The sequence below is a fragment of the Artemia sp. Qi Xiang Cuo genome, chromosome 15 (assembly GCF_049724085.1).
Source record: "Artemia sp. Qi Xiang Cuo chromosome 15, ASM4972408v1, whole genome shotgun sequence".
In the NCBI taxonomy this organism is placed as follows: Eukaryota; Metazoa; Arthropoda; class Branchiopoda; order Anostraca; family Artemiidae; genus Artemia; species Artemia sp. Qi Xiang Cuo.
Genome location: NC_142808.1, coordinates 53,085,338 through 53,157,426, shown reverse-complemented (window position 1 = coordinate 53,157,426; position 72,089 = coordinate 53,085,338). Strand labels below are relative to the sequence as shown.

Sequence of the window (72,089 nt, the reverse complement as noted above, 5' to 3'; positions counted from 1 at the left end):
TACAAAGGGCCCTGGTCTAAACAAAAAACAAAAACATAATAATACATTGTAACCACATTGCTCTTTACTATAAAAATGTCAAGCCTTCCAATAACTTTTGACTATTAAAAAGGGCACTAGCCCTTTCAATTTCCAGTTAAACGAACCTTTTTTGAAGTTTCTAAGACAACGCTTTCTATAAAAACCTTATATCTCCCCAGGGCATTACTTACAACCCTTGCCCTGAGGGCTGTGAGGGGGATGTCATCCTTAACGACCTAATTTCTAGAACTTTAAATTACACTGAACAAATTGGCTATCTCAAAATTTGGATTGGACGTGTTTGGGGAAATGGTGGGCGTGAGAAAGGGACTGCTTGCCCTCTAATTACTTTTAAACTGTTAAAAGAGGCACGAGGCCTTTCAATTTCCAATCGAATGAGCCCTTTTTGAAGTTTCTACGACAACATTTTCTATATAAAAAAAAACTTATATGCCCCCAGGGTATAACTTCCATCCTTTGCCCTTAGGGCTCTGGGGAGGAAGGGGGTGTCATCCTCAAAAACATAGTATCGGATTTTCTAGCTACTTCGAACAAAATGGCTATCTCAAAAATTTGATTGGATGTACTCCCTTCATTTATTTTTAGCACTAATACGACTGCAGGAAATTCTCTCATAACTAACCATCAGTATGGTTTTCGTCCCACTTTCTCTACTTTGCATTCACTATCATATGCAACAGAATTTGTGCGAGTTAATTTGGACAAGGGCTTGTGTGTTTTGTGTCTATTTCTTGACTTTTCAAAGCCCTTTGATATGGTTGACCACTCTGTTCTTTTGTCTAAACTATCTTCATTTGGAGTACATGGAGTCCCACTAGAATGGTTAAGCTCTTATCTGTCAGGAAGATCACAGTATGTTTCGGTTGCTGGTACTTCGTCCTCTACTGTACCTACATTCAAATGTGATCCACAAGGCTAAGTACTTGGACCACTTTTGTTTTTAATTTACATTAATGATCTTGTTGATGGTCTACACCCCCTTGTGCAACCTCTTCTTTTTGCTGATGACAGTAACGTTTTCATTCTTGCAGTGGACTTGCCATCTGCCACTTCCCTAGCTCAAAGTCTTCTTGATAAAGTAAAAGATTGGTGCTGGTCAAATGGTATGACTCTCAACAGCCAAAAAAGTGCCTTTGTACACTTTAGGACCCCTTATCATATGAGAGACGTAAGGGAGCCAATCATCCTGACTTATGGGAAGGATGTTATACCGCAAGCTGCTATGGTGAAATTCCTTGGTGTGTATCTTGACTGTTTTCTCTCTTTTAAGCCTCATATAACTCACACCAGTTCCCTCATCTTCAATATTTGCAAGAGAAGAAACTAGAGGTGAATGTCACGAAATCCCAAGTCATGATTTTTAGCATAATACCCTTGGAATCAGCACCACAATTTTTATTGAATGGAAAAATGCTGGAAGTGGTGGAAAAGGCCAAATACTTAGGTTTCATCCTTGGTCAAAATGGAAAATGGACGAGTCATATTACAACAATGGCACAGAAAGGAAGAAATGGATTATTTAGTATATACAGAAGCACACTAACAGAAGAAATAAGTGAACTAAGCCTCCACAAACATATATTTAATACTAAAATTATGCCTTTACTACATTACGGATCAGAAATATGGGGGTATCAGCCGTCAAAGCAACTAGAAATCCTTCAACTTCAATATTATAAACGAGTTTTTGGCCTACACAATACAACACATACGTTAGTTTTAAAAGGTGATCTTGGTATATTTAACCTGAAATTGAAAAGATATACCCAAATCATCAAATTTTGGTTAACACTTCTAGAACTTCCCCAGACTAGACTTGCCCGAGCAGCATATGAAGATCTTCTCGTTCAGTGTAACAAAACAGCATGGACAGCACAAATCAAAAGAATATTAGATGAGAATGGACTTTCAAGTTCGCGGGAGAAGGGAAAAGGGCCAGAAGATCATGAAAAGTTCTTCAAGGAATTTAGTGCAAGACTTGAAGACCAAGAAGTGCAACTAGGGCAAGCAGCTGTGGACGAATCTCCGAGTCTCACTTTGTATAGAGAAGTAAAAGAGAATTTTGGTCAGGAGTTTTATTTCAAGCTGGGATTGCCCATTTATATATCTGAGGATTTGGATTCAGATTCGAGCAAATTGTCTTCCAATTTATGCTAAGGTTGCAAGGAAAATGAGGGAAGGTCCGGAGGCCGGGTTTAGTTGCTTGAGATGTGGGGAAAATGATTATGGGTTGGGCCATTTCCTCCTCCGGTGTAAGCAACTCTCTCATTTAAAGGGATTAATTATCCAGGAGGGGGAAGATAAGCTGCTTTGTGAGTTAATGAGGTCTAGGACTCCCCGTTATATTGTGGTAGTAGGAAATTTTGTATTGATGGGAAGGATGTCAAAATAAGTATAATTTTTCTTTAGTATTTGTCTTTTTATATATGGCTTTAATTGGCTTTTAAATACAGATTATTATTATTATTATTATTATTATTATTATTATTATCTTCCGCCAGTCTTCAATGTTGCACCGGGTTAACTCATTTCTTCCCCCAGATGTTATGCTTTCTCTTTATTATGCTTTTATTTTTCCTTACCTTTCTTATTGCTGCTAAGTCTGGAGTAATACTAATAAATCTCTTGTCTGCTCACTTCAAAGAGCCCAAAATAGGGCAGTGAAGGCTACTTTTCTTCTATCTCGGCTTTACCTTTCCTCTGATCTTTATAATGGTACTGGAATAGCTCCGCTGGATCGTATTGTGGGTAAAAGTAATCTTTATTTAGCGCATTCTGCTTTTCTAGGTACACGTCCACCACCTCTGCAGCAATTTTTTTCACGGACAGGCTCAGGTAGGTACTCTACCTTTTTACGTAGTTCTTCTCGTAGATTTATTTTTCCCAAACGTTCATCTACAGCAGCCCAGAGCTCTCCTGTTGATAAATCAATTCAATTATGGAATTCAATCCCACCGGATGTCCCGTTATTTCTGTCTGCAAAGGCAGTTTTTCGTCGCGTCTTTCCAGTTTAGTAATTTCTCTCTCCTTCGTTTATTTTCCCTGTTTTCTCTTTTCCTAGTGTTTCTCCTTTTTGTGTTTTTCCCTTATATATCGTTATTATTATAATTTTTTTTAACTGTATGGTAGTGCTTATTCTCTTTAATCTTTATTTCATATATATTGTTTGATTTAGAGTAATATTTATGGTTGTTTTAGTGCTTTATTATTGTGTTGTAAGGCCCACAACAAGCCAAGCGTCTTGGGCCAAATCATTTTTCTTTACGTTTGTAATAGAGTTTATTATTAATAAAATGATTGATGATTGATTGATGTGTTTGGGTAAATGTTGGTTGTGAGAGGGGTATTAGTTATCCTCCGATCACTTTCGACTATTAAAAAGGGCAAAAGTCCTTCTAATGTCGAATCTATAGAGCCCTTTTTGAAGTTTCTACAACATCGCTATGCATAAAAACCTTATACGCTCCCCGGGCATAACTTACAAGCCCTGCCCTGAGGGCTCTGAGGAGGTTATCCTCCTCAAACACCTAATTTCTAAAACTTTTAACTATTTTAAACAAAATGGCTATCTAAAAACTATGATTAGATGTGTTTGCGAAAAGGCCGGCGTGAGAGGGGGGTTAGTTGCCCTCCAATAACTTTCGACTATAAAAAAGGCCACTAGCCCTTTGAATTTCCAATCAATTCAGCCCTTTTTCAAGTTTCTACAACAAAGCTTTAAAAAAAACCTTATATGCCCCCAGGAAAAAACTTACAGCCCTTACCCCAAGAGCACTAGGGGGAGTGTCATCCTCAAAGATATAATTTCCTGACCTTTCAACTACGTTTAACAAAATGGCTATCTCAAATTTTGAGTAGATGGGTCTGGATAAATGGTGGGCGTTGAAGGGGTGTTAGAAGCCTTCCAATTATTTTCGACTATTAAGAAGGACACTAGCCCATTGAATTTCCAATCCAGCCCTTTTTAAAGTTTCTACGACAAAGCTTTCTATAAAAATTCTTATATAATCCCAGGGCATAACTTACAACCCTTGCCGAGGGTTGTGGAGGGAATGTCCTGCTCAAAAACATAATTTCTATCTGGAAATCAACTACACTGAACAAAATTTTGATTGGATGTATTTTGGGAAATGGTGGGCGTGGAAGGGATGTTAGTTGCCTTCCAATCACTTTCGACTATTAACAAGGGCACTAGCCATTCCAATTTTCAATCGAATGAGCCCTTTTCAAAGTGTCTACGATAACTCCCTCGAAACGAAGTGCCAAGGTATGGAAATAAAAATAATTTGATACGAAATCACCCAAAAATGTTTGGGGGAATGGTGGGCGTGCGAGGGGGTTAGTTGCCATCCAATTACTTTCAACTATTTAAAAGGGCACTAGCCCTTTGTATACCCAATCGAATGAGCCCTTTTTCAAGTTTTACGACAACGATTTCTATAAAAACTTATAAGCCTCCAGGGCATAACTTACATCCCTTGCTCTGCAGACTACGGGGGGAGTGTCCAGCTCAAAGATATAATTTCTGAACATTTCAAGTGCGTTGAATAAAATGGCTATCTCAAAATTTTGAATGGATGTGTTTGGGGAAATGGTGGGCCTGGAAGGGGTGTTAGTTGCCTTTCAATAACTTTTGATTATTGAAAAGGGCACTAGCCCTTTGAATTTTCAATCGAATGAGCCCTTTTTCAAGTTTTTACGACAACGATTTCTATAAAAACCTTATATCCCTCTAGGGCGTAACTTACAGCCCTTGCCCTGCAGACTGTGGGGGAGTGTCCAGCTCAAAGATATAATTTTCGGACATTTCAACTGCGTTGAACAAAATGGCTTTCTCAAAACTTTGAATGGATGTGTTTGGGGAAATGGTGGGCTTGGAAGGGGTGTAGCCCTTTTCCATATTTCTACGACAAAGCTTTCAATAAAAAACCTTACATGCCCCCAAGGCATAAGTTACAACCCTTACCCTGAGAGCGAGAAGGGGTGTTAGAAGCCTTCCAATCACTTTCGACTATTAAAAAGGGCACTAGCCTTTTAATTTCCAAGCCAGCCCTCTTTGAAGTTTCTACGACAAAGGTTTCTATAAAAATTCTTATATAATCCCAGGGCATAGCTTACAGCCCTTGCCCTGAGGGTTGTGGGGGGAGTGTCCTCCTCAAAAAAATTCGATACGAATCCCACAAAAATGTTTGGAGGAATGGTAGGCGTGTGAGGGGGGTTAGTTGCCTTCCAATTACTTTCAACTATTTAACAGGGCACTAGACCTTTGAATTTCCAATCAAATGAGCCCTTTTTCAAGTTTTTACGACAACAATTACTATAAAAACCTTATATGCCTCCAGGGCATAACTTACAACCTTTGCCCTGCAGACTGTAGGGGGAGTGTCCAGCTCAAAAATATAATTTCTGGACATTTTAATTGTGTTGAATAATATGGGTCTCTCAAAATTTGGAATGGATGTGTTTGGGGAAATGGTGGGCCTGGAAGGGGTGTTAGTTGCCTTCCGATCCCTTTTGACTATTGAAAAGGGCACTAGCTATTTCAATTTCCAATCAAATAAGCCGTATTTGAAGTTTCTTCAACAACGCTTTCTATAAAAACCTTATAAGCCCCCAGTATACAACTTACAACCCTTGCACTGAGGGCTGTGGGGGGGGGGGCTCATCCGCAAAGACCGAGTTTCCAGGATTCCATCGCTGCCACCAGTTGCGGTAAAGTAATTTTAAGGTTGTAGGGTGAAGTTGTAGTTGATACCTTATTTACTCCCTTTACAGAGGAGATTATTATGGTCATAAGGTAAATAAACTTTGTTAACGTGCCTTAGGCTGTGACCTGACTAATTAGGCGTACAAGCTGGGATTATTCGAGGGAACTAAAATAAGATTGTACAGAGGTTGACTATTACATAATACTTTTATTTATCCAACAAACAACAATACAGGGTCTGATGATATATAAGCCGCTGTAACTGGTTGTCTAAGGGAATCGACAATTATACGGATACTACGGTAAGATATAATATAATAAGATATTTCGACAATTACGATATCTGACATGTAATCCAAGGTGTTTCTAAGATAAACGGACCAGAGGTCAGTCCGACATAAAATTAGTATCAGGCTCCTCGTTCCCATAAAATGTATCTTTTATACATAGTATCAACCACATCTTATCGGGCCCATAAGGCATACAGCAAGTAAGTGGTGATTTCTCAATTTCCTATTAAATGTACCCACATCAGGATGTGTTCTTTATCTTAATAAAAAGTGGTATTTCGAAACTTCGTATTTGCGTCTTAATTTTTTTTCTAAAATCTAATTTTGACTTAATTAGACAACGTCACCACAATACTTCCCCCTTGATAAAAGTTTTCCCCACTCTAAATATTTTACTTTTAAAACAACCAATTTTATGTTCTTTTACATGCTTTCTTTAATGCCATTTTTGGGTCATTCTGTGCAGATAACCTCAAAGGGTTTCTTTAGGGTCATGATTATGGCCAAATATCATGCCATGTCCGTTCTTCCAAGGATATCCATTTTTGGGAGTTATTCTTGCTATTCTCTTTTCTCTCTTTTTCTTTTTGTCTTTAAGGCTATAAAATTCTCTTTCCACCCTCATTCTATTATGCATCTTCTCTTTTAGTTTGACCCATCGAGGCTTAAGCATTATAATTGTGTTTTCGCCTAAATAAGATTTAAAGTTATATTAGAAACTATTTGATTAATTTGAGTTTAAGTTTAATTTAAATTAATAATTTAATTTATCTGGGTGGTGTGGTTGATTTAAAATTTATCTTCCGGGGTTAGAAATGCCTTGGATAAATTATAGATAAGAATTTTTAGTACCACGGATTTCACTTAAACACAAAATTTTACATTTTTTTAACTTAATGGATGCCATTTAGGCTATAAGTCATTTGCTTATACATCTTAAACATTGAACAATACTGATTTAACTTCATTTTTCTGTCAATAAATTGGTAATAAATTCTCGCTTATTACTGAATTCTGTTGACCCTGATTTGTTTTCGCTTTAACTTCCCAACTTTTAGAGTCCTGCCTTAAATTTCAACTTCAACTTGTGTCATTTAGGCTATTAAGGTACCCTTTTAAAATTGTTTATGCCATGTTAGTCGTTTTTTCCAAAACCAACTTCCACATGAAGAGCATCATTTTTCAGTTCTACCTGAAGCATATTTCCAGTATTTCTATTTAATCGCATCCAGGATTACTCCTCTGTCACTGTGGCTCCCTAGCATAGAATACTACTTATATGTACTCATTTAGTACAAAAATCTCGTACTAGTATATTCGGTCAATTCAATATGCACGTATATCGAAGTCTAGCCGACTTCAACTAATTTCTTTTACTTCATTTCCGACTGGCTATGTTTTCAACTTGAACCTTTTTTTCCCTTTTTTGATTATTTACTTCAATGAAGCCTAAAGGTTTTTTCAAGTCCTTTACTCTGCTTTATCAGTACAGTAGGTCCTTTCTAAGCCCATAATTATAAGTCCTGTTTTATTCAATAGCTTTTACAAGTTTTTACGCCGATTGCCATTCTGTGGTCAATTTCATTCTTTCCTTATTTTTAAGGGGGGAGGGGTTGTCTATTGCCGCAACCTATATTTTGTGGTGTGTTCTCCATCCAAAAGTGTTTATTTGGTGCACTAAAAGTACTGTTTTCCAGTTGATTTTTAGAGCACTTACAGTTAACTTTTCGCACGACATAATTGCCTTAATCTTGACAGGATTTACTTCAATTCTTCAGCATTAGGAATAGTCAAATGAAAGCTTCATTTTTTTAAACACATAAAAAACAATACATGTTACGAATAGTTTGCACACATACGGCCATTAATGTGCACCCTTATCGTAAAATACTGTATTAAATTAGAAGCTTGTTTTCTTATTTAAGGTCTTTCCAGTCTAATAATTTTTATTTTAAACAATAATTTGTCCTATTGAAATGCAATTCTGGCGATGATCTAGTTTTAAATTTTTTTTAGCTATAGTATTTATAACCAGTTTCGATCTTAATTATTACGTCTATAAAATTCTAAAATATTTGGCAGATTTCATGAAGGAAATAATCTCTTTAAAGGAGAAATACTCTTTTGATAACGACTAAATAGAGCAAAATGAGAAGACTTCTGTTCATTTTGAATTGTTTGTTTCCGTGGCAATATGATAGTTTATAATTTTGTGCTTAAATAAATGAGTTTTTTTCACACTAAGTTCCCGACTTGTGGGGGTGACTGTGGACATTCTGGGCAGAGTATAATTTAATCTCTGCCCTGATCGCAGCTGTCTTCATCTGTTGGTGAAAATCTCCGTTTTGTTTCAACTTCTGTCTGTGCATTAATGAAGTTATTTTGGGATATTTTTATTTCTTTAAGGAAATAATGACTTGTCATTCTTTTTCATGTTTTATCATGGATTTTTTCCACTTATTTTTCCTATTTTGTCTGTTCGACTAAACTGTACTAATCTATAATTAGACTAGACGTGAGGGTGGTACGTCATTGAGTAACATTAAGAGTGGACCAGAGTTATCAATATTAGCTATCCCAAAAAGATGCATTGCCTTATCCATTTGTCCTAATGTGGGCTTATATTCTATGTAAACAAGCATAACAGTTTTCATACACTGGCTTGCTTTACATCTACATGGCTCGGAAGCAGCCATGGTTTAAAATTCAAATTTGAACTTTTTCTGACGCATTTTGTGCGGCTAATTCAGAATTTGAACTTATTCTAACACTATTATTCAGATGACGGTCCTCTATGTAAGGAAAGGAGGACGTTTTAAGACCTATCCCCGTGCCTCCATTTCCTGTGATTATTGGTTTCTCTCACCAAATTTCTTGACTTATGCAGACTTCCCATCAGAGCTGGGTAACAATTTTTTTTTTTTGCTTCTTTCAGTGACTTTTACTAAGCTTCCACATTTGTTTTCTTACTTATAATGTTACTTTTCTCTTTTTTCTCCGTCCCGATCCTCAAGTGCTTTAATTACAAATTTATATATCTTTTCCTTCCGTTTGCTTGTGAAACTACAAAACTAACCTAGCATCCAGGTTAGCTTTAACAAAGGTAATTCTATTGCTTATTACGTCGTAAAATGCCCTATTTTCGAAGCGTATCTACTCTTAAAACACTCGGAAATGGCAGCTTCTAACCTATAATTTTTCGGACAAGAATTTATGTGTTTCCTTTGCTAATTTGTAGCAGTGTTATGCTTGAACAATAAGTCTATATCCTGTACCTGTAGTAAGACTCAATTAGGACCTTATTTGCTACTATTATGCATAAAATTCTTCTGTTTCTACCAACGTTTAATCGGCCTAGCTATTTTTTTTCTTTACGTACTATCTTTTATTTTATTCTTTTAATTCGCGGTAAAAACACTTTATTATTTAGTGATATACAACACTACTACATTGCATTTATTAATAACACTAAGAAAACTACTAATTATACACTTACTTCTACTTCCTAAATACTAGATAGTGTATTTTTTCATTTACAACTCTTAATTGAGTCTTTTTTCCATTTTGTCCATTTGTAATAGTCAAAATTTGATTACAGCAACTCGAAGTTTTGCTAATTTGAGCGCCGCTAAAAGCGAAGTCCATTTACTTTTCCCTTTTGCCAAAGCCATTTTGTTTTTTATTGTTTTTTTTTCATTTGCAACCTTATTTAGTCTCCTCGACCCAGTTTTTCCGCAATGCCACCAGCTGTGGTAAAGTTATTTTAAGGTTGTAGGGTGAAGATGTAGTGATACCTTATTTACTCCCTTTATAGGGAGATAATTATGGTCCTAAAACACAACGATACAGGGTCTGATAATATTTAAGCCGCTGTGACTAGTTGTCCCAGGGAATCAACAATTATATTATATCTTAAGTAATATCTTAAATATTATATCATAAACTTATTATATTATATCTTACCATAGTATTTAGGGTAAGATATAATATAATAAGACACTTGAACACTCATAATATTTGATATACAATTCATGGAATTTCTAATGGAAAGTGACCAGGGGTCAGTCTAACGTAAAATTAGTATTAGCCTCCCCGTTCCCATAAAATGTATCTTTTATACGTAGCATCAACCAAATTTAATCATAAAACATAAAATCGCGAAGAAAGGAAGAAAACGAGGGCAATTAACAGCCAGTGAAAAAATCAAAAAAGTATGCAAATATTTCGGTCAAGACCTCCGCTTGACCGTCCTAATTGCAGAACAAAACTTATAAGAATATAAGAATCAAACCTTATGATAAAAAAACAAAACTAAAATTGGACGACCCTTGTTCAGTAACGGTGAAAGGGTAACTGAATCAAAAACACAAGTCAAAATGGCATTTCACAATTTCATTTTACGTAAAGCACTCTTAAAGGCCAATCGCTTTCCAGTTAGATGATTATCAGAGATTCTATTTGATTGCACAGTATAATTTCGTGGATGCATGTAAAAATGATCGGAATTAATATTTTCATCATAAATGAGACTTAGAAAAGTTTCTCCAGTGTCTTTTCTCCAGATATTTTATGCGACACCCATACTTTCAAACCCATAGATTCAGACCCCACCGATAAGTTCACACGTGTAGTACGAAAGGAGCTAGGAATTTTGCAAACTGAAAGACTTATTACTCCACAAATGTATAAATATTTTATCCAGGTTGTTCCGTTCCTAAATTGTACGGGCTCCCAAAAATTCACGAAGATGGAGTTCCTCTGCACCCAAGTGATTCTTATAGCTCTCCGACTGCCAGATTGGGGAAATGATTGTCAACACTTTTTCGCCCCCTTATGCAAACGCAAACTTCATACATAAGAAATTAAATTTACCTTGTTAAAAAAATTAAAAGACCTTGAAATAAAAAAAAATACAATTTTGGCCAGTTTCGATGCCATTTCTATGTATACGTCTTGCAATGTCAAAAAATGTGAACTAGCTCTTCAAAAGAAATTAGAAGATAATATTGACAAATGGACTACAAAACACAGGATATAGAAACTATTATGCGTCTCGTCCGTCTTTGCAATAATTCCTCCTCATATTTCTGATATAATAATCAATTTTACACGAAAACAGTGGTCTACCCATGGGTAAAAGTCTTTCATCATTTTTGGCAAATTTTTTGTGGGATTCATTGAAACCTCTGCTCTGAAAATTTTTCCTATGAAACACCGGTTCTGGGGTCGGTTTGTGGATGATGTTATTTCTGTGTGGGGGCATGGAGGGGAGTCACTGAACTCATTCTTAACTCATCTAAACACTTTGGACTCTAACCTTCAGTTCAATTTAGAACTAGAACATAACCAAAAACTTACTTTTCTAGATGTCCTAATTTTTAATAAGTCTCCTGGCGTTGAATTTTCTATTTATAGAAAGCCTACGCATAACGAAAGGTATTTGCATTTTTCATACAACCACTCTCCCTGCATAAAAAGAGGAGTTGTTATTTCTTTGGTTGACCGAGTAATAAGAATATGCTTGGAGCCTCACATAGTCTAAGAATTGAACTATATTTAGGACATTTTATTTTGCAATGGTTACCCAATAAAAATGCTTGAGACAATTATAGACAAAAGAAGAAAAAAGGCAGAAAAGATTGCATCAAATTCACAAACCCCAACTGATATCGTCCCATTGGTGGATGATAAGAAACTTTTCACTGTTCTACCCTACATTCCAATATCGAGTGACAAGCTAAAAAGAATCCTTAAAAAGACATAAACTTAATACCACCTTTAAAAAATCGAATACTATACAGAGCTTTTTCAACAACTGCAAAGATAAAACCAGCCCCATTCTGGGTAGTGGTGTGTATAGAATTCCTTGTTCTTGTGGCTGTTTTTATGTTGGTAGAGCCCAATAGAAATTGAGGGAGAGGTTATCTGAACATAGGTCCTCAATCGACAAGGCCATGAAGCTACGCCAAAGGCCTGTGGTTTTTGATTGCGCCTTGGCTCAACATGTGTTTGAGAGTCCACACCATTTCATTTTGTTTGACGAAACCTCCATTGTTGGCCCCGTTAAAGGTCTCGGGCAAGTTTTGATTTTGAAAATAAAAGTGAATTTGAAATAAAAAAATTTTTAAACTTGAAATTTTTTGCAATCAAAAGCAAGCAAAAAACTAATTAAAAATTTTCCGAAAAAGAAGTTTTTCAAACAAAAGTAAAGGCCATTTTAAACTTAAGATGAGCAGATACAAATGCATGTTAAAATTCAATCTCAAAGCGACCAGATGTTACTATTAATAAATAAATGAAGCCCAAAACGAACAGAAATTAGATAAACAATCATAGCAAAAAACATACAACAATTAATGATATATATGAATAAATAAATCTTAAAGCGAGTTATGCTTAAATTTAACATGCAAGTCAAGCTTAAAACGAAAACAAATATTTTGCTATTGAAGTATAAGTGAAATCCAAAACCAACGGAAATTAAATAAAAAACAATACACACAAACATACAATAGATACTAATGTAAATGAATAAATAAATCTTAAAACGAATGAAACTTAAACTGAATATACAAATCAATCTTGAAACGAACAAAAATCACTACAAACAAGAAATTAGGTATCGACTCCTTCTCTCACTGTAAAAGTCTAAAACCTACTGCGTCATTGACGCTTTACTGAAAATGAACTGTATTACAAATATTTTCTTTGGTTCTTAATATTGAAAATAAACATCAAAATTACAGTGAACTTTTGACCTGATCAGCTTTCAGCAATTAATATCATTATACATCATATATTCAGTTTAATTTATCAGTTATTTCTACAATTTTTGAAGATGAATTTAGTTTCACTACAACAAGAGTTTGGATACTGCCCTGTAAAAACCTTCCTTAACTGTAAAGACCTGAAGCCTACTGCGTCATTGGTCCTTCACTGAAAACGAATTATATTACAGATATTTTCTTTTCCAGTTCTTGCAGCATTTAAAATGAAAATAAAATTACAAAAAACTTAGAACTACTAGTTTAGATATTTAGCTGCTATGCACAATAAAGGCCTTTTTGTGAAGAATCTAGGTTTTAATGTACAAAACGAAACAAACTGATCTATATTTTTCAAATTGAGCCTAGCCATCTAATCGAGTGGTTTTACTGTAAGATTTGAAACGTTATTAAGCAAAATAATCCATCTGTGAATAGAACTTGAAAAACTTTGAAGATTTCTTGAATTGTGCTGAAACAGTCTACTGCAGCATTGCAAGAGAGAGCAGTATCTAAATCGCAGGTCCTCTTCTGAACTACAATATGCTTTTCTTTCATTGTAGAGTCATTATCATATCCATGACATCTAATGTTATTTCAAAGAATGCCTCGTGTTTGTAACTCTTTTAGTATTACTTCTGTGAGGCCTTCAACAGAAGAATTGACAATAGGAACAAAGCCTAAAAAATGTTCCCTAATGAACACATCCTCTTTCGCTGTCATGTTGACGAATGTTATCCCCAATGTCATTTGCTCTGTGTGGATGACATCAGGAGTGCAGTCTAATATCATAGAATAATATTTTGCAGGCCGAAGCTGCTCTAAAATGTGGCCTTGCATCTTTTTCGAAAGCAAACAAACAATTTACTCAGTACATTTTTGTTCAAGTAATGAATATTTGTTTCTTTTGAAGGAATCCTTATAGGTTTCATTTTATTCTTACAGTAATCTTTATAGCATAATAGGTTAGAGACTTGTTTGGGTCCAGGGGGAGTTCGTGACGTCACACTGCCACAGCGCATTCCTTCCCATTTTCAGAGAAATTAAAATTGAACAATTGCGTTGTGACCTCTTTGTGCTCACTTAATTATTTCATATTTAAAAAGTCTTAATCAAAACATATAGTAAAACGTTGATTACTCTTTGATCAAACACTTTTAATGCAAGTCTTGTATGATTAAACTATTTTCTTACAGTTAAATGACAATAAAAACCTGCTATACAAGAAAACATATCTACATTAGTCTTCCCCCTGTCCACTTGAGTGCAGTGTGGTCACTGACCAATTTAGTGTTTGGGATATAATACCTATTAATTTTGTCTGAGCTTGTGCGAATCAGATCGGGGTTCAAACCGAAACTAATACACAATAAGAGGGAGTTAATGTAAATTTAGTCGTCGGCGTGATCGTTGTACTTCAATCGATTTATCATTATATTTACCCTACGTAAACATGACTCTCCTTGAGAAAAAGAGGGATATATTCGTCAGTTTCGTGAATAATGATCTTGATACCCTCAGGCTCTGCTCGAAAGATAAACTTAAAGAAGCATTAGGCCTGGTCTTCATTCTTAGACAAATTAAATAAAAAACAAGTTTTTTTAATTGAAAGTAATCAGCAACACTAAAACTTAAAACGAACTGAAATTATTCCTTATATGAAAGGGGCTGTCCCCTCTTCAACGCCTCGCTCTTCAAGCTAAAGTTTTTTGCTGTTTAAAAAAAAAGTTGTGAGAAAGAGTCTAACTTTAGCGTAAAGAGCGAGGCGTTGAAGAAGGGACAGTCCCTTTCATATACGGAATAATTTCTGTTCGTTTTAAGTTTTAATGTTGCTCCTTACTTTCAGTTAAAAAAAACCTGTTTTGTATATAGTTATTGAACGTTTTTGAATAAATGCAGGTTTTGATTTTGGCTCGTCGTACATAAATAGTTAAAACAAATTTTGCATAATAATTTTACTTTTATTTGGTTAAATGACTTTCTCGAAATTTTTTTAATTTTATTTACGAACCTTTTTACTAGTAGTAAATATACGTAAGTTACGAATTAAATTACGTAACGAACTTCTATGTTCATATATTTTTAACACGTATATTCGGGGTTCGCCCCCCTAGTCCATACCTCGCTCTTTACGCTTTGGGGGATTAAGTCATCCTAAAAGACATATTTTTTATATTTTCGACCATTCTGAACAAAATGGCTATCCCAAAATTTTGATCGGGTGACTTTGGGAAAAATTGAGCGTGGGAGGGGGGCTAGTTACCCCATTTTCTTGTCACTTCAAAAGGGCACTAGAAATTTCAATTTCCGTTCGAATCAGCCCTCCCAAGATACTCTAGAACCACTGGGTCGCTTTGATCACCCCAGGAAAAAAAAAACAAAAAACAAATAAACACGCATCCGTTATCTTTCTTCTGGCAAAAAATGAAAAATTCCACATTTTTGTAGATAGGAAATTGAAACCTCTACAATTGGGTTTTCTGATACGCTGAATCTGATGTTGCGATTTTCATTAAGGTTCTATAAATTTTAAGGGATGTTTCCCCCTTTTTTTTTAAAATCAGGCAAATTTTTTCAGGGGCATAACTTTTGATCGATAAGACTAAGCTTGATGAAACTTATATATTTTAAATCAGCATTAAAATCTGATTCGTTGATGTATCTATTGGTAGACAAATTCCGTTTTTTTTAGTTTCGTTTACTATTGAGCCGGGTTTCTCCTTACATACAGTTCGTTACCACGAACTGTTTGATTAACAACCGACAACCGATTACACAAATGTAGTAGACTATTTTGAAGCTATTTCGTGTTTTACTCGGATTTTTTAAAATTTCGCAGATACTTTAAGGATGATTCCTTTTACAAGTGGCAGCTCTGAATGGGAAATGGCAAAATCACCAAACATTTTAAGAGCACACCAGCAACAACTGAAGTAGAAAGTAAAAATCCTAACAGGGTATGAAGTTCTTATAGGTTTCTAGAGCTGACTTAATTGAGATTACTCTCTGACTAATTTGATATTTCTGTTTAAAGCTTTAAAAGGTATATTGGTGTTCAATTTTTTTTTTTTTCAAATTTTGTGCTAAATTAGTGTAGGCTAGGCTAGTCATATGAACCAACTGCAGGCTAAGCTAAATGAGAAATGGTAAAATTCTAGGTGAATTAATTTATGATATCTTGGAAAAATAGTAACAGGCAGTTCATATTATTGACTTAGCTTACAAACAAAGTAAACATAGCCTACCCCTTGATGCCTCTTCCTATGCTCTTTCCAAATATAATAGGCTAATCACTTTTGGTGCAAATGCATTTTACCCCCACCCCTATATATATACATATATAGGTAAAATTCTACTTTAGTTACTTTTGGCTATCTTGGAAAGGGGTTGGGTTAGGAAAATGAAACTTTCAGGAATGGATGTACATGCTAAGGTTTGTCCCGGGAAGGTACTTTGAAGTACTTACCTCCACTCATCCCCCCTCTACATATATATATATATATATATATATATATATATATATATATATATATATATATATATATACCAAATCATATTATTGAGTTAGGACTAAAGTGAATACACCATTTGATGCCTTTTTTTATGTTGATTATGAATATAATAATCATTTTTATCGGAAATTAATTTCAGCCCCCCCCCCTATATATGCCCATTCAGGGTTAGGTTAGGTATAGCCGATATAGGGGGGGGGGGCCTGAAACTCATTTCTGATAGAAATGCTTATTATATTTGTAATCAGCATAAAAAAAGGCATCGAATGGTGTATTCACTTTATTTGAAACTCAATAATATGATTTGGTATATTTTGACCTATATATATATATATATATATATATATATATATATATATTACCTTAAATACCTTAAATCGCACTTGCTAGCGATAGGACGAATCCTGTGTCCGCAAGCTTCAGTGATGATAATTAATCATCATTTGTGGCGTCCCAAATGGTGCACCACGGTTTGTTGAGCCACTCTCTATCCACTGATGACTTAAACGCATCCACGCTGGTAGAGGTTACTGTTTTTTCACTAAGGGGGTTCCACAAGCTGACAACTCTATTTGAGAAGAACTTGTTCCTTAGTCTGGTGTTGGCTCATTTTCGGAATTGCTTTTGAGAATGACCACGAGTTCTGTTTGAATTGTCAGGTTGAAAAAGGCCAGGAATGGTATCCTCAGCATTTAGGAGCTTGTATGCTGTTATCACATCGCCTCGTTTGCGATGATATGTTAGAGATGGTATTCAAAGCTTACGGAGACGGGATGGATAAGGGACATCATAGAGGTCTCTAATACATTTCGTTGCCCTCCTCTGGACTGATTCTAAAGCTGCTTGGTCTGTCTTATTGATTGGGCATGCGATACCCATTCCAAACTCTAGCCTTGGTCAAACTAGACTCTTGTATAGCTTGGTCATCACAGTTGGAGATCTGCTAGTGAATGTTCTTTTGATTAAGCCAAGAGTCTGATTAGCCTTCGCAATAGTCGCTTGTGCATGAATATGAAATTTCAATTCGTCGTCTACGAGGACACCAAGATCTCTCTCCGCGTGGCTGCTGGAAATGGCATTTCGGGACCCATCCCTACAATCCATATGGTACTGAGTGTGTGGGTTTTTCTTCCCAAGGTGGAGAGTCTTGCATGTTGATGCGTTGAATTCAAGCCTCCAAATATTAGTCCAGTGAGTGAATGTATCGAGGTCCAGTTGGATTAACTTAATATTCTTCGATGTTTCTGCACAAACGATAAGTTTTGAGTCATCAGCGTAGTGGCTTACTTTGTTGTATAGGATTTTTGGCAGGTCATTTATATATATATTAAATAAAGTCGGACCCAAAATCGTGCCCTGGGGGACACCACTTCCAACAGCGGCCACCTTGGAGAAAAACGTCCTTCCATCCTCGCCAAATACTTTAACCGTCTGTTTCCTATCTGTGAAGAACTGCATCACCCACTCAACCACACCGCCACTCACCCCAATAGCTTGGAGCTTGATTCGAAGTCTTTTATGGCAGACTTTGTCAAACGCCTTTGCCAAATCGAGTAGTATGATATCGACTGGGAACCCCTGGTCTAGAAGATCGGTGATATAATTATAAGAATCAATCAAGTTTGTTTCAACCGACCGACCAGACCTAAAGCCATGCTGACATGATGAGAATAGTTTATTGGTTGTCAAGTGTTTCAGGATTGCAGTGTTAACAATCGCTTCTAGTAGCTTCCCGACTGCAAAGGTGACACTGATTGGCTGGTAACTGCTTGCGTCCTCTTTGCTGCCACCCTTCTGTATGGGGGTTATGTGGGCCGTGCGCCAATCCTGCGAGATACACTTTTCATCAATGGATTTCTGAAAAAGGTGAGTGAGTGGGCCTGATAGTTCAACATGCAATTCTTTAGGAAGACTTGGGTGTACACCATCAGTTCCCACCAACTTATATGGAGTAATATTTTTTCGGCGTAACGCTACATCTCCCGTCTGAACTGTCCTCGGGGGCATCGGGTTTATGAAGGGACAGGTGGGGGGGTCTGGAAGAGGGGCATTATCAGGTGGAGTAAATAGATATTTAAACTGTCTATTTAAAGCATTGGCAATTTCTATTGGGTCATCTATTATACGGTCATTATCATTAAGTCGCGTAACAGAGTGTCTACCAGGTTTACGGGCTGAGGCATAATTCCAAAAGTGTGTTGGACTTAACTTGCTTGCTGCTGCTACAGCCTCCTCATGCTGTTCAAATAACTTTCTGCATAGATTTCTGACTTGATTTCGTGTCTTGGTACATTTTGTGTAGTGGTTCTCATTGTGTATATTCTGTTTATATAGTCTCCAATACTTTTTCTTCTTATTTCTTGCTCTCTTCAATTCTTTGGTCATAAATGGTAGCGTTTTGGTTTTACGAGCCCATCTTACTGTAGTATTTTTCTCTGAGACCTCTAGCAATATTTTCTTTATCATATTCCACGATCTATCAACATCATTCTCAGTGATAAAGGACCAATCGTGCCCCGCCAACTCTTGCTACATCAGACGGTAAACTCTATACACATGTTTGGTAAAAACTGATTTTTCTGGATACTGTCTAAGGGAGCATCGTATGGCAGCGTGATCGCTTGCACCAAAGGGCGGTAGTTGGGCCACGTTTAAGAGCGGTTCATGGTCGTTTTCTAATAAGAGGTACATCCAAGATGGGGGGTGGCCCAACCCGTGCCGAATCAGAAAATTTACAGCTTGGCAAAGTGAATAGCTAGCTAGACACTCAAGAAATGGTACAACTGATTTCTGTCCAGAATAGCCACATCCATCTATCCATTGGACAGAACGTAGGTTAAAATCCCCGACTATGAGAAGGTTTCCTGTCCGCGCAATTTTTCTATCAATTGATTTTACTACTTCAAAAAGGGACCTTTCTAAATTAAGGGAACTCGGACTTCTGTAAATCGTACCAATCTGTATTGGCTCACCAGGTAGGTTTATAGAAATCCACACTTGTTCTAGGTAAGGCTCATATTCAATATTAATATTTCTTACCTGGAAAGTATCTCGGATGTATAGGACAATTCCCATTCCTTCCTCCTTTGATAGATTGCTGATTATTTTGTATCCCGGTATCTGTCTGTTGTTCTGTCAGAGGGATAGTAGTCCTTTTTGGTTTGACTTCACAGAAGGCATAAATATCTGAAGCACCTGATGTAATAACACACTTAATTTCTTGAAACTATGAAGTTAGACAGTCAACATTGCTGAAAATAACACTAAGGGCACTAATCTTCCCACAGCTTCCACTATCAGAGGGAGTTGATGATCTTTCAGAACTCGGCGAATCAATGGTTTGTCCAGTTCTAGCACTATAAAAACAATTGTCCGACTCCCCGCTAGCAAAATTATCACTTACATCTAATACTGCACTAGAAGAGAATCTATGTACAGGTTTTGGCAGCCCACTTAGAATTCCATATGAGTTGGAGGAGCTGGAGGTGGCAAGTTTTTTTATACGATTTTGCCAACCGAAATCACAATATCCGTCTCTCCATTTGCTCGCCAAGCTAGGATCTCTTAATATAGCTTGGTTCTTTTAGTCCGGTCTGCTTTGGATACGTCGTTCCTGAACTGAATTCTACCAGGTCCTCTCTTTTCATACGACTTCTGGATAATTTTTTTCTTTGTTTCAAGATTGACAACGGAAAAAATGATTGGTGAGTTTGGGCTAGTTTGGTTATTCAGGTTAGCTAAGCGACGGGGATTTATGACGGATATATTTGGAAGGCTATACTCTTGGGACAAATACTGCTGAATAAACTGTCCGTCTTCTGGTTTTGTCGGCACTCCAAAAACAACAAGGTTCAGTTTACGTCTCTGTCTGTCTCTATCTTCGACTATTAACTGCTTCATTTTGTTCTCTAAGTGGCTATCAAGATCGCTTTTTAAAGCCTGTACCTGCGAGACTACAAGACAATTCAGCAAGTCCTGGTCAACAGCGGTGCCAGACGTTTGCTCGAGGGTATCTCTCCGCGTCTCAATGGCTTGAAATCTATGATCCATGTCTTCGATCACTTCACGCTTAAACTCACTAAGAGAAATTTTGACGGCATCTATAATTTTCACATCAAGATCCTGAATGACCGTTAGGGCAGGTTGAAGCCTTTCAAGGGATTTGGTAATAACATTTTGGATATCCGATGCATTTAGTCTTGCTTGTTTGTCACCTTTACACATAGGACAATGCCACTCGCATCCGATGCGCCTTGTCATCTTTGTTAAGAAAGCATATTCCGGCTCAGTCATTTTAAGACAATCTATTCAAAGCCATTGATTGCAACCATCACAATTCATCGCACTTTATTCTTCATCTAAATTACAACCGCAAGCTGCACAGTGATCAGTTCTTTTTTTAGGACTCGTACGAGGTCGTTTTGGTGGCATTTTTACAAGTATAGGACGAATAGCGCACTGTGGTTTTACTCTATCGGCGCCAAATTTAAAAAAGCGGGATTACGTGAAAAATGTTCTGGAACATCAATGTTTACAAACAAACTTCACAGGTGTGTATTTCGTCGATGCTCAGAAAGCTAAATTTATTGCCTTGACAATTTTCGAGGTAGACAGAATGTGGGAAGTGCAATACTCAAATCACCTATTCCCAGCAGTTTAAGGATTAAAATACCGCTTGTACCCGTTTGGCCTCTTGTTTGTTTGCTATTGCTCCCTTCTGCACAAATTATCGACCCAAAAATACGCGAAAACGGACGAGCAAACGTAATCAATGGTGTTTTTAGTATTTAGCGTTTGGCAACAGCGCTCTATTGCTGGCTGCAAATTCGGAAGAAGGAGAAGGACACTGAAATTCAACCTGGCCTTGTTTACAAATAAACAAACAGCTGTTTATTAGCAGACAAAGGACAAGTCCCTTGGGAATAGAAAATAACAATTTTCTAACATCAAAATGCAGGTAAATAAAGTGAAACACCAGGGAAAACCTCTTAAAAAGAAACTTAATATCAAATATAAGCAGATATGGTAAAATATGGATAGAAATAAATGTTCTTTCTCACAAATTTGGTCAACAATCCTTTATTCACTTTCACACCTCCCAGTTGCTGCTGTGTGCAATATATATATATATATATATATATATATATATATATATATATATATATATATATATATATATATATATATATATATATATATATATATATATATATATATATATATATATATATATATATATATATATATATATATATATATATATATATATATATATATATATATATATATATATATATATATATATATATATATATATATATATATATATATATATATATATATATATATATATATATATATATATATAGCAGCATTCACAGGCATGTCTAGCTAGAATTTCATGTCTAGACAGATGTCAAGCCAGAATTCAATAAGTAATATTTACCTAATCATATTATTGAGTTACAACTAAAGTGAATATACCACTTGATGCCTTTTTTATGCTCTTTTTTATATTTACAAATATAATAATCATTTTTGTCAGAAATGAATTTTAGCCCCCACCCCTATATATACCAATTCAGGGTATATATTTGCACATTAGGGGGAGGGGGTAATTTTATTTCTGATGTAAATGAGAGGTAAGTTTAAAATTTCCCCCACCCCCCTAATGTGCAAATATATACCCTGAATTGGTATATATCGGGGTGGAGGCTAAAATTTATTTCTGACAAAAATGATTATTATATTTGTAAAGAGCATAAAAAAGGCATCAAGTGGAATATTCACTTTAGTCATAACTCAATAATATGATTTGGTAACTATTTACCATTCAATGTCTAGGCCATAACCATTCACAAGTAAAATTTGGTGCTTAGATAAAACTATAAATTTAGTTTCAAATTGTCATTTCTAGCCAATCAAGAGAGCTTATGCTGGCAAAACTTTCAAAATTGTAATCTCTATTTTTACTGTCACAAGATAATGGATGAGATAAGCCAAACAATTGCCTTAGTATGCTTCACTATTATGTCTGGTGTTGCATATTGGCCTTAAATAAAAAAAAACAAACAATTAATGAGAAAACAAAAATTGGATTTCAGTTTAAAAATTTAAACATAAATGATGGAGATAGTGAAACTTGACACATTCTGATTGGCTGTAATCGAAAATCCTAGACATTGAGTTCTAGAGTCTAGAACTCAATGTCTAGCCAAGCACCTTGTCTAGCATGGTTAGCTAAACACCAAATTTTGCTTGTGAATGGTTGTTGCCTAGATATTAAATTCTGGCTAGAAACATGTCTAGACATGGGATTCTAGCTAGACAAAGCTTGTGAATGGTGCTTTTCTGAATATAATATTTTTTCTGACAAATTAGATTTTAAGCCCATTTGGGACCCTTAAAAATAATAATTTCATTCTATATTTTTTGGATATAACCTAAAAATGGGTTATAACATTTGTTTCAAACTTTCTATTTCATTATAAATCCATTTTGTAAAAGTTAGGCCTATATAATTCTCAAACATTGATTTGTCAAGATTAAGTTGATTAAAAAAAATTTAAAAAAATTTTGCAATGCTTTCTTCTTGTTCTTAAAAACTGCTGTATCTCCTATATGTAAAAAAATATAAAGCTGACAAAAGAAACATGGTAGATTGACCCAAATAGAGAAATTGTTTTTAATATTTTTTCCAACTTTAATCATGATAAACCATGATAAAACTATGATAAGCTTGTGGATTATATAACTTTAAAAAATATATTTGTAATCAAATAGTAAGTTTGAAATCCATGGTTTAACCCTTTTTTATACCCAAAAACTAGAAATTTTTGGGTCATTTTCAAGGGTTCAAAAAGGGGTTGAATTCGAATTTGCAAGAGAAGCAATTATTATATTTATGAAGAGCATAAAAAAGACATTGAGTGGTATATATGCTTTATTCATAAGTCAATAATATGAACAGAAAAATATTTACCAAAGTAGGCTATGTCCCAGGAAAGTATTTTTAAGTAGCTACCTCCACTCCTCTCTCTAGAGGGTCCTGAAATTTGCCCACATGACAGGTTGAATTGCCATGACAGGCTACATGACAAAATTGAAATTTTGACAAAAAAAACATTTTATCTTAATTTTCAGTTATCAGTTTTTTTTTTCTCTGGCTTTAGTTTTGAAAATGCAATTCCTGTTATTTGAGTAGAAATCTAAGCCATATGTTTATTTTTTCAAAATTTAAGAAATGTATTTGCATATCTTTAAAACCTTATAAATTGGGATTGAGCAAAGTTGTAGACCTGAAAACAATTTTGTTGTAGCCTACTTCATTTAAGCAGAAACATCTATTTTGCAAAGGTCAGTGCCCTCTAGAGGGAGAAGGAATTGAGGTATGTATTTCAAAATACCTTCTTGGGACATACTTTAGCCTGTAAACCCATCCTTGAAAGTTTCATTTTCCTAACCAAACCCTTTTCCAACATAGCTAAAAGTAGCCAAAGTAGAATTTTACCAGGGCAGGGGTGAAAATTCATTTCTGCTAAAAGGGATCATTATGTTTGGAAAGAGCATAAAAAAGGCATTAAGTAGTATGCTCACTTTATTTATAAGTCAATACTATGAACAGCAAAATATCTACCAAATCCAGGGCCAAAATCATGCTCCAGGAAAGTACTAACCTGCTACTATGTTAACCCTTTTCTGATTTTCTAAATCTTACAAATTTGCCTAGAAATGGTCTATAGGTTACCTATTGGAGTTTTGACAAAAAATAAACATTAGTCCTGTACCTTAATTTTTGGTTTCTTTTTCTCTGGTTTTAGTTTCATAGATGTAATTCCTGCTAGGCCTCTGAGTAGAATTTTAAGCCATATCAATGTTGTTGTTTTTTTTTTTTAATTCAGCAAATGCATTTGTAGTTCTTTCAAACTTCATAAATTGGGATTAACCAAAGTAGGCTGTATGTTTACTTAAAGCTTATCCTTGGCTACCATATTTCCAGAAATATATAGCTTATACTATCAGACATACTTCAAAAGTTAGCACATTGAGGAATTCAAAGTTTTTTAACTTCACATTAAAATTTCATTATAGCCTATAATGGTACCAGCTTAGTTCTTCCACTCTCCAGATTGAAAAAAACTATAAAAGTTTTCAAACACAGTAGCCTTAGCTGTGCAGAAAAATTGTATTTAAATAGGCTAGTTTAGGCTATATGAGTAAAATAGTCTGAAGTTCAATTTTAAAAGCAGAGATTCCTAAGTTAGTAATCAGCCAATCCCAACCAGGGCCATCATGCCCAGTGTATTTGGTCACTTGGTAAAAAAAGAAGTTGATAAAATTGTTGTGCTTCCTGCCACAATTTTCTTTGTGGCACCACTAAAATTCTTTGTGTGGTTCAATAAAGACCATAAAAATACTGACATGTCGTCTACAGAAATTTTGAACTTGGTTGGTAAACACAACAGTTTTACTGACTCCTGCCATGATTTTATGGATGGGGCCTCAATTTTCTATTTGGTTAAATAAACAGTATCAAAATGGTGACATGATATAAATGCACTGGTTTTACCAACTTGTGCAGTGATTTTACATATTGTATTTGAAATGAACATTATACTAATTTTTTACAAAAACATTATATATATATATATATATATATATATATATATATATATATATATATATATATATCAGTAAAAATGACCAGCCAGTTGGTAAAACCTGTTTGCTCCCCCTCCCCCCCCCCAAAAAAAAACAACAAATTTTGGCTAGTAACAACCCTGCCCCTCAATACCTCACCTTTTAGGATAAAGTTTTAGTACTTCTAAATATCTCCTTCTTCCAATTAAAAAGCCCTAGTGTTTCAGGAGTTGTTCTTAAAAAATTGTGACAAACAGTTAAATTTTAGCACTCTGGGCAAGGTATTGAGGAGAAGGGCAACCTCCTCATATACAGAATAATTTCTGTGTTTAAAATTTGAATGTTGCTCCTTAATTTCAGTTGAAAAAACTTGTTTTTTTATGTTTAATTCCTGATTGTTTTCCAAATAATACTGGCAAATCTGTTTCCTCCTCATGAGTGACTTCTCTGTGGGAAATATCCCCCTTCCCCTGTAAAATCCCTTTACAGAAAATTTCTCCCACAGAAATCATGAAAATAAAAAAAAAATGAAAAAAAAACTTCTCCCATATTTGGAGCTGTTTCTTAAGGGTATGTGGTGCCCAGGGTAAAATTATTACAGCACACCCCTCCTCCCTTCCAGCTCAAATATATATATAAAAAAAAATCAAAGTGGCCCCTCCCCCAGCCATTGAATCCAGGGCAGCTGCCTGATTTCAACCTTGAATGGCTCCACATGTACTCAAGCATTTCTAACCAACCAGTTCATGTGTGTGTGTGTTTTAAGCTTTTTTTTTAAATTTGTGATTCCTTCTAGATGCCAATGAAACCAGTTAAGTCATCATCCAAAAAAAGTCCTCCCATATTGAGTCATGAATTTGTGCTGCAGAATCATGCTGATATTGTCTCATGTGTAGCAATGGTATTTATTATTGGACTGATGTTCCAGGTAAGCTAAATCAGTGCTTGGCTGTTAATTGGCTAATGATGATAATCAAACTAGCTTTTTTTATTACTTTGACAACAATTGAAAAAAGCCTTTGGTTTTTTGCATATTATTCTTCTTTGAGATATTTTCTTTTCCTTTGTTATATTGAATTTTAGTGTTTGTTATATACTACTACTACTACTAACAACTCACCACAGCACCAAGCTGCCTGAGGCCAACAGAGCTATGCAAGCTCCTCCTCCATCCTAATCTATTCAAAGCCTCCCTTTTTACACACGTCCACGAAGTTCCCATTTCCTTTAAGTCTTTCTTTATGACATCCTCCCACCCCAGACGAGGATGACCTGCTTTCTGTTTAGTCCTAGACAGTTGGTTGAAAAGAACAATCTTTGGAAATCTGTCATCCTTCATCCACACAATGTGCTCTAGCCATCTCAACCTTTCTTTCATTATAGCCCTAGAGAGCAGTATTGAACCACACTTTTCGCACAGCCTATTGTTTGAAATATGGTCAGTCATCTGGGTACCCAGAACAATCCTTAAGCAATTTCTCTGGAATACATCTAGCAAATCTTCATCTGCTTTTTGAAGCGCCCATGCTTCAGAACCCATGCCTTATTCCTTAGGTTATGACTCTTGTTTGCCATTTCTTATTCCTTAGGTTATGACTCTTGTTAGTAGACCCCGAAGCCGCGCCGAAATTCGGCGGCGCGCCGCCAAAAAAAAAAACGGCGGTGCGCCGCCGAACTTGCTTCAGCGTGCTGACGCCGCCGCGGATTCTATCGGTGGCGGTGTCACTAATACGCCGCCGTTTTTTTTTCTCTTTTTTGGTTATCGATATCGACCTCCGGGCTTCAACCGTCATCCCGGCTAATCTGTTTCTTAAAAATAAATACTGTCATCTTGGGCTCGCCTTGTATATCGGTTCATAGGAAGGAGAAGAAGAAATTTTTCTTGAAACAAAAATTCTACCTTCCACTTTAAAATTCTGTTAATTTTTCTTTCTGATTTTTCGGATGAAAAGAGGTAGGTAAAAGAGCATTAGGCAATTCAGGATGTTGTCATAGGCAGCACAATCGAGATGTCTAAGTAAAGAACAATGTTAGCACAATGTATTATTTATTTTTTTTTGTTTTTTTTTGTTTTCCTTACCAGGGCAATTCGTATCGAAGGAGTTATTGTAGAAACTTCCAAAAGGGCTCATTCGATTGGAAATTGGAATAGCTAGTGCCCTTTTTAATAGTCGAAAGTGATTGGAAGGCAGCTAATATCCCTTTCACGCCCACCGTGTCTCCAAAGACATCCAATCAAAATTTTAAGATAGCCATTTTGTTCAGAGTAACTAATTTCCAGAGAGAAAATATGTTTTTTGAGGAGGTTACTCCCCCACAGCCCTTAGGGCAAGGGTTTTGTAGTTATGCCCTGGAGGTATATAAGAACGATGTTGGCACAACGTATTATTTATTATTTTTTTCTTTAGACCAGGGCATTTCATATCGAAGAGGGTGTCGTAGAAACTTCGAAAAGAGCTCATTCAATTAGAGATTGGAGTGGCTTGTGCCCTTTTTAATAGTCGAAAATGATTGGAAGGCAACTAACACCCCTTCCACGCCCACCATTTGTTTATAGAAAGCATTGTTGTAGAAACTCAAAAAGGGATCATTAGTTTGGAAATCGAAAAGCCTAGTGCCCTTTTTAATAATCGAAAGTGATTGAAATGCTTGACATTTTTATAGTAGAGATCGATGTGGGTATAATGTATCATTTTTTTGTTGTTGTTGTTGTTTAGACCAGGGCACTTCGTATCGAAGGAGTTGTCGTAGGAACTTCGAAAAGGAACTTGTATGTAGGAACTTGTATGTTTTTAGCCAACCATTTAAAAATCCTTACTAAAATCGAGGTTGAACGTGCTTGGTGAAGTGGAATTTTTATTATTATTTTTAATTAGAAAAAGCGGCACGCCGTGGCGCGCCGCCGGTCTAAAATCGGCGGTGCGCCCCAAAAAAATTTCGGCGGGCCTGGCGACGCGCCGCCGCCGATACTGAATCACACATTCGCCGCCGTCATTTCGGCGTGGCGCGGCTTTGGGGACTACTTGTTAGCCATGCCTTATACCTTAGGTTATGACTCTTGTTTGCCATTCCTTATTCTTTAGGTTATGACTCTTGTTTGCCATGGCTTATTTCTTAGGCTATTACTCTTGTTTACCATTCCTTATTCCTTAGGTTATTACTCTTGTTAGCCATTCCTTATTCCTTAGGTTATGACTCTTGTTTGCCATGGCTTATTCCTTAGGCTATTACTCTTGTTTCCCATTCCTTATTCCTTAGGTTATGACTCTTGTTAGCCATGCCTTATTCTTTAGGTTATTACTCTTGTTTACCATGGCTTATTCCTTAGGTTATTACTCTTGTTAGCCATTCATTATTCTTTAGGTTATGACTCTTGTTTGCCATTCCTTATTCCTTAGGTTATTACTCTTGTTTACCATTCCTTATTCCTTAGGTTATGACTCTTGTTTGCCATTCCTTATTCCTTAAGCTATTACTCTTGTTTACCATGCCTTATTCATTAGGTTATGACTCTTGTTTGCCATTCCTTATTCTTTAGGTTATGACTATTGTTTGCCATTCCTTATTCGTTAGGTTATTACTCTTGTTTACCATTCCTTATTCTTTAGGTTATGACTGTTGTTTGCCATTCCTTATTCTTTAGGTTATGACTCTTGTTTGAAATTCCTTATTCCTTGGGTTATGACTCTTGTTTGCCATTCCTTATTTCTTAAGTTATGACTCTTGTTTGCCATTCCTTATTCCTTAGGTTATGACTCTTGTTTGCCATTCCTTATTCTTTAGGTTATGACTCTTGTTTGCCAGTGCTTATTCCTTAGGTTATGACTCTTGTTTCCCATTCCTTATTCCTTAGGTGATGACTCTTGTGTGCCATGGCTTATTCCTTCGGATATGACTCTTGTTTGCCATTCCTTATTCCTTAGGTTATTACTCTTGTTAACCATTCCTTATTCTTTAGGTTATGACTCTTGTTTGCCATGGCTTATTCCTTAGGTTATTACTCTTGTTTACCATTCCTTATTCCTTAGGTTATGACTCTTGTTAGCCATGCCTTATTCTTTAGGTTATGACTCTTGTTTTGCCTTTTGGGTTCCAAAGCACAATTTGACTTCTCTGGCTTGGGGCTCCCAATGGGATCAATTAGGGGGGTTGCAGGGGAGGTCATTTGTCTCCCCCATTTAGGTTTTGAAAACACCTGTTTTTGATTATTTTAATTGAAAATATCTTTTTCATTGACTAAATTAAAAAAAAAAACAAATTCCCCGCCTCTAGATTTTGAAAAACCATTTACCCTCCCGTGTTATCTTTTGTGAATTGACTCTACTGGGTGTCCTAGATTCTCGGCATCAGGACATATAGTTGAATGCTTTTTGCAATCAAAACCACTAAATTTGATTCATTGTGTCTGTCAAGGGTTGATTTGAACCCTGTGGGGGAGGAGGAATGGGAATACTAAATTATTTTGTCAAGACTTCATCTTCGAGAAGATGTTCGATCTCAACCAAAATATTTGGAAGTATGAGCTAGTTTTCTAATTGCACCTATTGGTTGTACTGATGCAATCCGACCTTTGCAGAGGGAGCTGCTAAATTATTGTCATCATTACACATGACAGCTACATAAATAAACTGTTTGATCTCAAACAAACTTGATTAGAGCAACAACTAGTGCCCTAGTTCTGCCTTTCAGGAGTCTGTGAACAATATGACCTCAGATCAAGGAGGAGGAAGATGAGGAATGCCTAAACTTTAGGCCTAGTCATATATCTATCAAAGGGGGCTGTTGGGACCTCAACCATTTTTGGTCATATGCAACAATTAATTCCCTAGTTGTGCCTCTTCACAATCCAGGATTTGTTTGATCTTTAGTCAGAATAAAGAAGGAGGGTCTTTAAACTCTTTTCATTAGCATAATAGTACATTTTTACTATCTGCACCTGCCCGGACCATGGGGGGGGGATTCAACTGTTGACTCTGTTATATATTTTAATTTCTTTTTGTTTTGGGTTTCATTTATTTATTGATACTGGTTTGTGGTAGTTCTTTACTTTTTTTTAACTTATTTTGTTGAAATTTTTTTTTAATTAATTGTAGAAAAAGCCAAGACAGATAGTCCGAGTGATTGAGAGGCAACTATGGTTTAAAATCCAATATTTTCCAGGCATCAAGCCATGGTTTTGGTTTCCGGCTTCCATAGTCAACTATATCTGCCATATTTGTTACAATGTGCCACATCACACTAAATGTTACCACTTTTGATTTTGTAGCCTTTTCTTTTTAATCTAGTAACTTAAAATACTTAGGACTTAATGACTTCAAAAATTCCAATATGTCCTGCCATGTTTGTAAAAATGTGCCACATTATATTAAATGTTACCACGTTTAATTTTCCAGCCTCTTCTTTTTAATCTAGTAATTTAAAATGCTTAATGACTTAATACTACTACCACTGCTAACAACTCACCGCAGCACCAAGCCACCTGAGGCCAACACAGCTACCCACGCTCCTCCTCCATCCCAGTCTATTTAAAGCCTCCCTTTTTCACCCTCCCAGGAAGTTCCCATTTCCTTTAAATATTTCTTTATGACGTCCTCCCACCCCAGACGAGGACGACCTGCTTTCTGTTTCGCCCTAGACAGTTGGCCGAAAGGGCAATTTTCGGCAATCTGTCATCCTTCATCCGCACAACGTGCCCTAGCCACCTTAACCTTTCTTTCATTATAGCCCTAGAAAACGGTATTGAACCATATTTTTCGTACAGCCTACTGTTTGAAATACAGCCAGTCAGCCGTGTATGCAGAACAATCCGTAAGTAATTTTCTGGAAAACATATAGCAATTCTTCATCCGCTGTTCGGAGCGCCCATGCTTCAGAGACATATTTGATCACTGTAGCTTCCAATGTTCTAATCTTGATTTACAGACTTATCTTCCTAGTCTTCCAAACTATTTTCGACTGCTAAAAAACACCCTGAGCCTTGGCTATTCTACTTTTACCATCTTCACTGCTCCCACCGTCTTTTCTCATACTACTACCAAGTTAAGTGAAACTGTCCTCCTGATCAACTGCCAACCTAACCTGATCTTTTTTTTTTCAAACAAACAGAAATTAAAACAAGTCAAACTCAAAACGAGCAGAAATTAATCTGAGTAGGGTTCTAAACTCTATGCTTTCTAAAAGTCAGAATATAGTTTGCATCATTGCTTTCATGATGCTTTGGCTACTATTGAGCCGGGCCGCTCCTTACTTACAGTTTGTTACCACGAACTGTTTGATTTTTTGCCTAAGCCACGAGATATTACTCAAATTAAAGAATTTGCTCTAATGGTGTAAATATAGGACGTAAAACTAGTTAGAAAAGACTAAAAATTAATTGCCATAATTTTTAGAATAATACTAAAATACTTCGGGCTTAATGACTGAACAACCTCGTAGTTTTCTTTGTATTATGAAATTCAGCCCTTAGTACCCATTTATAATCTTTTTATTTTTATTTAGGTGACACAACCATTGGCATCCTTGTTTATAGCCATGCAACATAACGTCACAATTGAGGGTGCAGCAGAAAATTATTATACCAGTGGATGGAAAGATAACTTAGCCGTTTTCTTCTATATCCTTATTGGAATTGTAATCCATGCTGTGATTCAAGAATATGTTCTCGATGTTAGTGTTTTTTTATCTCTTCTTTCTCTCTCTCTCTCTATTTATATATATATATATATATACATATCCATATATATATATATATGTATATATATTTATATATATATGTATATATATATATATATATATATATATATATATATATATATATATATATATATATATATATATATATGTATATATACATATATATATATATATATATGTATATATATATATATATATATATATATATATATATATATATATATATATATATATATATATATATATATATATATATATATATTCATATATATATAGATATATATACATATAATATATATATGTATATATATATATATATATATATATATATATATATATATATATATATATATATATATATATATATATATATATATATATATATATATATATATATATATATATATATATATATATATATATATACATATATATATATATCTATAATATCTAGCCCTAAAAACACTTTGCATAACTTTATGCATATACCTTTTTTGGCATAAAAATCCTTTTTTTGGTGTTTTCGTTGAAAGAAATTCCCTTCCCTTAGTTTCTTTAAATGGCTCCATCTCCTCTTCAGTCCCTACATTTTCATGAATTATCGCTCATTTTCGTTGAAATTCTACAGCTCTTCTGACTTGCAATAATCGATGTCTATTTTATGAATCTAGTTAATAAATTACAGATTTATCAATCAATTAAATAATTTAATTAATTAAAGATTAATCTATTAGATTAATTAAATGCCAAATTAATAAATTTAAATCTTAAAAATTATTTGAAATCGAAGCAGGCTTTTACCCAAAAACTTTTTTTGGGTGGCCCAACATTAAAATTTAAATTTTGTTTGATGATTTCATTTAGAAGTGGCCAGAAATCTTGTCAAATTTAGGATTTCATGGGGGGTTCGTCTCCTCCTCCCATGGGTCCCTCGATCCCTTGGAATTCTAGCACTGCGGTTCATACATGCATGTCAAAAGGAACCCAAGGACTGGTCACCTTTAAGGTAAAAAAGAGGCCAAAAAACTGACAAATTTTTATACTAATCCGATGGCCTCTTTAGAGGTCAAAAACACGCATACCGGGTATGGGTCGTGTTTCTATTCTCACCAAGGAATAGTACTATGGCTGAATTAGTATAGGATTGTCTCGATTTCACAACCCCAACATCAGAAAAAAAAAGTTTTAATTTTTTACTTTACCAACGTAACGTACCCACGTTTCTGGTTTTTCCAAAAAAAAAAGTGAAAACCAAAAAACAGACGTAACGTAACGTACCAACATTTTGACAATGTCAAAGAAAAAAAAACAAGCTAAAAAAACAGACAACAGAAACAGCAATATTGATTCTTTACTCAACACTATCTAAAGATGAACTTTAATCTGATTTCTAGTCTCTCACAAGGCCAGACCCAGAGGGGGTTAGGGGGTTTGACCCCCCCCCCTCCGAAACGTTTGTTTGACTCGTAATAACGTAACAAAAATGGATATACAAAAGCTTTATATGCGGTTTATGAGGGTTTTTTGTGTAAACCTCCCCCCCCCCCTCGAAAACAAATCTTTGAGTAAATCCCCTCCGAAAAAAAATATCCTGGGTATGGCTGTGGTCTGTCAAGAGAGTGTGTCCTTTTTAAAGCTTTAATTATGTCCGTAATCAGAGCATAACGCTAAGCTCCAATTTAGATATAAATCCCTTTTCTGCTTTAACTGCTATGAATTTAAGATCTATCAACAATGCAATTTTTGCAAAAGCACTATTATTAAGAGCCTTCTTATTTTTTTATTTTTTTTTTTTTTGCTAAGGAGTAGATGTAATCAAATCAAAATAGAACACGGGAATTCAGTAGTGAGAAACAATGTTGAACATAGAGGTGAAGCATTGACAGCAAATGACTATACTTAATGCTTTACATGTGTGTGGGATATGTGTCCCTAAATGTATGTGTGTGTCTTGTGGTGTCACTAGGAGCGTCCCGGAGCCTCATTTCATTGAGGGGGGGGGCGATCTTCGTAAATTTTACCGAATAGCTACCTGATTTACGCCGAATTTTCTTCAGAAATCAAGAATTTTGCTAAATTTCTACCGAAGTTTTCACCTTCGGCCAAAATTTTACCGAATCCCAAAAAAGTTAGGGGGTGGTGCGTCCCTCCCCACTCCCTCGGGACGGCCCTGGGTTTCGATCGGACATCGAAGCAAAGTTAGCTCAGAATCAGTGCGCAGTGCAAGTCCAACGACAAAAACAACACAAAAAACAATCTTTAAAAACAGATTGAAAGCAAAGTATTTCACCCGCTAAAAATTTAAGGAGTTTAGTAAAATAGAGACTGCACAGATCGAATGTCCCAAATTATTAAAGTAAACTATACACAATAAATAGTAAGAAACAGGGGAGTGGGATGAGGTGGAGCGAATTTCAACTCCGTGAATGCCTAAGGCAACAATTTATGTCCTTTTTAAAGCTTTAATCTCTTAGGAAAATAAACCGTGAGCTCAATCTCTTGAACTTGAACATTAATTTTAATTTCTCTTAAAGGTCTTGTTTTTAAGTCGTTAATATTTTTTTTTTTAGAAAATCAACCGCAAGCTCCATCTCTCCAAGATTAAGCACAGTGAATTCAATGAGTCTGGCCAACTAACAGCATTCTTTCTGAGCTCAGCAGCCTGGGGCATCAACATCCTTGTTAGGTAGTGATCTTCTTTCTTTAGTCTAGTTGATAATTTTTACCTTCTCTATTGGGAGAACTGCATATATGTGAAGACAGCCTGGTGGAAACACCTGACGTTCTCTGTAGGAGAGGGATCTTTCCCCTGGAATGTTCCCTCCTACCAAGGATCGGATATTAATTAGGAACCATAGTTTTCAAGCAGTTTGAAACATGGAAACATGGTTTTCAAGTAGTTTTTCTGTTCTCTGTGGTTTAACCAGGCATTGGAGTACATTTCTGCGTCGATGTTTACTTCAAACAAAGGCAGATGTTGCAACTCTGTCATTTTCTTAGCTAGAAGTTACTTCCCAAGGTTCAGGTCAGAAAGTAAATTTAGATCAGACTTCCGGAAAATCAAACCAACGGCTTACGGATAGGTGTTATATCAACACTCTACCTCAATTGATAACACCCTTTTAATACAAATGAACCTCCAAAGACCACAGCTAATGACCTCAATAAGTTTCTGGCTTCTATATAAGTTCCACGTCAACCTCTCATTACCTGATCCATCTTGCTGATACCATGGGCAAATTACTTGAAAAACCTAACACTTGGCTTAATCTGATTTCTATTGATCTTTCAAAAAGCTTTCAATTTGATTAACCACAATTTACTCATAGATAAACTTATGAACGAATCCCGCATTGAAACTTTCCTGGTTAAGCTCGTTGCCTCTTTTCTTTCTAATAGATCTCAAGCAGTTAAATATCTAAATTGTTTCTCAGATCATTTCCCCATATTTGATGGCATTCCTCAGGAGACTATTTTAGGCCCTTTCCTTTTTTCTCTTAAGATTAACACCCTTTCAACCCTTGATGACAATAGGTGGAAATTTGTCGATGACTTGGCAGTTTTAGAGATATTTCATAATAATTTTTTAGCAACCCAATGGGCATACTCCAAGATATTGCCTGTGAGGCCTCTTCCCTTGACATGACAGTTAACCCTTCTAAACCCCCAATAGTCTCAGTAAGGTCCTTAAATCTCCCCCTTTTTTTCTTATTCCTGTTCCTCCTGAAACCTCTATCACGTATTTTAAGCTCCTTGTTGTTACAATTTCTTCCAATTTGAAAAGGGATGCCCATATAAATAATATCCTACGACAAGCAAACTCCTCGCTTTCCCTCCTTAAACTTTTAAATAAATTTAGTTGCCCCCAATCACATTTACTAAAATTATACATTTCTTTTGTGCGTCCCATATTAGAGTATGCTTGTCCTGTGTGACACCCTGGCCTCTCAAATGAAGCAACACAGAAGATTGAAAATGTCCAAAAGAGAGCTCTAAGAATTATTTTTAAAGAGGGCAAAGTACCATATTTGCATTTGTTAAGTATTTTTCTAAACTAGAGACCCTCGAGCGGAGAATAAATAATTTGTGCCTCCGTTTTGGTAAGTTGGCACTTCTGAACCCCCGTACTGCGAACCTTTTCCCTGAATACCATGTACCTGATAGAAGTCATCCTCCACGAACTGTGTCCCAGCCTATCCCCACCTTATCCCTCATTCTTTGTACTACCTTGCGGTATAAGAAATCTTTTATCCCTTTTTTACTGATATAATAAATAGTTGTTAATTTGTACATAAATCTTATCTTATTATCATATTATCCTTTCATATTATCCATGGATTTTTCGATCAAAATACAGTTATGGAGAGATTGGAAGGAAGTCTTGTGTCAAGTATTTAGGTATTACACTTGGTGAAACTTTGTTGTTTAGGAAACATGTTGGGAACACGTCAGCGATTTTATCACGGAACATCGGAATCCTTAGAAAACTCGCACACTTTGTCACGCATCGCATTTTAAGGTTGTTGTATTTTTCGGTAATACTTTCGTATATTTTGTATTGTTCTTTGGTATGGTTAGGGATTTTTCCGTCGCTAGTTAATCCAATTCGAGTTCTCCAAAATAATGCGATCCGTTTACTTTGTAATAAATCTTATAGTGATTCTGCGAGATCGGAGTATAGAAGACAAAAAATTATACCAGCTGCTGGCTTACGGGATTTTTATCACCAGTTATTTATGTTCAAGTATAGTAATAATAATCTACCTTTATGCTTCTCAGGCATGTTTAAGATCAGATTTGATTGCAATAATCATAACACTCATACAAGCAAAGCGCTGTCTGCTCCAATTGACGTTACTACAAAGTCTAAGTTCTCATTTCTTAATCAGGGAATAAATTATGGGGTAGTAATGATAAGACAATTAATGACACAACAAGCTTTGAAGAATTTAGAAATAAATTTAAGGAAAAATGTATTCTAATTATGCGCTTTAAATTATTATTTGCCATTTTTTTTTGTATTTGATTTATAAATTTATGGATTAGTAATAATATGATTATTAATGGTATTAAAGGGTTTGGAAAAATTTAGAAGTGAAGTCAAGGAAAATATGTATTCTATTAATGAGTCCTAAGCTATTATTCGTTTTTTTTGTTTTTTTTCTTCTTCTTCTTCTTCTTCTTCTTTTGTTGTTTGATGTGTGTGAAGGAGTATAGTGGATTGTTTGGATAGTTTTTCCTTTTTTTGTTGTCGTTACGGTGACTCCAGTAGTAACTCAGCAAGGAATTATGTATTTTATTTATACACATATACATATATATATATTGTTTTTTTATATATTATCAGTTTTTCCGGTATACTTAATTTGTGCTATAAATTAGTACTAAAATTTTCTCTTTTTTTCTATTCTTGGTACGCTCCTAGGACAACTTGCCTTTGCAAGTTCATGGGCAGGCTAGAAGATTTAGTTGAAAGACTTTTTTTTTCATGTATTATATATATATATATATATATATATATATATATATATATATATATATATATATATATATATATATATATATATATATATATGTCTATAGCTATATTATTTATATATATATAATAAATATAGACATAAACATACTGTAGCTCTATTCTAACAATTAGACTAATCTACAATGAAACAGCTCGTTTTTCTTTCTTTTTTTTTCCCTATCCCCTTTTTATGTTGTTTTTTAAACATATTTTAATGCATATATCATTTAATTTTTTTTTAGTTTTATCAGTTTTTATCTTTTTAACTAGTTGCCATTTTGCATTTTTAATATAACTGACAAAGGAATGATATATCATTCCGACACATTTTTTTTTGTTGTTGTGATTTTTTTATGATTTTATTGTTTATTTGTTTTTTCATGGACTTCGAAGTTCGAATTCGGCCCTTCGGGGCTTGTGATAGTAATTTCTCGAAATAAATATTTATCTAAGTACAAAAAACGGATAATTCTGACTTTGCCCTTGCAGAACATGTCTTTGATTTTCTGGAACATACTATTTTATTTAACCAAGCTAATTTAATTTCTCATGACAAAGGTATTGGGAAGCGACTGAAATTTTTAATTACCAACATTTAGGTCTAGCTTTAAACAGAGATTCCGGTGATTTAAGAATAAACGAGTCATATTTCGGTTTTCTCAAAAGCGACGTTGATACTTTAGTAATCCCTGAAATAAACTTTGAACCACTTTCCCAATCATATAATCAATCACGTGAAGAACCCCGTAGGTGTCAAATTGTGTCTGCAAGGAATGCAATAATTAAAATGAGAAATCAGATGAAATAGTACTCCAACTTATTTAATTGCTGGTTCATTTTGTTTTGAGTGAATGAATGGTTTTCTTTTATTTCTCAGTTGTTCGCTAGTATCCGTTGATGGCAGTTCATATTTTTTATTTTATTTTGTGCAAATCGCGGATATTGGCGAATGACTGGCTTTTATGGTTGTTAGGTATTTGGTTTTATTTCTTATAATTTTTGGCTTTTATTGAATTTTATTCATCTTTTAATTTCTTGATTTTTCATTGTTTTTAGGTTTTTTTCACATTGACTTTCCGCGTTTGTTTTTGTTGATGTTTTTTTTTCTTCGGCACTTTCATTGAATATATTATTTCGTTTCGCGCTGAAGAAGAGAGGTGGTTGTTCTCTCAAAATATTCGCTTTGTTTGTTTATTCAGTATCTCGTTTGGCCTTAAAACCCCATATTTGATCATTACCTTTTCTTATATTATGACAAGCAAATGTGGTTTAAGAAATTACCTTTTTAAATAAAAACTCGGTAAGTAAAATTGGTAAAATAAGATAAAATTGGTAAAAATGCGGTAAAATTGGCAAAATAAAAGATAGTACCCCATCATTTATGAAGCGGTTCGGGTTCAATGTGAATTCTATGAAGCTTCCCTTTAAGACTTATATCCTACCCGTCATTGAATATGCGTGCCCAGTGTGGGGCCCTAGTGTACAGTTGAGTGCTGGGATGTGTCAAGATATCGAAGCTATCCAAATACAGGCTTGTTAGATTATGCTGGGTCAGGCCTTCATTACTTATGACAATGCGCTTAAGGTTCTTGGCCTCGAGTCGCTTTTTAGACGCCCTCAGACAAAATTTCCAGTTTGCCCAATTACAGCTCCGTAGCAGCAAACACACGACGATACAGCTACCGCTGGCCCCCGTTACATCCCGTACCCGGAGACAATACAAGCCCAACCCAGTGACATGCCGTACGACTCGCTGCCAGCATTCTTTTGTGCCCTTTTTTACAGACATGGTCAACAAATCATAAGAAAAGTAATATGGTTTTATTCATTTTTTGTTGTTGTATTTGTTATTTAACTTTGTCGTATTTGTAAAAACCCTCGGTATTAGTGCTTTTAGCGCTAAAAAGAGTAAGTTTAATAAAATATGTCTAGAGTTCATCAATCAGATTTCTATCTAGAGTTTCATCAATTTAATTAACAGTCTAGTTTATCCCTTTGGTTAAAACACATTTTTAATGGGTGTCTAAGAGTGTTTTGTGCCCCCTCCCAAACAAAAGTCCTGGATACGGCCCTGAGGATTATATATCAATATCTGCCTCCACCCTCCCATCGTATCTCTCTTAGAACTAATTATGGGTACTTCCGTATTATATGGTTCACACTCAAGAATTTGTCTCGCGAAAATTAGACAATAACTGGTGTTCACAATCTGTATATCAGACAATTAGCTTCGGCTTGGTGGAAAACTACATTGTAGCTATATTTTAATTAAATATTTGGTTGGCATTTTAGTTAGGTTAGGTTATGTATTTAATATAATGCAGTCTGCCCCTCCCCCCCCCCTTCATAATTCTTTGTTGTAGCTTCCATAATTTTGTTACTAAACTATTATGGTTTCATTATATTTTGTTTTATTTCATTAAAATTAACCAAACTTCACTTCTCAAGTATGTAGCATATAATACGGAAGTATCTAATTATGTGTTTATGTGAAGATTCTTTCCAAACAACTGCTGAAACCCCAGGGTCGCTAAGCTAGAAGAAGAATTTCTTAAAGACACTCTAATCGGTAACAACTCATTCGGTGGCAATTGGTTGAAAAATAGGCTAAATCTTAGAAAGGACGCTGGAACTTTCGATTTCCAATTGACTGAGCCCCCTCTAAAGTTTATTTGATCACCCCTGGCCCTTACACATGAAGTGCCTTTGGGAAAATATAAATGAACAAATATTAATACATTGACTTTTTTTAGAATACGCTCTATTTAATATTCAATTTCGATGAAGGTACGCTTAATAAAAAAAAAATGCAAGAGAAGAAGAATGGTAAAAACCGTTCTCTTCTAATGTAGGTAGCACCAACCCCCTTGCTCTCTCTCATCCTCTCTTTCCTTTTTTCTTTTGTTCTTTCTCTCTTTTTCAATCTCTCTCGCCCTCTCTTTCGTTTTTTCTCATCTCTCTCGCCTTCTATTTCCTTTTTTATTTCGTTTTTCTCTCTCGCCCTCTCTTTCCATTTTCTTTCGTTCTTTCTCCCCTTTTCTCTCTCTCGCCTTCATTTCCTTTTTTCTTTTTTTACTCTTTTTTTCTCTCTGGCCCTATCTTTCCTTTTTCTTTCGTTTTTCTCTCGCCCTCTTTTTCCTTTTTTCTTTTGTTCTTTCTCTCTTTTTCTCTCTCTCGCCCTCTCTTTCCTTTTTTCTTTCGTTTTTTCTCTCTTTTTCTCTCTTACCCTTTTTTATATTACTTATCTTTCTAGTGAGCCGTGGGGACTGGATATATCAAGCATATGGAAAGGTTATCCCCACACTTTCCTGCCTTTTATTTTGAAATTTTTCTACATAGTTCAGATTGCCTACTGGCTACACTGGATTCCCGAATTTTACTTTCAGAGAATAAAGCCTATAGAATACTCAAGACGACTGGGCTATATTATCCCCTATTTTTGTGCTGTCACTTTGCTCTACGTCTTAAAGTAAGTTTGTTTTCTTCTTTTTTCCCTTCTTGTTCTTCTTTTAAGTCATCTTCATTATTATTATTAATTTTTAGTATCATATAACTGATTAAAGATCTGTATGAAGGGGAGTTATGGAGGGGGTTATTTGAAGCTGAATCTACTGTGGAGAACCCTTAAGTCTTGGCTGCAGGCACGCGCAAATTGCATACTACTGCGTAAAAGATACTGGGAGTCATATGATGAAGATTGCTCGGAAGGTAAGCGTGCCTGCCCCCTCTGTGGGGAGTTTGAGGATGGGTTGGACCATTTTCTGAGTAGATGCCAAAGTTTGGTGAATTTTAGGAATAAATTTTTTCGTGAGGATGTACCGCTGCTCCTGGATGCTTTGGGGACTACTTCGAGGGACCTAATTATTGCGTTAGGTTGTTTTATAGAGAAAGGTCTGATGGCGCGGAAAGAAGCTGTAGTTTGAATTTGTTGAGTGTTATTGTTCTTTTTGTTTATTTTTTTGTATATGGCCACTGGTTTTTAAATATATATATATATATATATATATATATATATATATATATATATATATATATATATATATATATATATATATATATATATATATATATATATATATATATATATATATATATATATATATATATATATATATATATATATATATATATATATATATATATATATATATATATATATGCTTTTTTTATTATTATGGTTTATTTTTATTTTAGACAAGTAGGTAGTTATTGTATATATGGGTGGCTAGCCTAGACAAAAGCCAAGAACTCTTATAAGACAACAGTGTACCAGGAGCTAAGTAACGACTAAAACTTCACTATACTATTAACAAAGTGGCGGTGGTAATTCAAAGCGTATCTGAAGCTATGATCTTTTGAACCTATCTCACTCAGGCTTCTTAGGCAGGATAACAGTCTTGGAAAGAACTAATAAAATTAAACTAAATATTTGATATATAATGATATTATTAAAAGTTCAAATAGGGATAAAATCCTTTCAATAGACAGTTATAAATTTCACAAAAAAAACTAGATATTTCGGTCACATTTGCAGTGACCGTCATCATTGTAACTACTGATTGAGTATAACTACTGATGACAGTCACTGCATGTCTGACGGAAATATCTAGTATTTTTTGTGAAATTTATCACTGTCTATTGAAAGGATTTTATCCCTATTTGAACTTTTATTTATCGTCATGGTAAGGTAGTGTGGTCTTCGAAATTATCTATGTCGTAATGACATTAATTGCTGAAAGCTCATCAGTTCAAGATTTTATTACACTGTAATTTTCATTTTATTTTCAGTGTTGCAATAACTATAAAAGAAAATATCTGTCACATAATTCGTCATCAGTAAAGTGCCAATGACGCAATAGGCTTTATACTTTTACACTTAGGGAATGGGGCACTGGCCAAACTCCTGCTTGGAATGATGTTTACTCCTCTCCATATTGATTTACAAATCCAATTGGTGGTCTACTCGTTCGCAGATTTATTAATCGATTTATAGTAGTACCTGTTGTGAGTTTGTTTGCTATGATTATTTATTTAATTTCTGGTCGTTTTGAGTTTGATTTACTGTAGGTTTTTATTGCTGTTGATCTTCAGTTTAATATGGCCTTTACTTTCTTCTGAAAAACTTATTTTTCGGAAAGTATTTTTTTTATTTATCATAAAAAGTTCCTTTGCAGATCTTGAAAGTTTCGTCGCTACGATAAAAACGGTAAGTCTCCGGAGTCGTTCTTCGTAAGGGATCTAAGATTTTTGGGCAGTCATTTCACGTTGTTCGCGTTCAACCGAATCGTAAAAAGTGTGGTAGGGGTATCTTGACGTGGGGATAGGGGGCAAAGAAAAATGTCGCACAATTACTCTCTTATCCGCCCACAATTATATGGTAATTATCTATGAGAGTGTAAAAAGTGGATGTAACACATTAAAAAAACGAAAAAGATAACGGAAAATGGATTTAAGTAGTCTGTTTATTTTCATAGCTTTGAGAGTTTGGACCAAGAAATTACCGTTTAAGATAAAAGTCACATAATTCCCTTTGAACTACTGCAACCGACGTATAGTTCTTCTTCTTTCGTTATTTTTATCCTTTATTATTAACTTTTCCCTTATTTACTTTTCATTAACGTTTCCGTTATTAACTTTTTACTTTTTCCCTTATTAACTTTTCATTAACTCATATTAACTTTATTATTAACGTTTCCCTTATTAATCTTTATTTTACTTTTTGTATCTTAGCCCGTCGGTAATTTTCACTGTCGGTAATTTTCTCGATTATTAGTAAAGTGGAACATCTGATATCATGACCGTACGTTATTCCCAGAAAAATTTTCGCTCGTTCAACCGTCACATATGTGGGACCACTGCTTAGCTGCTTGCTTGCCGAGGGACAAAATTCCACAAACTTCGTCTTCACACCGATACTAGACCGATACTGTCGACCCTTAGACCGATACTTTTGTAACCAGTTATCAGGCGGTTAATATTTTCTTGTAGAGAAGTAAGGTTGCAGCTTAAATTAGCAGGTCGTCAGCATACGAAAGCAGGCTGAGGTCACATGGATTGATGCTGAATCCTCCAGCAACGTTTTTTGTTCTTCCGGATGTCAGGGTATTAAACAGGATGGGGCTTAATACAGATCCTTGTCGAATACCTTGAACAAGTCTAATCGGTCTGCTCGGGTGATGCCCTGTCTGTCTAACTTTCACAAAACTAGCCGAGTACCAGAAAAATAAAAGGGCTATGACATGAGTAACTTGAGGAACACCTGAGACTGCACAACTGAATGGAATGCAGCTACAGCTGCACATAAAGAGGGAGGATTCTTTGGGCTTTGTCAATTGCTTTCTTTAAAAGTCTATATACCAAAATGCAACTCAGGTTTCGACGGAGACTGCACAACTGAATGGAATGCAGCTGAGATGTCTACGCTGCACATAAAGAGGGAGGATTCTGTGGGCTTTTTCAATTGCTTTCTTTAAACCAGTCTATGTACCAAAATGCAGCTCAGGTTTCGGCGGAATCCGAACTGACTATAATCCAATCTACACTTTCCTAAAATTTCTGGAAGAAGAAGTAGCTCAAGGAATTTACTGAGAACTCTTGAAACGGTAACTGGTATATATCCTGTGCACTGATTTTAGTTTTTTTCCCTTTTTATTATTATCGCGCAAAGCTATTCAATTTAATCATTCAATTTTGATCTTTTAATGTATTCAATTATTCACTGTAAATACTCACAATCCCTGTAAATCTAAAGAGTAAACCTCAACGGATTTGGCTTCTGGGTGACTCCTTTCTTTATATTTTCTGCTTTAAGCACTTTTCTAGAAAAAAATGAGCTATTCAATATTCTACTATTTTAATTCATTTTTAATATTAGTGTAATAAATTGTTATACAGTTTCATTATTCAATTTTCATTATTTACTTTAACTTACTTTTACTCTGAAATTTCTGTAAATATTAGAGTTCAATGGGTTAAGTTCTGAGTGACTCTTTTCTCTCTAATCTCTTCTTTATCTTCTTCATTTTTTTTCTATTTCAATTTGTTATTATTGAAAGTTATTATTAAATTTTGTTTATGTCTCATTTTCAGCTTCCATCGGTTAGGTCTTTGGCTCCTGAGTCTACACTATTTAGGAGAGGCATTAGTTCATATTGAAAGACTCCTGAGCTACTCCGAAAAAGAGGTTTGGGCCAACAAAGGTAACTACCTACTCTAATTAAATATAGATTTATTTTTAGTTTATTAAAATATTCTAAAGTTAAAGATAAAGCTGCAAAAGTTTAATATTATAATTAGGCTTGTGGAGTTGGGTTGTTAGAAATAAGGGCTTTGGATTCGTAGTTGAAAGTATAACTTGGTATGTTTAGTGGCGTTCACAAGCGTGTCTAGCTCGAATCCTATGTCTACACACGTGTCTAGCCAGAATTCAATGTCTATGCAATGACCGTTCACAAGTAAAATTTGGTGCTTAGCAAGACATACTAGACAAGGCGCTTGGCTAGACGTTGAGTTCTAGACTCTAGAACTCAATGTCTAGGACTTTCGATTGTATTCAATATCTATATCTCAATGTCTAGGACTTTCGATTCCACTATATTCGTCATTTATGTTTACATTTTAAACTGAAATGATTTTTTTACATTTTTAATTAATTCGATAAACTTTGTACTTGTTCTAAAAGTTCAAACGTTTTTCTGCACCTTCTTCTGTTCGTTTCCCGTCATCTTTTTTAGACAGAGACCGATCTGTAATTTGTCGGTCACGTTTTTTCGCACATTTTAAGGTTGTTGGTGAATTTATTCAAGATTAACGCTTCAAATTAGCCTGTTATAGACTTGCCTACAAGAACATGACTTACCTTTTTTTTATATTTATGCATTTACGTATATCCATAGGATGAATGTGTATTACATCTGATTTTCTTACACATTATTACATCTATTTCCAGTGATCACTTTTATTACTTTATTTTTATCAAGTTTAGCGAATTAGCATATGCTTATTTTATTCCCGGTTCAACGTGACAACAGCGGTATAGCTTGTGGAACCCAAATTATGTTCTTAATTTTGTAACAACCCAAAGAAAAGTCGTCATATCCTATTTTCATGTATGAATATAGCTCAGATAGAGCTACATTTTTAAACTGAAAAATGCATATCGAATCCTCTTAAATAAAAAAATTCCTATTCTAAAGTGGCGTTCACAAGCGGGTCTAGCTAAAATCTCATGTCTAGACACGTGTCTAGCCAGACTTTAATGTCTAGGCAACGATCATTCACAAGTAAAATTCGGTACTTAGCAAGACACGCTGGAAAAGGTGCTTACCTAGATATTGAGTTCTAGACTCTAGAATTTAATGTCTAGGATTTTCGATTACAGCCAATCAGATTGCGTCAAGTTCCACTATTTTCATCATCTATGTTTACATTTTTAAACTTAGATTTAAAATTTGTATTCTCATTAATTGTTTTTTTTTTCATTTTAGGCCAATATGCAATTCTAGACATGATATTTAAGCATATCAAAACAATCTTCAGGTTCGTCTCGACTATTATCTACTGAAAGTAAACATAGGGAGTGCAGTACTCAATGTTTTTCCCGCATTAGCTCTCTTGATTGGCTAGAAATGACAATTTGAAACTAAACTTGTAGTTTTAGCTAAGCACCGAATTTTACTTGTGAATGGTCGTTGCCTAGACATTGAATTCTGGCTAGACACGTGTCTACACATGGGATTCTAGCTAGACACGCTTGTGAACGCCGCTTTAGAATAAGAAATTTTTTATTTAAGAGGATTCGATACTTTAATTATCATTTTGTGAGCCTCAACATCTTCTGATCGTCTCAAAGGCAAAGGTTCTATTAGCGAATTCTTCCAGGGGACTACTTATCATTGAAACCTATTGATAATTTGTGATTTGACTAAGAAATTTAATTGAAATGACAATGGAATAGTATCGGCAAAGTTTTCAATCAAAGCGGGTTGCAAAATCAAATCGAAGGGCTGTCAAATTCATCAAATGAGATTCATTTTGAGGTGATTTTTGGCAGGAGATGTAAGCATTTAGTTTTCTGCCGTTTATTCGGATCGCTTATCTAAGCTCCAAAAGTTATGGCAAGACCGCTCAATCAAATCTAAATATAATCGATAATACATTAATGTATATTCTAGGTATTCCTTCTAATCTATACCTAATCCCTGCCTTTACCTTAACCTAGTGGCAAATCCAGGGGGGCGAGGGGGAGTACGCGCCCCCTAACATAGTCTGAAGTGGTGTAATTTACATAATTAATGCAAGTTTGCGTTAATTAAACTTGCTCCTAACGCAAGTTTATCGTATCAACCTTTTTTGCGCCCCCACCCCCTAAAAAAGTCCTGGATCCGCCCTTGCAGATAACCTTATGATTAGCCCCTAAAATGCACATTGAACATAAAAGGGGCTAGCATTGTAGTCCGAGACGCACTGTAATTGCTTAAAATTTTGAGCTATCCTTTATCTTGGAACGAAAATAATTAATTTATCATTAATACGAATTGACTTCTGGAACACAGCCTAAGTAGAGAATACATAAGAAAAACTAACAAATAATTAATTTATCATTAATAAGAATTGACTTCTGGAACACAGCCTAAGTAGAGAATACATAAGAAAAACATTTCAATTTAAATATTAAACTATAATGATAAAATTAGTTGATAATTTCTTTGACCACGCTGCTTTTCCATGTACAAGAGAAAAAACGGGTTTAATTCGAGAAAAAAGCGGGTTAAAAAACGGGAAAAAACGAGTTTAAGAGAAAAAAAATGGGTTTAGTTCGAGAAAAAAAGGTAAAAAACGGGTTTAAAAGGAAAACGGGAAAAAACGAGTTTAAGGGAAAAAACGGATTTAAAAAAAACGGGGAAAAAATGAGTTTGAGAAAAAATGGGTTTTAAAAAAACGGAAAAAAACGAGTTTAAGAGAGCAAAAACGGGAGGAAACGAGTTTAAGAGAAAACAAAGGGTTTAATTTAAATAAAGCAAATAAAGTAAATTTAAAAAATTAGTGATAGGCGTACTAAAACGTACTAGAAACAAAAGCACCAACAAAACATAAATTTAATAATAAAAAAAATCCGGATATTTTGACTCTACATCCGGGAGCCTTTATCAACGGGAAAAAACAAAACAAAGAACCACGCAAACAAAAGAAAAAAAGAACAAATAAATAAAACTCGCATCTTAATAAAATATCCAAAGTACGGCACAACTGTAATCATAGATAAGAACACCAAAATGTTTAGATAATTTTCGTCTATAAGATTTGATTGGCAAATGGGATCTATCACAAATAAAATACCATTTTTATTTCAACAAAAACAAAACCTATGTCACCATCCCTGATTAAATTTACTGGTTAAAACCCTTGAACTATGTAGATATGGCAAACAGGTCAACGAAATTCATGCATTATAAATTAATTAGTTTTTTTCAATAAATTAAGTGATTTTTTTCATTTGCAAGTTTAGCTGCCGCTCGTTGACTCCTGGCAGCCTTGACCTTATCCTGACTATCGCTTACAGGGTTGTCAGCTGTTCGAGGACTACCGTGTAAATTTTAATTTTATTTAAACTTAAAATTTTAAATTAAAATTTTAATTTGATAATTAAAATTTTAAAATTAATTAAATGTCTAAATTAAAATTTTAATTTAGACATTTAAAAATCCCTTAATTAAAATTTTATTCAGAAAATTTTACCTGCCCCTTAATTAAACTATTATAAATTGAACTAATTCTAAAATCCCCTTTCGTCTCTATTAATACTGATAAGATAAGATTTATTCTTCATTAAATATACGTACAATATGACATGTTACTATTCCCCCAAAGGCTCATTGGCCTGTACAAAGGGGAAGACAGATAAGTTACTTACTCAGAGAAGTAAAACAAAAGAATTTTGTGATCCCCCCCATACAGGCACGTACGCAAGAATTTGTTTCGGGGGGGGGGGGCCAAATCCTTCAAACCCATTATTCTGTGAGAAAAATCCGAAAGTTATGGGAAAATGAAAAAAATCGTGAGATTTCGGGGGGGGCCGGGCCCGGAGGCCCGCCCCTGCATACGTCCCTGCCCCCATAGATATTTTTTTAATTTCAATAATTTCAATAAATTTTTTTAATTTCAATTCTGATCAAACAATATATTTTGATAATGAAATTCAAATAAATGTTCTGCTGATTCAAACATTTCTGGTTTTTGATTATATGTTAGAGAACAGTCAATGGCATTTTTATGTTGCTGTAATCTATTTTCTGAATTATGTTGTGTCCTTCCTACATAAAATTTACCACAAGAACACGGAACTTTGTATGCATCCCTTTATATGTTTTTTGGAACTCTCTGGAACTTTTTCTTTGGAACGTTTTTTGGAACTCTCTCTTTTCCATTATTTAGGAACTAGCCAATAGTTTGTCGAAATTTAAATGCTGTTTTTATATTATGCTTGCTTAATTCTCTTCTTAATTTCTGTGACAACTTTGGGACTTACGTCAAAGTTACATAATTTGTTTGTTGATTAGACCCATCATCTTCTAGTATTTTTGTTTCGTTAACTTTTTTTCGTTTTTCAATTATTTGAGAAATCATCTTTTCAGGGTATCCATTACCTATTAAAGTATCCTTAATGAAAATTATTTCATTAATTATATCTTCTCGTGATGCTAATTTTAATATTCTATCAGCTCAAGAAATAACTACTCCCCTTTTCACTTGGATTGGGTGATTTGACATGAAAGATAAATAACGGTTGTTGTTGGTCGGTTTACGGTAAATTTAAAATGCTAAATCATTATTATTTCTGTAAATCCAGATATCCAAAAACGGTATCTAATTCTCAGTTTCTTATTCAACAGCAGAAATTAGTTCCACTCCTAAAAAAATTAAACATTTTTGAAAACCCCTAATTTCTGAAACCCCATAGTTCCAAATAACTAAAATTATCTTCCTCAAAATTTAAGTTTAAAAAAAAATATTTTTCTAAAGTTAAAGTTTCTACATACTCCACATAAATGTTTATTTCAATTCCCGGAGGTGATTCCTCTGTTTCTTCTTTATATTCTTCAAGTTTTTTGGATAAAATACTAAAAGATTTACCAAAGGAATGTATGTAGACATTGATTTTATATCAAAACTAAACAACCTAGATTCATTTGATATTTTGACATCTATAAGCTTTTTTTTAATCTGAGTTTTTATGTAAGAATTTTGAAGCTATAATAAAGGTTTAAGTGTCTTTGCTACCCAGTTTTCAATTTTCTCCGTTGGCGAGCAAGTGGTGGATACTATAGGTCTTAGAGAATTACCTATTTTATGTATTTCTGGCAAACCGTATATTCTTGGCCAGACTGATCCCTTAGGAAGGAAGTTGTAATACATCTGAGTTGTGATATTTCCGTTAGTCTTAAGGTCCACTAAATCCTATCTTAATTTTGTTACATACAATTCAGTTGAGTCTGTTAAGTTTTTTGTAAGTTGAACTATACTTTAGAATTGTTTCTATTTCTCTATCATATTCGTCTTTTTCTAGAATACTTCTTTTTCTAGAAGTCTTCTTTTTTTCTCTCTTTTGTTTGTGTCATTCTTTGTCTTTTTCTTTAGATGATTAACTAAGTTTATTTCTTTTTTCCTTTTTTTTTCGGTGATAAAGGCTCCCGGATGTGGAGTCAAAATATTCGGAATTTCTTTTTTATTAATTAATGTTTTGATGTGCTTATGTTTTTAGTACGCTTGTCACTGCGTTATTTAAATTAAACATGTTTCTTTTCTCTCTTTTAAACTCTCTTATATAAAATTAGTTGGTTTTGCAAACTTTTGCAAATTGGGTGACTAAGAAAATTTTTAAAAAGACGTAACTTGAACGTTGCATTCAAAATCCAAATCAAATACAGACTATATTTTACTGTGATAGAAATAAAAACAGCTCCATTTTTGGCAGCTTTGTTTATAGGATCCACTGCTCTTGTGGCTGTTTCTCTATTACAAGGACCCTCCAGTAATTGAAAGAGGGGTTACTGGAATACAAATCTTCAGTCCACAAAGTCATGAAGCCGCTCCAAAGGTCCGGGAATTTTGTATGATAACCCAGATCTCTTTATCTTATTAAAAAAACATCTATTATTGCCCCCATTAAAGATCTCATACAAATTTTCAGAGGGGCAATAGAAGTTAAGAAATACATACACCAACAAGCAACAGCGTAACAAGCTTTTTTTACAAAATCAGCTAATAATAATAATATATATATATATATATATATGTATATATATATATATATATATATATATATATATATATATATATATATATATATATATATATATATATATATATATATATATATATATATATATATATATATATATATATATATATGTATATATATATATATATATATAATGTTACCGTTAATGTCCAAAAACTTGTTAACATCAACATTCACGGGTGAATGTCTGAAATTCCCTTTTCTCTGCTCGTATTCAATTAGCTTTGCGAGTCAGCTTTTTCAGTCTTGTGTAAGCTGTGATGGTAAAATTTAAGTTAAATTTGGCTATAAATCTCAGAAATGGGTTAAAAACTTAAGCTAACACAATCTAACCTTTCATCATCAAACCTTGCATTAAACTGTAATATTGATGGTCCCGATGGTTAGGTCACGTTTTGCAGCTGAGGCCTAACAAAAATCGGAATAAAAAAAAAACGGGCTGGAAATAAGCATTAATTAAAGATGTATAGGAAGTAGAAACTTCAAAGGAGAGACTAAATAGAGAGCTTAGAATAAACGGGAGAGCAGGAGGGGCGCGCGCAGCTATATTGGTCTTAGGTGGGTTGGTGGTACAATAATTGGCCATTAGTATTAAGGCGATTGGTCATGATGGTAACATAAAATTCTCATGACTAATGGTATATACTTAATTGATAATTGTTTTACGCCTATATGGTTAATAATATTGATAGGATTATTGTGGTTACTATGGCTAATAAGATTTTTGTCATGTATTAGATACATCATAAAATTTCATATAGCCAAAACTGTTTATTTCAGCCTTGGCCATAATGTATGGCCTAAAATAACAATATGCACTGGGTAAATAATTTCATTGAAACTTTTCCTTTTTTTCAGTTGGCGTTTGGCCTAGTATCTGTAATATAGCCTAAGATAATGATAACACTGGGTAAACAACTTTAGTTACACTTTCCCGTATTTTCATAGTTAAACTTTCCTGTTTGTATGGCTTTAAAATGATAATATGACCTTTAAATAATGATGTTTACTGGAGAAAAAACTTCAGTTGAACTTACTCTTATTTTCTGATTTCTAGGAGAAAACTAGTAAAACTGATCAAAATTTTAATTTTTGTTCTTTTTTTTAGTATTTTTGATTATGCCTGGAATTTACACTCTTATTAGATTGGCCATATCTGCCATTGCTTCTTACACATTTGTATATGGACTGCCACATGAAACTGAGGGATTGGAAATGGCATCTGGAAACTACAATATATTTGTAAGTTTGTCTTTATGTTTAAGCGTGTTGGTTACTTATAGATAGAGTTTCCTTATTTCCATTTTAGCGAAAGGTTTAGTGTGTGAATTTGAATATTGATAAATTCCTAATAAAATTTCTTTATGGCCAATTTGGAATTTCGCCAAAATTTAGGTCTGTGAATTGTAATGTTGATAATTTATCAATATCATTTCTTAATGGTCAATTTGGATTTTGCTGATGTTAGACAAATTTCTAGTTTTTAAGTTTGAATGTTTATAACTTACTATTATAATTTTTGTACGGTCTATTTGGATTTGTGACGAATTAGTCAAATTTCTAGCTTGTAAGTTTAAATATTTGTAACTTACTAAAAGAATTTTTGTATGGTCAATTTCGAATTTTTGCCAATTTGGCCAAACTTTTGTGTATAAATTTGAACGTTGATAACTTCCTAACAGAATTTATTTATGGCCAATTTGGGATTTTGCCAATTTAGCCGAAGTTTAGTGTATATATTTGATCGTTGGTAACTTCCTAACAGAATTTCTTTATGGTCAATTTTGAATTTAGCCGATTTTAGACAAATTTCTAGCGTATAAATTTGGATGTAGATAACTTACTAATAGAATTTTTTTATGGTCGATTTGAGATTTTTACCAATTTAGCCAACATTTTAATGTGGAAGTTTGAATGTTTATAACTAACTAATATAATTTTTCTGTGGTTATTTTAGAAATTTGGCCAATTTAGCCGAAGTTTTAGCGTGAAAGTTTAAATGTTTAAAACTTACTAACAGAATTCCCTTATGGGCAATTTGGAATTTTGCCAATTTAGCCGAAGTTTTAGTGCTTGAATTTTAATGTTGGTAACTTTCCTATGGCTAATTTAGAAGTTTGGCCGATTAAGCCGAAGTTGTAGTGTGTATGTTTAAATGCTTATAACTTACTAACATTATTCCTTATGGCCAGTTTGGAATTTAGCCGAAGTTTTAGTGCTTGAATTTTAATGTTGGTAACTTTCCTATGGCTAATTTAGAAGTTTGGCCGATTTAGCCGAAGTTGTAGTGTGTATGTTTAAATGCTTATAACTTACTAACATTATTCCTTATGGCCAGTGTGGAATTTACCCGAAGTTTTTGTGCTTGAATTTTAATGTTGGTAACTTTCCTATGGCTAATTTAGAAGTTTGGCCGATTTAGCCGAAGTTGTAGTGTGTATGTTTAAATGCTTATAACTTACTAACATTATTCCTTATGGCCAGTGTGGAATTTAGCCGAAGTTTTAGTGCTTGAATTTTAATGTTGGTAACTTTCCTATGGCTAATTTAGAAGTTTGGCCGATTTAGCCGAAGTTGTAGTGTGTATGTTTAAATGCTTATAACTTACTAACATTATTCCTTATGGCCAGTTTGGAATTTTGCCTAAGTTTTAGTGCGTGAATTTTTATTTGACTAAACTTACTAATAGGATTTCTTATGGCCAATTTGGATTTTTCCGATGTAACCAAATTTCAAGTTTGTAAGTTTGATCGTTTATAACTTCTTAATAGCATTTTCTGATGGCAAATTTAGATTCTCTCCGATTTAGCCAAGTTTCTAGTTTGTAAGTTTGAATGTTTATAACTTAATAGTATAGTTTCCTTATGGCCAATTTGGATTTTCTCCGATTTAGCCAGATTTCTAGTTTCTAAGTTGGAATGTTAATAACCTACAAATAGAAGTTCTTATGGCTAATTTGCAATTTTTCCCATTTTAGCCAAAATTTTAGTGCAAATTTGAATGTTAATAACTAACTAATGTAATTTTTTTATGGTTAATTTAGAATTTTGGATGATCTAGTGTGTAAGTTTAATTGTTTATAGCTTGTGGGCAGCTTCACTTACCTCGGTAGTATTATTAATATAGATGGTGGGAGCAGTGAAGATGTTAAAAATAGAATAGCCAAGGCTCACTGTGTTTTTTAACAGTTAAAAGAAGTTAGGAAGAATAGGAAAATAAGTATGCAAGCCAAGATTAGAATCTTAGAAGCTGGAGTGATGAAAGTAGTCAAACATAGCTTTGAGTCATGGGCACTCCGAAAAGTGGATGAAGGTTTGCTAGATGTTTTCTAGAGAAATTGCTTAGGTATTATTCTGAGTACCCGGATGACTGACCGTGTTTCAAACAATAGGCTATACGAAAAATGTGGTTCAATACCGCTCTCTAGGGCAATAACGAAAGAAAGGTTGAGATGGCCAGGGCAAGTTGTGCGGATGAAGGATGACACATTGCCGAAGAATGTTCTTTTCGGCCAACCGTCTAGGGCTAGACGGAAAGCAGGTCGTCCTAGTCTGGGGTGGGAGGACGTCATAAAAAAAGATTTAAAGGAAATGGGAACTTCATGGGCGGGTGTAAAAAAGGAGGCTTTGAATAGATTGGGGTGGAGGAGGAGGGTGCATAGCTTTGTTGGCCTCAGGCGGCTTGGTGCTGTGGAGAGTTGTTAGTAGTAGTAGTAGTAGTAGTTACTAACAGAAGTTCCTTATGGCCAATTTGGAATTTTGCCAATTTTGTCGAAGTTTTAGTGCGTGAATTAATGTAACGTGCTAAAATTACTAATATAATTTCTTATGGCCCATTTGGATATTTTGTCGATGTAGCCAAATTCCTAGTTTGTAAGTTTTAATGTTTATAACTTCCTAATGTAATTTTCTTATGGCCATTTTGTATTTTTGCCGATTTAGCCAAATTTCTAGTTTTTAAGTTTGAAATGTTAATAACTAACTAATTTAATTTTGTTAATCTGGAATTTTGGCCGATTTAGCCTAAGTTTTAGTGTACAAGTTTAAATGTTAATAATCTACTAACAATATTTCCTTATGTCCAGTTTGGGATTGTGGCCATATTTTGTCGAATTGAATGTTGATAGCATACTAATAGAATCTTCTTATTGCTAATTCGGAATTTCTTATCGATTTTCTAAGTTTTAGTATATAAGTTTGAATGTTTAGAACTTACGTTCATGTGACGAGTGCCGATGAGATTAGACACTTTCAAAATCCATTTAGCCAGGCGAAATATTACTCAGTAATGTAGATGGAAGAAAAAAGGGAAAAAATATGGTTAATATACTACACCCCCCCCCCCCACTAAGAGCATAAAAATTGTGAAGTCATAAGAATGAAACACTGCTACAAACTATATGTTATTTCTCTCGCTAAGGAAAAGTACAGGACAAAATCTCCTAGAGGCCCACCTCTCGGAATAGTCACGCCAATTGGAAGGGAGTTCGCCATTGCACCCCCTAGATTTTTAAACATCCTATATATCTGACATTTAAGAAAATAGAAAAGGCCCCCTCCTATATTTGAAAAATACCTCTTTTATATCCTTTTTTTAAATAAAAAAAATTCTTGCCCCGAATGCATTTTCATAAATCGGCGTCACTGCTTGGAACCAAATTAAAAATAAATAAATAAAATGTCAGGACCGAAATCCAATTTATTTAATTTGTAGGGCACCAAAATTAGCAAGCTACTATACCGATTTTAAATCCTTAAGAGTACCGGCCCGGGTGCCGAAGACCCTGTTTTAGTGAAAACCAACTTCACTAATGACATTTTTTATGGTCGCTTTTTGACATTTAGATGTTGGGCTTGATAGCCCTTTTATTTATCAAATGTTATCGATTACAGAGGATTTATTTTGGAAAAATAAATTATTCAGATTTTATGTCATTTTGTCGCTTTTTGACATTTAGACGTTGGACTAAATGGCCCTCTTTTAGCCAACGTTTGCCTGTTGGTTAATATGGTAATCCGTATTTATTTTGGAGAAATGAATTATTCAGATTTTATGTCATTTTGTCGCTTTTGACATTTAGACGTTGGGCTAAATGGCCCTCTTATAGCCAACGTTTGCCTATTGGTTAATATGGTAATCCGTATTTATTTTGGAGAAATGAATTATTCAGATTTTAGGTCATTTTGTTGCTTTTGACTTTTAGACTTTGGGCTAAATAGCCCTTTTAATTTATAGGCGATACGCATGAGCATGTTGGCTGGCATTGTTTTCTTGCAAGTGTATCTTTTGGTTCAATTGTTCAAATACAGAGCAAGTCGACTACCGGAAGAGGAATCCATGTCGGCAACAAAGGCGAAAAAGCTAGAAAGGAAGCAAAGAAAGCCAATGGAAAGCAAGAAACCAAAAAAAGAAAGTGAGTGGTGACTCTGATTTTGTTATTTTCTTTATTGAATTGTTTAATTATTTGTCCTACTTTTCTCCATTGCACTTAGTGGCTGGAGAGCCACGAAACTAAAATCAGCATTACCAATTTGGACAGTAGAGTTTAGTGCAGCATCCTTACCTGTCTTTTAGCTATCTTATTTATCTGGTTCCATCGCAACTAATCCCTCGTGTAACTGAACCACATGTAAATGAACCCATATAACTGAACTGGAAATTGGAAAAACATTACAAAATAAAAAAGGTTCAAAATGTTTCCCGTTTCTTCCCATTTGAATAAAAAAAAATGATTAGTGATAACCATCAGAGATTTAATAGGAGAGAAATGTAATTGTTGTCGAAACATTCAGTTCTCTCTTTAGTGGCTCAGTCATAAGATCAAACAACTGATACACTTCTGAACAGTGTTGCTGTTCAGAAGGGAGGAGAGGAAATAAATGAATTTCCCTCTGGTTCATAAATGAACCCCCGAGCAAGTCAACCCTCGTGCATATGAACAGCCGTACAACTCAACCCCATTCAGTTCAAACTTTTTGCTACTCAACTCCCATAGTAACTGAACTCTCGTAGAACTCAATTCCCGTTTAACTGAGCCCTCATGCAACTCAACGCGCGTGCAACTGAACCCTCGTGTAAATTAACCCCTGTGCAACAGAGCCCTCGTTTAAAGAAAAAACTTGCTGTTAATGCTCATTTAGGAATCATAGCTATTATTCAAATTCATCTTAGTAGTAAAAGTTTGTTTTGGGAACAAATTTATGGGATTAAAAAAAGAGCTGGAATCCCTGATAAGTCTCTCTTTTCCATTTTATTTGCTCCATTACTGATAGGACACTAGAACATCGTAGAGAGCTGTTTAAGGTAATCTAAAAGCTAATATTTACATGTAAGTGCTTTTTACAGTTTGTCCTGACAACACCATCTTAATATGCCTTATGACACCAAAATGTGGTGTAAAGGCATATCTGGAGTTGAGGGGCTTGAAACCATATCACTCAAATCTTTTCTCCGTGTTCGAAAACCCTGAAAATGCTTTTTAAAACCTCTTGAAAACTCTCTTTCCCAGTTTTGAAAACACTGCCAAAGCTGATTGGTTAATGATAGATGCAATTATAGATGCAACTACCAAAGCTGATTGGTTAATGATAACACTGCCAAAGCTGATTGGTTAATGATAGATGCAATTATAGATGCAACTACCAAAGCTGATTGCTTAATGATAACACTGCCAAAGCTGATTGGTTAATGATAGATGCAATTATAGATGCAACTACCAAAGCTGATTGCTTAATGATAACACTGCCAAAGCTGATTGGTTAATGATAGATGCAACTACCAAAGCTGATTGCTTAATGATAACACTGCCAAAGCTGATTGGTTAATGATGAAATACAATTATAGATGCAACTACCAAAGCTGATTGGTTAATGATAGATGCAATTATAGATGCAACTACAAAGCTTATTGGTAAATGATAGATGCAATTTATTCCCTATCGAACGCTTAAATTAATTACGAAACAAATTCTTTGGAATTACAGAAAAGTCATCAACACCCGGAAGGGTATATTTTCTTTCTTTTTTTCTCCTGCACTAGCGGTTCACTGGAAGATATAAGGGGTGCTGAAATGAGTTGCCATCTGAGGTTCTCGGAATTAGTTTTTTTTTATTTCCCCCATCCCACAAAGGTGGGTTTCATTTCCTGGTTGACCTAATGTAGAATGACCCAAATAAAATGCTTTTACGTAACTTCAAAGTCAAACTGAAAAACTGAAAAAAAGTCAGAGTTTTGAGTTGCCCCTTGGCAAATAGCCAAGCTCTAATTGAGAAGCGCATAGTTTGTAATAAACACTAAAAGAACACTTTGTAGAGCCATGGTCTCCGCAATACCTACATTCCTGAAAGTTACTTTCAATTTGAAAAAGCTCTTGGGTTGCCCAAATGGGTAATAGAAGCTTAGAAACTGCGAACGAAGCGAGAAGCAAATTTTGAGCCTCTAATCAGCGCTAGTCTAAGCTCATTCTTTGGCCATGGGTCGAGTTGAGTCAAACAGGGCTTGGATTAAACGCGGGTTTAGCTACATGAGAGTTTCGTGTTGAATAGGGGCTGATTTTAACGGGGGTCCAGTAAAATGGGGCTGGGTCCCACGTGGATTGAGTTGCACGGGGCTCAGTTGCACAAGGGTGAGTTATACGAGGGTTCAGTTGCACGGTGGTTGAGTTACACGAGGGTTCAGTTGAACGAGCTCAGTTACACGTACACCTTTTCATCTATCAATCTTTATTTTGCCTGTCTTATATTCTTATTAAATGATTTATTTAATTGTTTAATTATCTCTCTTATTCACCCCCATTATATTTCCTGGATGAAAGGCCAGTTTCGCCTTATCTCTACACTGGAAAAATCCCAAGAGACGCCAAACGCAAGACTGCGAAGGTGACTTTTGCGTCACCAGCCACCTAGCGGGGAATTTCAATGATGAATATCATAGGAGAAAACTGGAAAAGAACAGTTACTTTGCTATAAAGGTTGTTATATTTATAATTACCTTGATATTCTACCTAATATACATGAAAAGATGCTTTCTTTTGGATTATAAACCCCCTCTCCCCTCCAAAGGTCACTGAAAAAAATTTTGTTGTATTTGACTGAAACCTTCAGAATTTGCTCAAAAAGTGAAAAAGTGTCTAGTCACTGAAAATTACTTGTAAATATGGGTTTAATTGAAAATAGTAAATGACTTTTCGTTGATTTTGAAAATATTAAAAGGAAAAATTCATTAATTATTTCAAGTCAATGAGAATCGAATGGGGTGTTTGATGAAATGATGAATTGTCTAGAAATGATGAAATAATTTGCAAAAGTGAAGTTTCGTTTTTGCTCGGCATTTTATGGCAAAACGCCAAATTAATCAGCCAATTAAAAACCCGTTCTCCTATCCTGTGTTGAAGAATTTTTTTCAGGTTTTGAAACCTAAAACATTTACAGTAATTTTAGAAGTTTTACTGTCTTTTTTGTCAACGAAATAACTGGAAAGCGAACATTGTTATGTATTCTCTCATATGTCAAGACGGTGTTTTCTATACCAAAGTGAATAGAACTTTTTAAAGATTAATTTAAAAAAAAAAATTTCGAAAAAATAAGTTTTTCAAAGAAAATTAAAGACCATTTTAAACTTAAGCTCAGCAGATATAAATACCTTTTAAAATTCAAACTCAAAACGACCAGAAATTACTATTAAAGAATAAATGAAACCCAAAACCAAAAGAAATAAAATAAACAATCAATGCAAACAAACACACAATAGATATTAACGTAAATTAACAAAATAAATCTTAAAACTAGTGAAAATTAAATTGAATATGTAAATTAAGCTTGAAACGAACAAAAATCGCCACAGACAAGAGTTTGGATATGACCTCCTTCTCTCACTGTAAAAGTCTAAAACCTACTGCGTCGTTGGCGCTATTACTGAAAACCAATCTCGTGACAAATATTTTCTTTTGTACCTATCTCTGAAAATAAAAATTGAAATCATAGGAACAGTTCGAACTGATGAGCTTTCAGCAATTAATATCATTATACATCAAATATTCAGTTTAATTTATTAGCTCTTTTTAAATTTGTTAAAGACAAATATAGTTTTCCTACAAACAAGTGATTGGATACTGCCTCCTTTTCTAACTGTAAATAAAAACCAAAAGCCTACTGCGTCATTGGCGCTTTACTGAAAACGGAGTATATTACAAACACTTTCTTTTCCAGTTCTTACAGCATTGAAAATAAAAAAACTCTTGTTTGTGGTGATTTTTGTTTGTTTCAAGCTTAATTTGCATATTCAATTTAAGTTTCACTCGTTTTAAGATTCATTTTGTTAATTTACATTAATATCTATTGTATGTTTGTTTGCATTGATTGTTTATTTAATTTCTGTTCGTTTTAAGTTTCATTTGTACTTCAATAGGAAAATATTTTTTTCGTCTTAAGCTTGATTCTCATATTCAATCTAAGGATTAATCGCTTTAAGATTATATTTATTCATTTATATCATTACTTGTTGTATGTTTTTACTATGATTTTTTATTTAATTTCTGTTCGTTTTGGGTCTCATTTATTCTTTAATGGTAATTTCTGGTCGTTTTGAGTTTGAATTTTAAAAGGTATTTATATCTGCTGAGCTTAAGTTTAAAATGGCCTTTACTTTTCTTTGAAAAACCTATTCTTTCGAAAAGTTTTTTTCAATTAATTTTTGTTCGTTTTTGATAGAAAAAAATTTCAAGTTTTTAAAAATTCCTTATTTCAAAATTAAACTTTAAAAAAAAATAAAATATTCATCAAAGTATGAAAGTAACAATATCAAAGTGAAAAAATGGGTTTGTGTCAACCTCGGAGTTTTTATTATCTGATGTTTGAACTTTTTTAACAAAATTGCTATCTCAAAATTTTTATCGGATGGGTTTGGGGAAAAAGGGCGAGGGGGGACTAGATTAAGCTTCGGTCTCTTTTGACTCTTTAAAAGTGAACTAGAACTTTTATTTTCAATCAAATGAGCCCTCTCTGAAGTTTATACGAGTATCCCTTCTATAAAAACCATATAAATCCCCAGAGTATAACTTACAACGCCTGTCCCTCGGCCCTGGGAGGTTGTGTCGACCCTGGAGTTTCAATATCTGATAGTTGAACTATTTTTAACAAAATTGTCACCTGAAATTTTATCGGATGGGTTTATCAATCCGATACACCCAAAGGCGTGGAGGGCGGGAGGGGCTAGTTGCCCTCCGATCTTTTTCACTCTGAAAAAATGAACTACAACTTTTAATTTCCATTCAAATGAACCCTCTCTGAAGTTTATACGACTATACCTTCCATAAGAACCATATATGCCCCCAGAGCAATACTTACAACGCCTGCCCCGGCCCTGGGGGGGGGTTTATATGATCTTTGAACTATTTTAACAAAATGGCTACCTCAACTTTTTTATCAGATGTATTTAGGGGAAAAGGGCTTGGGGGGCCAGTTGCTCTCTGATCACTTTTGACTCTTAAAAAGGGCTGGATTTCAATATCCAATCAAATGAGCCGTCTCTGAAGTTTATACGAGCATCCCTTTCATACTAACAATATATGCCCCAGGGCATAACTTACAACGCCTGCCCCCGGGCCCTGGGGGGTTGTGATGACACCTGAGCTTTTGTTATCTGACTTTTGAGAAATTTTTAACTGAATGTCTATCTCAAAAATTTTATTGGATGCATTTGGGGAAAAGGGGCGTGGGGGGCTAGTTGCCCTCCAATATCTTTTGACTCGAAAAATTTTTTCGAGTATTCTTTCTATCTCCAATATCTTTCTATCTCAAAAATTCTATTGGATGCATTTGGGGAAAAGGGGCATGGGGGGGGGCTAGTTGCCCTCCAATATCTTTTGACTCTAAAAACCTGAACTAGAACTTACAATTTACAATCTAATGAGCCATTTCTGAATTTTGTACGATTATCCCTTCAATAAGAACCATATCGTCCCCCATGGCATAAATTACAACAACTGCACTCAGGCCTTGGGGGGGCTGTGTTGACCCCTGAGTTTTATTTATATGGTCATTGAACTATTTTAAAAAAAGCTATCTCAAAGTTCTTATTGGATGGGTTTGAGGAATAAGGGCGAGGAGGGGGGGGCTAGATGCCTTCCAATCTCTTTTGACTATTAAAAAGTGAACTAGAACTTTCAATTTCAAATTAAATGATCCATCTTTGAAGTTAATACGAGCATTCCTTCCATAAGAACCATACATGCCCCCAGGTTACCCTCCAATATCTTTTGACGCTTAAAAAGTGAACTAGAACTTCAATTTCCAATCAAATGAGCCCTCTCTGAAGTTTATACGACAATGTTGTCTATACAAAACCTTATATGCCCCTAGGACATAACTTACAACATTTGTCCTGAGGGCTGTGGGGGAGTTGTCATCCTCAAGGATCTAATTTCCAGAACTTAAAACTACGTTTAATAAAATGGCTGTCTCAAAATTTTGATTGGATGTGTTAGAGGAAAAGGGCGGGCATGAGAAGGGGGTTAGTTGCCCTCAAATCACTTTCGACTATTAAAAAGGGACTAGCCCTTTCAATTTCCAATTAAATGAGCCTTTTTTGAAGTTTCTACGACACCGTCTTCTATAAAACCCTTATATGCCCCCAGGGTATAACTTAAAACCCTTGCCTTGAGGGTTGTGGGGGAGTGTCCTCCTCATAACATATTTTCTATCTGAAAATAAACTACGCTGAACAAAATGGCTATCTCAAAATTTGGTTTGGACGTGCGTGGAGGACGGAGGGGTATGGGGGGGGCTAGTTACCCTCAAATCACTTTTAACTATTAAAAAGGGCACTAGTCCTTTGAATTTCCAATCTAATGAGCCTTTTTTGAAGTTTCCATAACAACGCCTTCTATAAAAACCTTGTATGCCCCCAGGGCATAACTTAAAACCCTTGCCCTGAAGGTTGTAGGGGATTGTCCTCCTTAAAACATATTTTCTATCTGGAAATCAATTACGCTGAACAAAATGGCTATCTCAAAATTCTGATTGGATGTGTTTGGGGGAATAATGGGCGTGGGGGGGGGGCTAGTTGCCCTCCAATCACTTTCGACTATTAAAAAGGGCACAAGCCCTTTGAATTTCCAATAGAATGAGCCTTTTTTGGAGTTTCTACTACAACGCCTTCTATAAAAAACCTTATATGCCCCCAGGGCATAACTTAAAACCCTTGCCCTGGGGGTTGTGGGGGAGTGTCCTCCTCAAAACATATTTTCTATCTGGAAATCAACTACGCTGAACAAAATGGCTATCTCAAAATTTTGTTTGGATGTGTTTGGGTAAATGGTGGGCGTGGGGGGGGGAGGGATAGTTGCCCCCCCCCCCCCAATCACTTTCGACTATTAAAAAGGACACTAGCCCTTTGAATTTCCAATCGAATGAGCCTGTTTTGAAGTTTCTACGACAACGCCTTTTAAAAAAAACCTTATATGCCCCCAGGGCATAACTTAAAACTCTTACCCTGAGGGTTGTGGGGGAGTGTCCTCCTCAAAAATATATTTTCTATCTTGAAATCAGCTACGCTGAACAAAATGGCTATCTCACAGTATTGATTGGATGTTTTTGGGGGAATGATGGACATGGGAGGGGACTAGTTGCCCTCCAATCAGTTTTGAATATTAAAAAGAAAACTGGAACTCTCGATTTCCAATCGAGTGAGCCCCCTTTGAAGCTTCTACGACGACCCCTTCCGTTTGAACTACATCTGGGAAAAAAAAATAAAACATTGGAGCCGTATGGCCTTTACTATAGGCAACGCTATGGCGTTGCCTCTGATTGTTTGTCTTTAATTTGAAAGGATAGATATTAACTATAATGAAGAATCAAGTAAATAAAAAGCCTAGATGGGATTCCTGAACTTTTGAATAAACAAAAATTGCATCATCCATTTCTAAGATACTAAATAAATGGATTTTATGTTGTGAACGCGTTAAGTAGCATTAGATTCTATTAGAACCGGAATCAAATCTTGCAAATTTTTTGACGGGCCGGATGAGAGAGCCACATTTGCCGAAACCGTCTTGCGATTGGTAGTATGTAAACCCATGGAATATATTAGGTTCGTAGATAGATTGGATTGAATTCGTGTTTATTATAATTATTTTAATTATTATTATTGTAAAAAAAGTAAGTTATTCTGAATAAAACAATCACTTGATCTCAAAGATTGTTTAGACAATGTCGAAAAATGATTAGAATTATCAGATTATCCAGATTATACGGACGTGGCTATATACCTAAGAATCAATCAATACTGACTGAGGGTGGGACGACTTCAATGGCGGTTCTGGCCAGTCCCCCACAAAATACTTAAACCAAATTTTAACAAATTATCCTTTATTAACAAAATTATTTTCAATTTATTGATTAAGTAACAATTTGTTATTTAAATCATTTAATTATTATTAAGTATTTTAATGTGATTATTTTAATTATCATCATTTAATTACTTTTTTACTTATGTTTGTATTATTTTATTGAATATTTTATTTATTTTCATTTATTAACTGCTCCTCTACTTTATTTCAATAATAATAAAATTTCAGAAAATTCTATTATAACCGTTAGCTTGTTTAGTCAAAATTTTGCGCCCCTAAAATTCCTGCGCCCGGGGCAAGTCCCGCCCCCCTGTCCTTCCCCTAAAACCACATCTGGACGACCCTCCCTCCCTTGGCTTGGGTGCTATTCGCTTTTGTGCCATTTTGATTTAAATTTATGCAACTACTAGTCAAGAAGCCACTCACCAAAAATGTGACAGGGGGGTGATCAGTGAGCAGCAGAAGGTTTGACAACGGAATATGGGGTAATCGATAGCGCTGATTACGAATATAGGCGTTATATACTCGGCCGGGGGGTGCTAGTCTTCGAAATAAGAAAAAATGTTTTGTTTACTGTTAAAAAATATGCTTCGCAAAAACTTTCAACAATGATCATGAACAAAAAAGACTGGCACGCTCTTCTGATAACAACTGCTAACTATTTCGTGTAATGCACTTATTAACAAACAAAATTTAGAAGATAATAGCTCAGCATACCAAACTTATCCATCTCCGAATTATAGCCAGAAGAAGAATTCATACATCCCCCCCCCCTCACAGCCACAACGTAAGTCACAAGGTCTAAGGCAAGATAGTAGCTAATCTTTGATCTTGAAGATAAATCTTTTCATCCCTAAGTGAAATTACTAGTAATATGAGCAAAAAAGACTGGTATGCTCTTCTGATAGCAACTGCTAACTATTTTGTGCAATGCACTTATTAGCAAAAAAACTTTATAAGATAATAGCTCAGCATATTAAATTTTTCCATCTGAGTCTGAATTATAGATAGAAGAAACTTTAAAAATTATAGAACTAGAAGAATTAAGTATAGAGCATCGAAGAAGCATTCAAACATTTCACACCACAGCCAGAAAGTAAATCACAAGGTCTAGTTCCCGCAAATGGACAATTTTTGGCACAGCCCTTGCGCGAGCAGTACTCAGGGGCTGCAACATCTGGGTATATCTTAAGGGGGGACACAACTGGCCTAACCTCACCACTCTGAAATGTCCAGCCAAACTGAAGGGAATCTAGAAACTACGGCTTTGGTCGGTTCGCTTGTACAAAAATGTCCAACTAGAGGTAAACGCACGTAGCATGGCACTCAAAGGCAGCGTCGAATGGCGGCAAAAATTTAAGCTCCCACCTTCGAGGGTATAAACGTACTTGCAAGTCATCAAGAGGTTAAAAAGGTGTGGATCTTTACCGTATGTGGCGACGATAACTTTTTTGCAAATACAAAGAAGGCTTTCTTCCACAGAAGGATCGATCTTTGACCTCTCTATCTCTTTCACAAGCATAGTAATCTGTTCTGCAGTCCCCATTTCTCGACAGCCTTAGCCACCACTCTTTTTCTTTTAGAGAACATAAAACCAACTGTATCACAGCCCGAAAGCATATGAAGAAGGTAGATTGATAAAACTAGATGGTTTGGCAAATTCCTGCAAAGTTGGTGTATAGGCACTGAATATTCACGGAATCGCACAAAAACTTTCCGCTTTTCACAATTTGAGTGGAATCCAAGGTATAGCTTATAATGATACAGTAAAAGAACAACAATATCTGGGTCATTGACATCGACATACACAATATCGATACCCCTCTTCAATCAGTCCAATGTGTTCAACACAACTGTAGTATCCGCCTCTTCATGGGTACAACTCTAACGCTGTTCAAAGCCTGTATCAGTACTTCCATTTCTGCTGAGCATCACTACTCTCATCTGGTCTTGAGGTAGACAGAGGAGGTAAGCCTCCAGAGAGGTAGACAGTTAAACCTGCTTGAAGCACATGGACTAAGTTTTCGAATTTGTCAAATAAAAGTTCAATCAGTTTTGCCTTTGCCTTGGAATTTGATAGTATCGAGTTCCAATCATCTAGCTTTGAGTGTTTACCTAGAGATGCTGCAAATTTGTATGGAGATCCTCGCTGCTCGTGGCAACCACCACAGTCCTTCAAGCAGATCATATTCCCTTCTTTGTCATAATATCCAAATATTCCATCATATCTATCTGAACAGTTAGTGCTCATAAGACGACTGGTTGCGACTCAATTTTCTCGTCCAAACTTTTCTAAGCAAGTTTCAAATCCCGTTGTAATTTATTTTTTTTATTAAAACAGAACAAAATAGCCTACGTCTCCAGAATATTATCAAAGACAAAGATTTGTTTGCAAATTAAGAGTCAAAAATGGGATTCAAAAAGTTTTTATCGGCTTATCAACTTAACAGCAATTTTTGAACTCTGAGCTAGAAATTTTGCATTTTTTGCCAGAAGAAAGATCACGGATGCGTGTTTTTTTTTTTTTTTTTTTTTTTTTTTTTTTTTTTTTTCCCAGGGGTGATCGTATCGACCCAGTGGTCCTAGAATATTGTGGGAGGACTCATTGGAACGGAAATTAAAAGTTCTAGTGCCCTTTTTAAGTGACCGAAAAAATGGAGGGCAACTAGGCCCCCTCCCACACTCATTTTTTCCCAAAGTCACCTGATCAAAATTTTGAGATATCTATTTTGTTCAGCATGGTTGAAAATATGATAACTATGCCCTTTAGGATGACTTCATCCCCCAAAGTCCCCGGGGGAGGGCTGAAAGTTATGAACTTTAACCAATGTTAACATATAGTATTGGTGATTAGGAAGTATACAGACGTTTTCAAGGGGGATTTTTTTTCTGGTAGTAGGGGGGTGAGGGGGTCGGGGGTTATGAGGGAAGATCTTTCTATGAAGGAAGTTTTCATGGGGGAAGGGACATTGCTATGAAGGGGGCGTCGGATTTTCCAGCATTATTTAAAAAAAGATCAGAAGTAAAATATAAAAAACAAGTTTTCCAACTGAAAATAAGGAGTAACATCAAAACTTAAAACGAACAGAAAATATTACGTGTATGATTGGGTTCACTCCCTAGTTAATACCTCACTCTTCAAGCCAAAGATTTTTTAGTACTTTTATAAGTGAAATCATGAAACATTCATCACTCACAGTGCAAAAGATGGTTGATGTGTCCTTCTCTCTGTATTCTTACAATCATTTGCATGTACAGTTCTTATCTTTTTGAGGTTTTTCTCCTCTAAAAGATTTCAATCTACTATAATGCATTCTCTTTACTATAAAATCTTACTCTTTTTCCACTTTTTATGGAATTTAGAGGATTATTAGCAGCATTTTCAATTGCTAGTGATTTCGCCAGACTTGCTACCAGCAGCATGCTCCTCCATTGATTCTAGCCAGATTCTATCGCTTCGATGGAGTTTTTCTATTGAGCTAAGTCACGGAGATCTACCGCCGAGACAGGCGCATTCGTGTTGGATAGATGCCTATGCTTATCCGAGCTAAAAATTGGGTTACTCCGCTTCTTCGCTAATAGTTCAAAGATGAAAAGGGTTAGAGAATTTCCAGATCACTCATTCTGTAACAGAAATAAACTTCCTACTGAATCCATTAATAAAAAATGTACATTATGTAGGCAAATTTCCAAGATGGATCAAGATTATTCCAAAAACGCTATAAATTATGTTATCTTTTTCGTCGATTTTTAGGGATTAAAACTGAACGGCATAAAACAATTTTGAAAAAAGAATATTGAGCATTATTCAATTTCCTTTGATTTGAGCTATAGCTAAGCAATTTTGGAGCGGTTTTGAATTTTTTATTCATTTTAAGGGAATATTTGTCGGTGGAATATTTGTCGGTTGCACCCACTTGTCGACTATATAACGTCGATTTTCGTATTCAGCATGGTCGATTACATCAGACTGCTTTCTCAAACCTTCTTGTGCTTGCTGATCACCCAAAACCTTAAATATCAACATTTTTCTCGTGTGGCTCCCTGACTATACAGGCTTTATGCAAATGAAATTTTTTTAAAAAAATGAAAAAAAAAGATAAAAAAAAAATGAGTAAACTTGATGGTTTCGTTCTCTAACATTCCACTGTTTTTAAACTAAACAATTGTAAATAAAAAAAAACGTTTATAATAAAATAAAACAATATCAAACACAAAATGAAACAATAAAAAGTAATGTGCAAACAAATAAAGCAACAAAACACAAAAACTAAAAAAGTTATAAAACAAACAATTGCAAGTAAAACAGCAAACAAAAATTCGTCCAAGGACAAAAAAAAAGGGAAATAGGTGAATAATTAATGCCTTTATAAGCCGTTTCCAGTAACCATATCAGATATACCAATTGATTTAAAACAAAATTCCGATGCGAAGCGTTATTCGAAAGTTTTTTAAATCACATTTTGACTCTCCTCTTCTTCTTTGCTAAAGTAAACAGTTAAAAAACTGATTTGAGTTTGGTTTTCTCATGGATTTTAATTATTTTAATTATTTAGGTAAAAAATCTGGTGACGAAGATCTAAGCGACCTCCCAGAAGCTGACCAGGATCAGCAGAAAGCCAGAATCCGTCCAGGAAAAGTGAAAGCATAGAAAGATATTAGTTTCGTTATCTCTCTAAGAATCAATTTCAGCAGTCCCCGTTTCTTTTTCCTTTTTTTTGGAAAATAGTGAGTGTTGTAGAAGTTTTCAACAATGAGGAACTAAAAGAAATTAAGATTTAAAACTTATTAAAACAAAACTCGGTACGAATGCTGCCATGGGCGTAGGGAGGGGGGCAGCATATGGGCGTAGGGGGGGGGGGCAGCTGCCCTCCCCCTAGACCTTCAAATTTACATTAGATATGGCTGAAAAAGCAGATGGTTTGGAAAAAGCAGTTGATAAAACTCCTTCACACTATCGACTGCCCCCCCCCCTTAGACAATATGCTGCCTAATGCTGCCTACGCCCATGAATGCTGCATCTTCTTAAACAAATTTGATGCTTAACTAAATGCCGAATTAAAATGTTAACTACGAATTGAATACTAACTAATTTGGACTATACATCAAATATAAACAATAGGGATAAAAAAAAAATACGAATTAAAACAAAAATTCGGTATTATGCTGCTTTCCCACTTTCCGGGAGGAACCATGTTGAAAAACGGTTCTTACTCTATGATATGCACAAAATGGATTCTGTAGTCGGAAATCACATTTTCCACTTTTTTAAGTTTACGAATTTCCTATGCAGCGCTGCCAATAGTCTACTAAGTAAAGCTGTCTATTTAGCATTGAAAATAGATAGCATTGCTTGTTGCAAATTTATAAAATAAAAGGCATGCAGTTTGAAAAAAGTGGAAAAATAAAAAAAAGGGGGGGGGGGAACGGGAATATAAGTATTTTTTGCCGACAAAATGGGTTGAGTAATACTTTTATGCATAGTATGAAGTAGAATTGTCTTATTAACATATTTCCTTCTGGAGAGTGGAAATGCAGTATAATTATTATTTTTTTTTTCTATACCACACAAAAGGGTGTGCTTTTAAGCCACATATTAAAAATCTCTAAATTGGCCACGCTGATGATATTACATTGGCGTGAACAATCACATTCCGGATGAACTTCTTTAATATTTTAAAGATTAAAAATTGAGCTAGGTGAACGAAACTATCGAGATTTTCATAGTTTAAGGTTCAAATTATTCTAAAGTTTTATTCATCTGGCTCCATTTTTATACCATTACAAAGGGAATAATTTTTATTATATATAATAAATTTGTCTAATATTTTGAGGAAAAATTGAGAAATATTTTGAGGGAAAATTGAGGCATAGAAATATCTTCGTAAAGGGAAAAAGGGAAATATTTTGAGGGAAAATTGAGGCATAGAAATATCTTCGTGAAGGGAAAAAGGGAAATATTTGATTCCAGATTCATGATTCCAGGCTTCGTTCACCTGGCTTCATTTATGCACCGAAAAAGTTCCCAGATCACAGAGTTTCATTCACTGGACATATAATATATATCTTTATAAAGGGCATACAATTAAAATTTTGAAAATTAAAAAAATTTTGTATAACCGTCGTCTAATTTTTAATCATTCATGAGTTCTTATTGTTCTAATTTAAACAGCTATTGACAACTGCAATATATATTATATATATTTATTTATATATATATATATATATATATATATATATATATATATATATATATATATATATATATAGATAGATATTTAAACAACTATTGACAACTGCAAAAACAAGTACCGATATAGAATTAGAATTCAACTATGAACTTTAGTTATTTTAATCTGTCGTTATCTTCCTCAAAACAAAAACTTTTCAGCCAACTTATCAGGAAAATTCAGCCCCTCTGTCTCCGAGATCACTGACAACTTTGGCTGAGCGATGAGGATTTATTTAACCCTCCTCCTTCTAAATATTAATTGTTTTCGAATTTCTTTGTGTTTCTTACGAATTTTTTATCCCCCCCTCCCCCCATATTAAAAAAACACGCTCGTGCTTGGCTTCAGCATTTTTGTTTTCAGAAGGACTTGGCAGATTTTGTGTTTTTATTAAACGCGTTTTAACTGCGTTTAACTGAAAAACTAATATATTTGGTTGTGTCGTTTTGTAAAATGTTCATTTCTATATCTTTGCTTGTGACAGGGTTATAAGTTGGTCAAAATTTTTTTGTAAGTGATGATACTTTTTTCGGCTATCTTCTCTTATTTTATTTTTCTTTTCTTATTATTTCTTATTTTAAGACACTCGCCTTTTCTGCATATTTCAATGTGCTTACATTTTTCTTTCCTTCATAGTACGAAATTCGTTCGAGCCAAATAGAATTTAACATAGTTCTAAAATTTGTATTCTACAAATTTATTTAAAATAAAGAATGCTAAAAATTGCCCCTATTCAAAGCATTTTGTTATTCAAAAATATTTTTTTTAATTTATCTTAAAATAAATATAATTCTAAAAATTGTCTAAAAATATATATTTTTTTTTTAATTTACCTAAAAATAAACATACTTCTAAAAATCGCCCCTCTTCAAACCAGATTTTGTTGTTCTGAAAATAGTCTTTTTTTAGTTTTATAACAGAATTCTAAGAATGTTTTAGAGTTCTAAAAAATGTCTGGAAATAAAAAAAAAATATCCTAAAATAAACAAAATTTTAGAAATTGTTCATCTTCAAAGCAGTTTTTGTTATTCTAAAAATATTTTAGAATTCTAAAATATGTCTTAAAACAAATTATTTAAAAATTATCTAAAAACAGAATTCAAGCAATTTTCCCTCTTCAAAGCAGTTTTTGTTATTCTAAATATAGTCTAAAAATTTTTTTCTATTTATCTAAAAATAAACAGAATTCAAAAAATGTCTTAGAAGTCTAAAAATTGCCTTGAAAATTTTTTTTTATATCTAAAAATAAAAAGAGTTCTAAAAATTGTCCCATCTTCAAAACAGTTTTTGTTATTCTTATTCGAAATAATCTTTTGTTTACGATTTTTTTTTTATTTCATGTTTATTGAATTAGTTCCGTTGTCATTATGTGCGAACAGGCTTGAGTAGTTAGAAAAAAGTTTAAATTATGTATTTATTTTTGTTTCTTTTTTATACTGTTGTTCAAGACCTGTGTAATTATTGTAATTTAGTTTGTTAGGTTTATTATAATGTTAGCTTTGCTCTTGTTAAAAAGATCTTTAATGCGCGCAAAAATGCACGAAAAAAAATCTTATCACAATGAAATCTAGAATTAAAAAAGTATGTTGTTAGAAATGAAATGGGTAAAAAATTGACATTCCAGAAAAAAATGGAATTAAAGATGAACGGAAGTTTAGAAATGGAAAAACTTGTGATGAGTTGCTTGTTTTATGGTTTAAGCTGTGCAATAGTAACAGTATTTTTTTCTCTTTTTTATGATTTCTGATGTTTCTGTTGGTGGTAATAAGACTGAGTTAAGGACATAAGTTTTAACATGGGATTGGTATATTTTTTTAATTAAACTTTCTTGTTTATATCTGAATTTGATATTGTATTTTTTGCATACTGTTCATAGTCATAACTGAGTGGATATCTTGGTTTACCCACTTCCCCAGTAGCTTTGAATGAGGGGAGGGGGCCTGTTACCCCTATATTTTACCCAAACCCCCACCCCCTTGCCCCTCCCTCCTTAGACTTTGAAAATCGTTGAAAAATTGCTTTTTTGGTCTTTTCGTTGAAGAAATTGA

General features: G+C 34.5%; 1 protein-coding gene across 2 annotated transcripts; it reads left to right on the top strand.

The window, feature by feature from the left end:
- The first annotated feature begins 15,655 nt into the window (after nt 1-15,655).
- Nucleotides 15,656-71,884, top strand: TRAM (translocating chain-associated membrane protein 1). 2 transcript variants are annotated; one of them, XM_089101889.1, is made up of 9 exons: nt 15,656-15,760; nt 25,752-25,883; nt 31,454-31,621; nt 34,219-34,334; nt 40,420-40,635; nt 44,256-44,365; nt 51,575-51,708; nt 55,702-55,879; nt 68,368-71,884. In XM_089101889.1, exons 1-9 carry the CDS (start codon nt 15,683-15,685, stop codon nt 68,460-68,462), a joined length of 1,227 nt encoding a protein of 408 aa, XP_088958015.1. In that variant the 5' UTR covers nt 15,656-15,682; the 3' UTR covers nt 68,463-71,884. The 2 variants fall into 2 exon arrangements, with proteins under 2 accessions (XP_088958015.1, XP_088958016.1); XM_089101890.1 differs by having other exon boundaries at nt 15,737-15,846.
- The last annotated feature ends 205 nt before the right edge of the window (nt 71,885-72,089 follow it).

Bases quoted from the DNA above. Each gene is read 5' to 3' on its own strand.
- TRAM (XM_089101889.1), top strand. From the start codon at position 15,683: ATGGGAAATGGCAAAATCACCAAACATTTTAAGAGCACACCAGCAACA. The intron at 40,636-44,255 runs GTAAGTTTGTTT...TCTCATTTTCAG, and splicing joins ACTTTGCTCTACGTCTTAAA to CTTCCATCGGTTAGGTCTTT. The intron at 51,709-55,701 runs GTAAGTTTGTCT...TTTAATTTATAG, and splicing joins CTGGAAACTACAATATATTT to GCGATACGCATGAGCATGTT.